Genomic DNA, 71,112 nt, shown 5'->3' with positions numbered 1-71,112 from the left:
AGAATGATGAAAACTGACCAACTGCGTAAAAAACCTTTGAAGTCTGGTCTGATTACAGACCGACAAAATTCTCCTCAATGAGAAACAAGGCAATGTAGACTATTTATGAACATTATTGAAGGTGTAAAAGGGAACGGAACAAAATATATAATTTAGACCCAAAATGTAGCCTCACATATTTGACAATATTTGTGGATAGTGTTGGATCTCCACTTCTCCACATATTTGCAATGACTGGTGCAATAGTTGTTTTTTAAGGGGTTAAAGAAAACTCTTTGTGCAGCATTTTTAAAATAAGATTCACAAAGTGCTTGTTTCGTCACTGTTTGCCTCCCTGCCGGGCATGTGTGCCATCTGCCGACGCCCAAGAGACTTTAATAAAGGGCATTTTACAAACTGCCAGATTTGCTGAAGCTGTGAGCTGCACAATAATGTTATGTTACCACAAAGATCACGAGGGAGTATTTAATGATTTACTTTTGATAAAATGTGACATGTGTACAGTCAAGGGCATAAGGTTTCGTTTCAACATACTAAGCGGGGGGTCTGTGAGTCCTGCCCCAGGAAATTTTGCATCAAACACTTCATTTCCTGCATTCTGGTGAATTTTTCAGCACCAATTTCTGCCTTTTCTTGCATCAAGTTATGGTGGAAATGTCCACCACGCCAGGAGTTAATTCAATTCAATGAATCCACAAGAGTCTCAGCTTTCCAGTCATACCCAATTTATACACTTCCAAGACTGTTTAGGGACCCCAGTATGCAGAATTATTCAAATACACCATTTTAGTATAGGCGAAAATAACACATTCATACTGCATGCAAAAAAACTGCATGTGATTATCATAAAGTGGGCATGTCTGTAAAGGGGAGACTCATGGATACCCATAGAACCCATTTTCATTCACATATCTTGAGGTCAGAGGTCAAGGGTGAATATGGCCAAGCCAGTTTTCCCTTGCCAGAATTTAGCCTAAAACTTTGGAGAATTATTTAGCCTCCTTCCCGACAAGCTAACATGAATTTCATATGATACCAATATCCTCACTCCAGCTTCAAGTGAGCTTGCTCTTAAAGACAGTAATGTCGGCTGGGTCTCAGAGGATAATAATGTTTTAGGGGTGCTGAGATGAAATTTAGGTGTGCTTGAGCACCCCCTAAAAAGAGTCTAAAATTGTTATTATGAATGACAAATAAGGCCTCAATCTTGGTTGGTCACAAGGTGGCAGTAAAGGCCTACAGGCTTTTTACCCCTTTCTACCCTTAAAAACTGCAAAGCCTCACTGTGCACCTGCTTTCTCTGAGCCAAATGTACATACAGTACACTGCGTGCAGGGAAAAAGACAACTGGGCATTTCATAAGGTGTGAAGGTCAACTATGTCCTAAAGGTCCCGACCACAACATAAACACGGTCAGGTCCCGGAAAATCTGGCTTTTTCATACTTTAAGGACATCATTTTGAAATTCAGTCTTATGGCATCTGCATCCTTTGTTTTATGTGGTTGAATATATTAAAAGGCAGAATCGTGCAGGAAGACCATTCATTGCTGCAGCAGCAGACATTGACTTGCCCTTGGAATATATTTGTGAATGAAACCCAGGCAGGCAGAGGAGCTCTCTCCTCATTTGGATAAATGTCACGGATTATCTAACAGTGTGTTTTTTTTTTTTTTTTTTTGTCATTCAAAAAAGAGGAGGTAAGACTGTCATTTTTGTTGCCTTGGAGACTACAAATCAATAGCATCATGCAGTATCTTCTTGTCCATTCCCAATGAGAGGGTTCAGTCGCTTGCTGACGTCATCAGAGTCACCTGCGCTCTGATTGGCTGCTGCTGATAACGTCGCTGCCATTGAGGATTTGTGTGCCCGTGCAGAGAGGTGTGTCTCCGGCTCGACATGCACACGCCTCTCGCATAAATACCCAACACACAGCTGAGGTGATGATCAGACGCACCAAATTACAGAGCTCAGACTTTCAGCCACTTTTGGTTTACGTGCTGTGCTGCTTTTTTGGAGAGGAAAAACAGAAAGAAAGAAAGAAAGAAAGAAAGACAGAGGAAAAAAGTAGAAGACATTAGATTCCCCTAAATCAGCAGATTTGACAGCAGGTGTGAATTCATGTCTGTATTTTCCCCGCAGATATACTGGTGAGTACATCTCTTCCACTTCCACACATGTGAGCTTTATTGTGCTTGATAGAGATTATAGTATCAAACAAGTGTCTTTGCACCTGGCAGGTAAGAACAATGAAGTACTGTCTGTTGTGGTTTGTTTTGCTTGGTGATTTCCCTCTGAATCAGCCACCTTTTTTTTTTTTGTTACACCCACTCTTGTTTCCTTTTGTGATTTTTCTGTGGGGTGTTGCCCCTGAATTTGGAAATGTCATGACACACTGAATGGGAACAAAAGACTTTCTTTTTTTTTTTTTTTTTTGGTAAGCAAATTGCAGATTCCAGCTTTGAAAAAATGTTGCTGCATGTGCCAATTCAGAAAAGGTCACTGTGGTCACACACAGTCTTCTGTCAGCTATTCTATTTAGGGATGAAATGCACCTTTTTCTTTTAACCTCGAAGCAAGCAGGTTTACCTGTTTAATACTGCAGGTGCAGTGCAATTGGAGAAGCACTCTGCTGCTCCTATCAGTTACTTCTATCTATTATCAGTGACATATTTTTCACATTTCCTTTTTGGCAATCGTTACCCCTAACTGGTTGATTTACTTCTTCTCGACACAGGAATAGGGAGTGCATCTTGAGCCTTTTCTGTTCTCTTATCTGTCAAATGTTTTCCTGTTTGTGGAGAGGATATGCAAGACGAAACATTGTTTTGCTAGCACAGTTGAAACCTCAGCAGGCTTTTTTTGGCTGTCTCTACCAGGAAGTTCAGACTCGACCTCTTTAATGTAACCACACTTTGCTCTCTTGCTTTTGCTTTCTTACAGTATGCTTCTCTGTTCTGTGATTGTTTGCTTTTGAAAATAAGAAATATGAGAACAGGCTTTTATTAAAAAAAAAAAAGGTGTGACTAGAAATGTTTGAGCATTATTTGATTTGGATCTACGTGCTTGCAAGTTCCACTTTGCACTGTGGTTTTCTATCTGTGTGAACAGGAAGAACATTTCTCTCACCACAAAAGCTGGATCTCACCTAACGTGTATACATAACAGCATATGTTGAAAACTTGCTGCTAGACATATAAGGTCAATAAGATTTTCCCTCCCACACACCCCATCACTTAGAGGCACTGGAGTGGTAACTGATCCATGATGTGTTTCCAGTGGCACACTCAACCCAAAAGAATCTGGATACAACCCATTCATTCCAGCACACTCCTCCTGGGGGTCTTTACTTGGTCCACCCACATACCTGTGGAAAGCTCAGCGCAGGCTGGCATGGAAAAGTCAGCAGCTTTGCCCTGTCGCCACACAGGCTGAGATTTATGATAGTAGTAGTAGGAGTTGTGGAGTGGCAGAGGGGGGAAACAATGTTGATAACGCAAGATGCATAGTCCCCACTTGTGCTTTTGAGATTGTTGCGGAGACCAACAATCTCTAGCATGGCCTTGGCCTTTTATATAGTCTTGAGACAGGTGGATGAACCTGGTGTCATGGTTAGGTAATGGCTGTCGGTCTTTAACAGAATGATTTTGACCGTCACAGATGAAGGTGTAAAGCCAGTGTGGCTGACAAGTAACAACTAGCTCTGTTCAAATGTGACTTCTGCCTATACTATTGTATAGCATGAAGTGAGAGCCACTGGGAGTTATGGTCACTTATATAATGAGGTCGGGTAGATGTTTTACAAAGCAGAACGTGGGGAAGCTGCTTAACACGGCATGTCTGCTCCTCCACTGGGTCGGTGCATTTGTCAGCCACTCCAGTGGTTGGTTAAAAATCAGAAAAATATCACATTGTGTTCTGTTCTCATGTAAGGTAATTTTTTTTTTGTAAAGTGCTCTGCAAGGATATCACTGATTTAACTTTGGTTATCTTTCATGCAACTGTATAGCTTTTAAAATATTGCATAAGTCAACTCTAGTAGGGCTGCAACAAACAACTCATTCATGGTCGAAGATCTCCAAAACCAAAGATTTTAAATTAGGACTGGGCAATATGACGATATATAACATCAAAAAGATATAAAAATGTGTATCGTATATTGTTTATATCACGATATAGGCTAGGCCTATATTTATTTATTATTTATTTATAATTTCACTTAAAACCATTATGTTCATTTTGCATGTGCAAGTTCTTAGAATGAGAAAATACTCAGTACTTTTCATTTGTCATATATTTAATTCGCACAGGAGTATATAGAAATAGGCTTTACCATGTGGTTATTCCATACAGACTATTTATTTATTGCATTACCAGAAAACATGCTATATTGTGATATATATCATTATGGAGATATGAAATGACCTATATCATGATAGAAACTTTTGGCCATATCGCCCAGCACTAAATTTGAAATCAAAGATGGAAAAACACTAAAAATTCACATTTAAGAAGCTGAAATTAAAAATATTTATATTTGACCAATAAATAGATTTTTTTTTTAAAGTTGTTGCTGATAAATTTTCTTATGATCACCTAATAAACAACAGCCCTTATCTAATCTAGTATTGCTTCCGATTATGTGTTGGATGCAATGTACATGTCCTGACTGTGTGTCTTGTACCTGCCGTCCGTCTGTGCTGTGGCTGGATGAAGCATTAGGACGCTGGCAGGACCAGGTGTGCATTATCTTGACTGGGTCAGGAGGTAAAGAGGTTTACTGTCACCTGCCACGGCCATTCGTCTTAAAACGTGTGCTCTTATAGGCGTAGACTAGCTGTGGTCCATGCTGATCTTATATGTCATACATGTGCAGGTTGAAGATCTCCTCTAGGAATCAAGTATTCCACTCTGTGAGAGGGACGCTATTCAGCAAGAAGCAGTAATGGATGTGACTGTAGTCCGAGTATGTTTGTTTCCTCCCAGGTTGTTACTTGTGCACCCCCACTTCCTCCTCATTGTGCCCCCTTTATGTTTTATTAGGCCGATGTTCTGTTATTCTTAGCCGAGCAGGATGTTTATACGATCCCCGAACAGAAATATGACTGGCAAGGCCTGAGTGTTTATCTTTCTTTCCCTTCCCTCCCTCTCTTCTCCCTCTCCTCCTCCTCCTCCTGCTCAGGTCTTCACTGTCACCGTTCAGCCCTCCGTCCCCACCTCCGGCTGCTTTTTGCATGCCTGCCTCACCCTCTCTGCATCCCACTCAAAGATGAAATAAGCTCAAGAGCAGCCCCAGCCGACATTATTTTTTCCACGTTATAAACCTTGCGTATCCTTCAAGCCTCCTTTCTTTTTTATTTTTGGATATCCATGTATTGTTTCAGCCCAAGTATGCCGTGTAGTCCAACTGGTTACTTTTACGGTGATTCAGCCAGAAGCTTTTCAATTTTCTCATTTTCAGAGCCGCCCTATACACCCTGCTGTGTGTCAGTGTTTCCTCATGAAAGAGACGAGGGGTGTGTGTATGTGTGTGTGTGTGTGTGTGTTAATGTAGGGATGGAAAAACTGATTGATAAATGCCATTGCTTCAGGGGTTAATTATCTCCTGGCTCTGAGTGACTCATGTCATGCGATTCTCTCCTCCTCAGGATGAATTTGTTTTAAATGGGCTTCGTTTGGCAACGTGATCGACTGCGTTTCAAAAAGTTGTACATGCACACGATGTGGAAGCCTAGATATCCTGCGGGCTTTATCAGAAATCAATGCATGGAGCCCTAATCTCCACAGATTAGGGGCATTTTGTTCTCGTTGTTGAATTTAAAGTGAGACTAACTTTTGGTTAATGTTGCGTGTTGCTACAGTATAATGTTAAATGCTAAAATGTAGTGCAGCACAAGTGTAGAAGAGTCTTAAAGTCAGCAAACTGTCAGTTACAAAGCAATATCTATCTAAGGTTTGCATACAATAGCCTTCATAACCCACTAGATTTGATTGCTTATGAATTCAAGATTGTGATTTCTTCTTTCAAAGCTACATAATCTCGCTTAACAACAAGTTACACAAGCCTAAATCATTGAGGTTTTACTTGTCCAGCACAGTATGTCTGATTTATAAAATTAATTTCCAGTTTGACAGGTTTATTGTTGATATTTTTTTCTGGCAAATTATTTTTAATTTAAGGTGTTCATGTGCCAGTAAACATGGATATTTATAGATGTATTCATGAAGAGTATTTTCAGTGTAATGAGTCTTGTATGACTCATAAATGCAGACAAAAACACAAACTGTGCTTCACTTAGAAATCCCACAGACTGTTTCAGGTTGTAACTGCAGATGTTTATTTTTAAACGGAATTTAAATGTTTGTGTAACATTGAAATGATTCAGTATTTTTCTACTATTATCTAATAGACTTTGAGGCGAGGGTGTTTTGATAGATGATTAAGACTGAGGCGAATGGTAAAAATTAATTCTGTGGAACACATGTTTACATAATCGCTCCTTATTTTAAAACCATGTTTTAATCACTGCCACGGTATAATTCTTCACCATTCTGCTGCATCCAAAAATAAACATTTTTATTTAAGATTCAAAAGTAGGTCGAGCGAAGCCCACACATCTTTCCCCCCCCACCAAAAAAAAACCTAAGTCCATTGAAGCAGATAATGTGAGGATGTGTTCTGTTTTCCTTGTTCTATATAGCCAGTGACCACACAAACCACAAGCCTGTGGCCACTGACCACAAGGCACCGGGCTTTAAATAGAGAGCGTGAGAAGGCCGCCCAGCATCTCGTCTCAAGGCAGTCAGTCCTGGGACCTGCTTCAAGTCATTTTTTGTTATTTTTTTTAAAGCTTTACTACGACAATGCTGAATCCACTGGACGCGGATAAACAAGCTCTTGTTACTTTAATCTAAAATGGAAAGTTTTGGCCACGCTTTGATGGAACTGAGTGCATCAAGTTCCACCCCAGTCAAATACCACAGCACGCCCCCAGCACGCTCTCACAATGACTGTGTTCTCTGGTTGCCAGTGCAAAGAGCACACCATCCTGCATTTAGAAAACGGCCACCTTATGCAAGCCACAATCGTGAGCCGTGCAGCTTTGCAGTGCATTAGCACAGCGCAGCAGAGCCACAACTGGATGCTCAGGTGTTGTTGTGGTCAAGATGTGCAGAGTATAAACACAATGTGTGCAGCGAAAACAGCCGTGACTTTCAGACTGTGACCGTGCGTATGCGTGTGAACAGTATAGATGTGTTGATTGTTTTGTTATTGATGGTTTTTAATTCTGACTTTTAGCATCTCTTTGTCCTTAGCGTATAGAACCCGACTGTCCCCTAGCATATTTTAGTACTTTAATTAATTGTAAAATGTTTGATCATTCATTTGTGAATCAGCATTATGAATTTTGTTTTGTTTTTTTAGTGCTAAAAGGTTGTGTGTACTCTACATTTTCGCTCTCTATATAGACCATGATCACCAGTATCTAATCCCACTCCTTCTTCTCTTCTTCCAGCCCAGTGTTTGTACCCGGCCGAGATATGACTGAGGTGATGATCAACACCACCCCCATGGAGGACATGAGGCTCAGCCCCAGCAAGGACAGACTCTCCTTCCAGGTAGGACACACACACACACACACACACACACGTACGACAATGAACAATTCCCTACCCATACGTTTTTATGTGGCATGCTCATTTTATACCCATCCTCATTCATTCATTATCATGAATTGGATTGACGTCGGCATGAACAGGAGGGAGCAGCCACTGCATGTTGTGATTTGGGAACAACAGCTGCATTTGGTATATGGGATGGTGGAGATGTCGGTATAATGAACAGTATATTGATGCAAAAGAGAGCCTTCAAAAATGAATATTTGATTTTTCTTTTGTTTAATCTACAAGACCCCTGGCCATGCCAAATTCCTTTTGTATACATTTTTAGAACAGTTTGACCCTGTTTACCATTATGAAGCTAACAAAATGTATTTTTTCATTCAAGTGTAGGGCTGAAACTAACAATCTTTGTCATTGTCGATTAATATGTTGATTATTTTCGTGATTAATCGAATAGTTGTTTGTAAACAATGTCAGAAAATAGTGAAAGATCTGTTTTTCCCAAAGCCCAAGATGACGTCCTCAAATGTCTTGTTTTGTCCACAACTCAAAAATATTCAGTTTACTGTCATGGAGTAAAGAAACCAGAAAATATTCACATTTAAGAAGCTGATATCAGAGAATTTTGACTTTCTTTCTTAAAGAATTGCTCAAACCAAGTTAATCGATTATCAAAATAGTCTGCGATTAATTTAATAGTTGACAATTGATCGATTAATCGTCGCAGCTCTACTGAAGAGTAATACCATGATTCACAGATCTGACTGGTGGTTAAGTATGAGCAGTTGGGTGAGAACGCTTAACTTGCAATTTTAAAAACTAGATAATACATTACAATGCTACAAAAACATTATAGTAAAAAAAAATGTCCATTTCTTATTTTTCCTTCTCTAATATGTTGGAGACATCGGAGGTTACGGTTGGTCCCAACTTTAAACATACAAAGGAAACGTATGTGTGGGGAAACGTTGTGTAATTTACTGCAGCCTGTCACTAAAATAAACGGTGCAGATTGAGCGAGATGAGAGAAGCAGCCATCAGGTGGTCGTGACAAGGTGTTGCTAGCGGCTTTGTTTTACTGTCAGCTCAACAGGGCCGTCCTGGAAACAAAACTACTTAAACACACAGCTGCTTGCTTATTTTAGTGTCACATTTATACCTAGGGTGAAAAAGAGAGAATTAACGTGCCCTATGCTGATACGTAAACCCTTTTTTCTGTATAATGATGAAATAATTTAGTTGAGACCATTTATGATTTTGGACAGGAAGTTGGTTAGTGAAGCTGCATCTTGACAGGTTTACCACTCGTGTTTTGTAAGGTCATGGGTACCAAAATATTCTTGGGGAAGTTCCACCGACTGAGATTTGCTGCTCGCAGGTAGGGGTGTACGATACATCAGTCTGTATTGATATATCGATTCAATGATCCAGTGTCATCGATGCAAAGTGAAAACATCGATACATACCATCTCTAAGATGCGCCTTTATTTTGAATTTTCTGTCACCATTTCTGTCCAAGCCCACCTCCTTCCTACAGAGCTCAGTAATACAATTGTCAAATCATATTTAAGTTGCTTTTTGTGAGTTTCTATAAACATAACTGATTGTGTTAAATATATATGAAATATGATACGTCTCGTATCGATCGCAGGCCCCTGAATTGAATCGAAATCATATCGTGGCAGACTTTGTGATATCGGCAACTATCGTATCGTTGTCCAAAGAATCAATATAATATCTTATCGTGATGAAACTGGTAATTTACACTCCTACTCACAGGGCTAAAAGGCCATTTCCTGATTAAAGATGATTGGATCATTTCATACAGAGTCAATGTAATTTATTTGTATGAAAGGTCGGCATTCATAAACCTAATACAGTAGCTTAAAGCCACGCCGTGTGTAGACGTAGACTCTGAGAGGATGTAGACTGACCTAGAGGAAAAGGCTGGCTTCCTCTCCCCACAGTTCACACCCCAGCTGTGAGTCTGTCTGAGAGGATGAGAGCAGCGGATGAAGGGGGGGAAACGGGAGAAAAGGAGGCTGCCGATTCTTCTCCACTCTTTCCATCCCCATTCTGTATTTCCTCACCTCGGCCATATGCCCAAGGTCCCAGCCAGTCCTTAGAGAAGCACTGTATGAAGCAGCCACTCACTTCCTCCATCGTGGAGGCCGGCCGGGCGCTTCTTTGACACAAATTGTGTGACCATTAAATTCCAGCTGCACCTTTTTTTAAAAGGTATTGAAATGAATGTGACCTACTAGTGGAGAAGCAAATGGGTTACTGATTCACAGAATTATCATCTCAAAAGGCATGACATTCATGATTCAGGCGCGTGTGTGTGTATATAGTGTGCACCCACCGCACACCCCAGAACATCCTAAAATAGCTCGTATTGTGCCTGGTTGATGTGTCGTCTCTTCCTGCCACTGGAAGTGAAACAAGTTATGACATGTTAGCCAGGGGTCCAAAGGCAAGGTCATTTACTGCCTAACTCCCCTCGGTGCTGACGCACAGCGAGGATTGGTGATGCAGGCCAGGAAATGCAGATGCACGCAGGCATTGGACGTGAACAGACATGCAACACACACTCATATAATCACACCTCTTTGGCGCGGTTCTACACGCAGCTGTTTTTCAGGGAATGTAAAAAAAAGCTGCAGAAATACGCATACATGCTTTCATAACTTGACAAATTCTCACATTCACGAGGCGTATTTATAGCTTTTTGTCTTTTTCCTCCCTTCGCATCTGTCTCCTATGGAATTCATGGAGACTTGGACACAGCTGGATCCCCTCTATCTCTTCTCGTCTCTCTCTCCTGCCTCATCTAATGCTTTCTTTCCACTCGGCTCTCTGCCCAGACAGCGACATCGCCCTCCCTTAACCCCCCTGCTTCAATGTCTTGGAGTGAAATATGCAGGTCTAAAAATATTCATCCACTTTATCCAAACAACAGCAAAAAGAAATGCTGTTCTTGGACCAGGAGTGGCAGGCTTTTTCCCCCTGGGGCATTTCTCTGGTTCCTGAGAACAGAGAGGCTGAGGTTGATGTCCAATCTTGCCAGGACAGGGAATGCATGTAATCTCTCTTGTCAGAATGTCTCTCATGCCCTTCAGTTTAGATCCAAACATTTGAGTGTGGCACGCTGCGTTTATAAGCAGACGTATCGGTCTGGATTTGCAGATAACACGGCTGATGTCATGTTCTTTCCTAAACCTTTTTTTCTAACGCTATCTCCAGAGGAATATAAAGTATTCAGCACTAAATGCTGACTGTTATATATAGGATAGATGTTTTATTTAAACACAAATCATGTCCCAGTAAACCTTTCACCTTTTTTTTTTTTAAAATGTTGATTTGAAATGCCCTGATTATGCTCTTGTATAATCTTCTGAGTAGTGTGGTACTGGATGAGTTTGTAAGCAGCTACGAGCTGCTTGGCACAACGCCTCCCAAAGCATTTAGATTAAACATGATGCAGCATTTACTGTAAGTCTCGCTAGACATGCCTCATTTACCCATACACAGTGACACTGATGTAACAATTTCTTGTGCAATTTGTTTTTGGGGCGAGCATTTATTTGGAAAGCTAGCTTAGAGGAATGTGGGCTGGGCGAGAGCAGGTATGCCACTGGGATTTTAAGCAACCACTTCCCATCACAGATGTTTAGTCTTCACATCACTTCCTTCACAGTTGTTTAGCCTTGTGGCGGTGCCTGCAACACTTCTACGAGGCTCAATAAGTTCTGGTAGCCTACCGCACACTTAGCACTGATCAGAAATATGCTCACAAGTCATTTCTTGCCTTACAACAGCTGAATAGCTCAAAACGGCGTGCTCTGTTGTTCAGAAAACAAATTGTATTAATTTTAAGTAGGGCTGTCAATCGATTTAAAATGTTTAATCGCATGATTGTCCAAGTATTTAATACTCTTATCAACATGGGAGTGGACAAATATGCTGCTTTATACAAATGTGTGTATATATGTATTATTGGAAATCAATTAACAACATAAAACAATGACAAATATTGTCCAGAAACCCTCACAGGTACTGCATTTAGCATAAAAAATATGCTCAAATCATAACATGGCAAACTCGAGCCCAACAGGCAACAACAGCTGTCAGTTTGCTGACTTGACTATGACTTGCCCCAAACTGCATGTGATTAACATAAAGTGGGCATGTCTGTAAAGGGGAGACTCGTGGGTACCCATAGAACCTATTTTCATTCACATATCTTGAGGTCAGAGGTCAAGGGACTCCTTTGAAAATGGCCATGACAGTTTTTCCTTGCCAAAATGTAGCGTTAATTTGGAGCGTTATTTAGCATGGTTGGTACCAATGGATTACTTAGGTTTTTTTAGTTTCGTATGATACCAGTATCTTCACTCTAGTGTTAAAACTGAGCCCGCTACAACAATTGCGTTAACTTTGACAGCCCTAATTTTAAGATTATTAACCAGTGTTTCACCTTTGTCTTTCCTCTTCAGATATTCCCAGACCCCTCAGACTTTGACCGCTGCTGTAAGCTCAAAGACCGTCTGCCTTCCATCGTGGTCGAGCCGACGGAGGGAGAAGTGGAGAGCGGGGAGCTTCGCTGGCCTCCAGAGGAGTTTCTGGTCAGCGAAGAGGAGGAGGAGGAAGAAGAAGAAGAGGAGGAGGAGGAAGAGGAGCAGAATAATGCCAACATCCAAAACGGACAGCCAACACAGAATTCTCAGCACTAGAGGATGTGTTGCAGCACCCCAAACGCCCTTGTTTCCTCTTTTTTTTCCTTTCTGATAGACTCTCCCGTTCCCACACTGCACCGCAGCACTCTGGCGAGACACACATTCAGTGTCTCGCGAGGCCATCTCGTTGCCCTTGACACCAAAGCATCAATCCCAGCAAGAGAAGCAATACACAACAGGCAACACAATAATTTATCCCCCTGGACTGCAAACCCGCCAAATCCCACTTGAAAAAAGAACAAACACGCACACCTCTAACCTCCACTTGTTTCCTACCATGCCTACCACCGTGTGTGTCTCGGCCCAGGACGGACGTCCCCCTTTGGACAGCGGCAGCTCAGTGCTCCATGGACAGCTCTTAACACTGCAAGGGAGGTTCTGCAACTGCTCTGTACTTTTACTCCAAGATGGCTGGCATCATGACCCCAGAGACTTTTCATACTCTCATACAGAACTATTGTGGTACCCGTGGGGATTTACCGTCTACAGTAATGCTGTCCATACCTGTGTTCAGTGTCTGGATTGATATGTTTAATTATTGTGATCGCCACTGCTGTCCATAGATGTGTCTGTTTCTGAGAAGTGAATGTTTTGTGATTTTTGTGTGTAAAATGTTCCCCCCCACTCGTCTAAAAGATTGTGCGCGTCTGGCATTCACAGTTAAAAAAAGGCAACCTGGAATCATTTTAGAGAAGTGAGCAGAAAATAAACCAGCATGCCCCATTATGCTTATGCATAAATTTCATTGTACAATGAGGGCAACAGTCACGCTATGATCCTCTCAAACACATTGGCTTCCTTGTGAGCCTTCTGACAAACAGGACTTGGATGATAAAAGCAGAATAGTACAACATCTGATGATTATTGTTCAAAAGGGCAAATCTGAGCGAGGACTGCAAATTGTAATTTTTTTGAAAAAGCAGTCGATGAAGCAATGAAGGATGTGTAAATACTTGTCCCCAACGAGCCCACCCCTGAGGCCTTGTAGTGCGCTGATCTTGTTTTTGTACTATGGGTTTGGTTTACTTTTTAGAAAGACAAAGAGCTGTACGCACCTGAACTGAAAGTCGTTCCCAGTCTTCCTTTTTTCTTTTTTAAAAACAGCCATACGTTTGACATCGTGAAGTTCAGGTCATGGAGAATTCAGAGTTCACAAATAAGGTTATATCTGACAGTATTAAAACTCTTTCACAATAAAATCAGTACTGGTGTTTGCCATAAGCTGTTGATGGGAAATCGTATTTGTTCTCTGGTAGTGACGTCTGTTTTTATTCGTCTGTTCTGCAGTTTCAGAAGTCGGTGTTCGCTCTTTAAATCACCACTTATTGTTTGTGGAACAAGTCTCGTCAGTCAGTTTGTAGAAACACAATATGAACTCCTGTTGTACAAGCATGATTGAGATATGTCTGTTCTTTTTTTTTTTTTTTTTGTAAATTTCTCATTTGAGTGGCATTAGGGCTGTGTACAGAACATCTCTCTCTTTCTCCCGTCTGTCACCTACAGGTCCCACATTGTTTTTGTAAAGCTCAGGGAGATTAGCCGCCATCTTTCTCTTGTTTTTTTGTATTTAGACCACTTTTTTTTTCTCTGTGACAATTACAGAGGCTGTAAATAAACATTTGAATTTGCTATCCAACTGTGTGACTCTGCTGTGAGAATAATTGAGTGTGAGGAGTTACTGCCATTTTTATGGTACAAGATGGAAGCAAATGAGTCTTTTACAGGGGTAATACTTGAGTGCGTTTAAAGTATTGTTTCCAAGAGACTTCTGTGTTTACTTTCATTTTCCTTTATGTAAACCCCCCCAGTTCTTTCCCCATCTCACTTCACCTGCAGTGGTTACAGAAAAGCAGTAATGCTTCCTGCTCGGCATCTCTCACATACAGAATCTCTCTCTCTACGAATACAGATGGCTATATGTAGAAGCGAGAACAGGCCACATGCTACTTCCTGTCTTCGACTTGCACATATGCACACACAGTCTGACTCCTAGTTAGAGCAAACTCTAACTCCTGAGCACTGAACAGCTTTCGTTTCTAAGTTTTAAGTTAAAAATGACATGTTTAAACTTATTAAAATGATGCTTTATGGAGAACATTGGATTGACCTGCAAATCTTTTTACAATTACAGAAATATTGAGGATAGTACCGGGGTATAAAAGTCTGTGGAAGCAGCTCCTCACGCTCTACCCATAAACACTCACCACAATGATACTAGACTAATAAAATGTGGTTGAGTGGAAAAGCTCTAATGGAGAACTGGGGGATTTACAGGAATAAACGGAAAGCTTTCTGATCACGGCTACAATGGAAACTTCTCAGGTGATTTGCTGCTTTGTACTGTATTAGTGACCCTATAGGTCACGTCTGATTGCCTAGTACCGGGAACGGTCCATCAGAGTTGCTGCGATAGGGTGTTTGGGGGGGCCAAGAGCCTGACACGGCGGTACTCTCTGGGCCTTACGGTCACTTCCTGGAAAGGGGAACAATGAGCTGACATTCAATCCTGCTTCCTCCTGGAGCATAAAGAGTTATTAATACCCCCCAGCTGATAACGGTGGTCAGCAGCAGAGTGTGTCTGGCCCAGCCTTCTGAATAGGTTAGGAAAGGAATGTCCTTTGTCCCTTTCTGAACAACTGCTCCTTGATCTCAGTGGAAAATGTCATGAGATCATGGAAAGAAGAAATCACAAGAAGTTAGAAAAGGACAACCGCAGTCCTTGGCCAAACTGCTTGAACTTGCATCCAGATACGCAACCGTGTGACGTCAGCCAGACACCTCTGAACTTTGCGCCGTCTTTCAAATATGGAAGGAACAGTGAGAACGCAATATACTTCAGTTTTAATATGTGTTTCTGGGATATGAAAGGAAGCCCCTGCAGCATCTCTCCAGAGCATTTTGACATTTTGAGCAGCAGCTCTTCTCCTTCAGACACTTCTCAGTTGATTAACTCAGTCAGGAACCTCTGCAATTAAAGACTCTTTTAACGAAAGCGGTAATTGAAATTTGCTTTGCCCCTTCTAACCTGATTGAAGCACTAAAAAAATATTTATTTCCATAATTTCAGTTGCAACTTCCAGAAAGATCTTGCTTTAAAGGCCCTGAAAACCTATTTTCTCAATCAGCTTCTTACTATGAACGATGGGGTCCTACATCAACACATTATTTTCTGCCAAAAGTTAGAAACGTTTTGGTTATTTCACTGTCTTTATTTTTGTTCTGTGCTTTTCTCACTGATTTTAAGTGGCATGGGCTCAGTTTGGTAAAGGTAGGTTGTGTCTAGAAGGTAACCCGCAAATTGTAAAAACTTGCAAAACCTTAACCATCTCCCGAGAGTTTCACAATTTGCATGTTCCCTTCTAGCCGTGACCGAAGAGTTAATGTCATATACCTCCATGCACCAATCAGGATTACCAACATTTGAATTAGGGCTGTCAGATTTTCACGACTTTTGTCGTGGCCAAAAGAATTCACAATAACAATATTATGGCAATATCTAAAAGAAATTTAAAAAAAATAATAATGATAATAATGTTACCAGTCAAATTCATCTTTAACTTTGTTTATTGTGCGTTTGGGCTCTTTTTTTTCTGGCAAATGAATGACACTCAAAATACGAGCGTAGGAAGTTGGAGAGAAAGTCTTTAACCGTATGTAGAAAATAATTTAAGAGGAGCTGGATTATTTACATGATATTATCATATTTGTATTATCAATAATTAAATTATCACGGTTGTCGTCAACACCGGTATATCATGACACCCCTAATTTGAAACGTAATGAGAGTTGTGGGGTTATTTGCTTTTGTTGCCAATATACAAAAACTGCTAAACTAAGCTAAGCTAACTGACTATGGTCTCAGTTTCATATTTACAGACAGGAAAAGGGAACTCTGTCTTCTTATCTAACTCTCGTCAATTAAGTGAATTAGGCTGTTTCCCTAAATGTCCAACTATAGAGTGGTGCAGGAATGAGTCCTAAAACCTGGAAATAGTTTGCATTTTAGCACTTCCGGTTCCCTCGTCTGGATGTCAATGTTTTTTTTTTTAATGGGTTTTTAGTTAAATGCCTGAAATAAGATCTGTGGTTAACACAAGCTGAAGAGATTTAAATGTTTTGTTCTACAACATAAAATGCATCAGTAAATACCCCACTCGTGAATTTTCTCGTGTTTTAAAAAAGGCGGTTGCTAACAAGTGGCTAAATGAGACTACTAAACGTCATCACGCTACGACGCTGAAGTCATGCGATCGTTGTGTAGTTCGTTTATAGTCATTAACGTTAGCTTTTTACTTCTAGGGATTGCATTTACAATTCAAAAATCATAAATGTAAGCTTATTTTCTGCAATGATCCAAATGCCAATGGAAAAATCTCATTGGCTTTTAGTCGAGTGAACCAGGGGGATGCTAACTTCTGAGTTGGACTACAAAAATACGTCATCCCTACACCACTCTATTCCATTAAACTCTTAATAAACAACTCTTTTTTTTTTAATAACTTTATCTCTTGTGTGAAAGTAATTTCTTTCCACTGCTCATGTGTGTATCAACCACCACCGGGGTGGTCAGAGGTGACAGCATTCAATGAGTGAGAGTCACTGAATACTCGGTGACATCGGGGACCGGATTGTGTCTCGCACACCACTGTTGGCGTGAGACACGGTATCTTTAAATGCGTGTGTGCCTGACTATGTATTAAAACTGTTGTCAGAGCCCTGTGAGTGAAGTCACTGATAGCTCTTCTAGCTCATTCTTGGAATTCTTTCCAATGGAAACAATCCCATCGCTGATCCCAGTGTGTCAGCAGAGTCTGACCTGCCAACCCCTGAATTCTCCCTGACTCCCAACTATAGTCCACATTAACACTATTTCACCGTCACCCCTACTCACACCATGTACCCATAAAATAAACTCCCTCCCCTCTCTCTTCAATCTGGTATGTCATAAGGAGAAAAGTAATGCTTATCCGATGAACTCTTTTTCCACTCCCTCTCCTCATTTCACTTTTTCCCCCTCCGATGTAGTTGTTTTCTTGTTCTTTCTATTTTTCGCTCTCCCAGACTTCTGTCCCATTCTGTTGTTTCAGCAAGTTTCCCATACTTACATGACAGTAGAAACGTACTCTGCCTTCCCACAGTGCAGGTTATGTAATGTAAGTTAACATTTCATTATAAACAGTGCCCCTGTTCGTTCGTATAACCTTGCTATTTTCAGTGCTGCAACCTTATTGTATAAGCCACCATTCTGCGTGTGCATGCATAACTGTGTCTGTGTGTTTGTGCAAAGCTTGCAAACGGGTGCTCGGAGGTTTTATGTATAACCGTGTCTGTTATTATGATGAGTGCCATGTGCGTAAGGGAAAGATTCTTTTCCCATGGTTCCTCAAGTGTGAGAAGAAAGTAGAGCTCTCAGGACATGAAGCAAAAAAAAACTCTGCTGGTTATTTATAACCTGTCTGGAGACGGCCCACCAAGCGTAGACACATATCTGGCACCGTCAACAAGGGACGAGCTAGAATAAGATACGCTGAGAGGCATACAACAAGGAGGGAGGATAGAAAGGTGAAGGGGTCAGGGAAGGAAAACAGGGAAGGATGTTGAGGATGTAGAGCATAAAGAGCACCTGCACTGACTGTGGCATGGATAAATCACAGGTTAGAGATCGCTTGTCGCTCTTGGAGGCCAACTTGGATAGGGCTTGATGAGATAAGGCAAAATGCAACCATAGCAAAAAATGACACTTGGGAACTTGCTTAGTGTCACCCTCATGAAATGTAGCCTGTGTACTTTCCAAATGACACTGCAAACAGCATGGATGGAATAAAACGAGACCTCTAGAAGTCAATGAGGTTACTCATTTTGTCGTAATCTGTCCTTTCCGTGAATATATTTGACATTTGCAAAACCCCACAGCGCCATCTGATACACCAATCGAGAACAGAGCACCTTGAAGTAGTGATTGTTATTCAAAACTAGGCTGTCAAAGTTAACGCGATAATAACGTGTTTTAACGCAAATTTGTTTTAACAGCACTACACAATAAAACAAATTGCGATTTTTAACGGGCCGCAGTCGGACCCGGCCACTATTCGATCTTTTCGGAGGAAAACCTAAGGAAGCCATTGGTATCGTGCATGTCATACTAACTTGTCGCGAAGGAGGCTAAATAACGCTCCAAACTGTAGGAAAAACTGCCATGCCAATTTTCAAAGGGGTTCCTTGACCTCTGACCTCAAGATATGTGAATGAAAATGGGTGCTATGGGGATCCACAAGTCTCCCCTTTACAGACATGCCCACTTTATGATAATCACATGCAGTTTGGGGCAAGTCATAGTCAAGTCAGCACACTGACACACTGACAGCTGTTGTTGCCTGTTGGGCTTGAGTTTGCCATGTTATGATTTGAGCATATTTTTATGTTAAATGCAGTACCTGTGAGGGTTTCTGGACAATATTTGTCATTGTTTTGTGTTGTTAATTGATTTCCAATAATACATATATACACACATTTGTATAAAGCAGCATATTTGTCCACTCCCATGTATATAAGAGTATTAAATACTTGACAAATCTCCCTTTAAGGTACATTTTGAACATCATTTTGTTTTTGATTAATCGTGATTAACTTTGGACAACCTACGATTAATTGCGATTAAATATTTTGACAGCCCTATTCAAAACATAACATCAAAATTAATCAGAGTCAAGCTGCCAAACTGCTGTCTGTACCTGCACGTCACCTTTGAAGACATGACGCAACTGCTGGACTCACAACCGCAGGCAGCACATATTTGGACAGATGAGTCGAAGCACCCATGGGGACTCATTCTCTATTTAACAGCGTGATGTAAGCTACATCTCCATCTCATCCTCAAGCTTTTAAAGCTTTGATCAATACATGTCTGCTGGCATCCGCTTCATACTGTAGTTTTGTGTGTTAATGTGCTAAGCCACAGGCTGCTGCTCTTCCATAGGCTGCTGTTGATATAAATAGACAGCTTATGGCCCCGCCACTCTAATCCTCATTGCCTGGAGACCAGGGTGGAAAAAGGGAGGAAAGAGAGAAGGGTATATAGGACCAGGACATAGATGGAGATAAACACACAGGAATTAAGATGCAAAACCGGAGTTATACAGCGCTGTTAACAGGTGTGATCCATGTTGTCAATGTGAAGAGGAAGTGAAGTGAAAGAGAATAAGTTAAATCATCCATGTCCCCTCTTTGAACCACCACAAAAGCACAAGAGGTCATTAGAGGCAAGAATGTTTAAAAAAACAAACTTTTTTTTTTCCAATAAAGCCTCGTTAAAGTGCTATCAATAGACTCCATTAAAACACACACACTCAGTGTACAATGCCCGAAAAAAGTCTCTCCCACGTGGATTCGTGTAAGCGGAATGGCATGTCTAACATGAATTAATGTTGTTGCTCTCCACATTTATCTATGTCTTACCTCCCATGTCGTTTGTATCAGCAAACATATAAGAAGTGTACATGTTTTATGTTTTCCACAGATTAAAGCGATGTGATTCTTACCAGAGGCCTTGGATATTTTGAATTCTCAAAGGAAATATGATTAGGAGTACCTGATCAGATTGCTTTTGCTAAATTATCTCGGACAAGCATCATTAATCATGCGGACGTGCTTCTCTTTTGAAGGTGAGTTGGCACTGAACTGAAAATGAAAAAGAGAGCTTGTTTCAAAGCAAAGTTTTTTCCGTTCCCCTCTGAAGTGATGCGTTGACCCTTGAGAAGTTTATACTGACAAAGCTATACAGTTCACTCAGTCTCTCAGATAGAGTGCATGCCATAGGGAGCAGGTCATGGAAAAGTCTTGAGTTTGACTAAGTGCACTCTCTCTTTTACCTTGTCTGTCAGTCCGTCTCGGCCTCCCTCACACACACACACACACACACACATAACAGTGCATGTGCATGCTCGGATACGCTCAGACACATTGACCAATCTGCGCGCACACACATCACTGAATGCTGAGGTAATTTGTAACAGTAGAACACCTCATAACTGAGGGTAAAAGAAACAAATGACACATGCCAGGATTTATACTACTTTAAAAGGCTATGTTGGGGGACTCAGTCTAGAAGTATATCACCAATACCATACTTGAGATTTGAATGAGTTCTGACATATTATTAACAGGGGGATCTTGAGGACGAACACTGCAACATGAGCAAGACTTCTCGAGCTTTGAAAAGAGGATTAGTGAGCACAAAAGTAGTCACGGAAATAGACATACCTTTCCTGTGGCGGTTCATTTCAGTGAAACATGATTCAAATAGCCTATGTGTATCACTGTAAAGGTTAAGCTTCCAGAAATTAAGTATTGTAGGCTATTAGCTAGAGTCTGTTGAAACAATGACCTAAGCCTACTGGATATTTACCCTTGAAACACTTCAACCACACGGATGAGATGAACTTCTTGTCAGTGTTGTTGTAGACTTGAAAAAGAAGAAGAAGAAGAAGAGACTCCACATTATCTCATCTATAGGGTCACTTATTTGCATGTAAACTCGGGTTAAGTAATTATTTACGAAGCAACATGCTAACTGAAGGGAAGAAGAAGAAGAAGAAGCTTATACATTTTAATGCTAATTTAAATGATGATGCTTACCAACTTTAGCTTGCCATTTTATTCTACTTTATTGTACTTAATATTGTACTTCTTACTTCACTACATTTATTACTTTACTTCACAGATTATGAAATTACAGATTGAATAGCCTATAAAGTAGAAGCTCCACCTCTGACACCTACAAAATGCCAAAATGCCGCTAAGACATTGATACAACTGTAGTAATAATAAGCAAATTATAATAATACAGCTCACACTTTAATAGGCTACTCAATCAAAAAGTAAGCACAACTACTACAAGCCAAGTATACCTTTCTGTAGGCCTATAAGGCAAGAATACTTAATTATACTTTTATTAAATATATCTTGATCAAAAGATTAAGTACAAGTAGACTTTTCTGTATACTTGTCAGTGTGAGCCAAGTATACTTCGATTTTTCTGTATACTTGTCAGTATGAGCCAAGTATACTTATGTATACTTTTGTTAAGTATATCTCTGATAAGTACATAAAAAGTAAACTGAAACCTACGTTATTTTAAATTTAAAAGAAGTGTACTAATAGCAAACTAGAATAAACTTATTTTTAGTAAGGGTTCACAGGGGGCCTTTTTCCTGCATGAGCACTTTCACTGACACTTTAAAGGTCCCATATTGTAAAAAGTGAGATTTTCATGTCTTTTATATTATAAAGCAGGTTTAAGTGCTATATAAATACTGTTAAACTATAACTACATTATGCTGATAAGACTTTTACTTTGGTAAGGTTTTAAGTGCATGGATTTTATTTATGATAGATTATTTTTTACATTGTGATATTATAACTTTTGTTACAATATGTGAATACGTCTCCCACTACTGAAACTTGCATAAGCAGCGCATGCATGGGGGTCTTTTCCCGTCATTGCCTATACCTCTCTCCCTTTGCAGTTTGACTGTTGCTTAAAATATAACAATACAATAGAGACTATCAACATGTGAAATCTACAAAGCATTCACGGTGGCACATTTTGTTCCACATGCTGTGTGTGTCTGCGGTTTACTGTCACCAAAGATACATAGATAGATAGAAAGATAGTAACTTTATTGATCACGAGGGAAATTCAAGTTTCCAGCATTACAGTTCTATAGTGCAAAACATGTTAGTAAAAAGGCAGTAAAAAAGTTAATAGTGCAAAGTACAAAGTACAAAAAAAATATACCAGATATAAAAATACAAGGAGATGAAGAAAATTGTTAAAACTGAATATAGTGCAGGGTAACAACTGTGAAACAGGAATATTAAAAATGCGAATATAGTGCAAAAAGTGATATAGTGCTGAATAATAAAATATAGGAGATATACAGTAGAGACCAGGGGATTAAGAAATGTCAAATATGGAATTTAATATGGGATGAGAACTGAGGTAGCGAGTTTTAAAAATATATATATATACTAAAGTGCAGAGTAAAGCTGTACATTATTGGTATAGACTCATCCCTCCTCGGCACAACACAAAGCGCCTGGGTCAGTCCTTCATGCTGGTAGCCATCAGGCTCCACAACCAAGGCTGACCCCCATATGACAACTATTAGGACTTTTAAGAAATTTAAACATGCACTATCTACCTTTTAACATGCACTATCTGGCGCACTTTACACTCACTTTACACTATACATCCTATTTACCACTTTATTGCTGACTGCACATATGTACATATTACATTTATTTATTTATTTATTGCACATTCTACATTTATTTATTGATGGACTGTACACACTATGTTCACCCATTCACTCTGTATCTTTTATATCTCTATTATTGTCTTTATAATTTTTGTATACCTTTACCTCTCCTGTGTTTCACTCTGTTTGCTGATGTTGCTGCTTTGACACCTGAATTTCCCTCTGGGGATTAATAAAGGTTCATCTTATCTTATCTTATCTTAAAATACAGTAAAAAACAGTCTATAAATGTGCAGAGTAGAGCTGTTGGTGGTGTGCAGAATTAAAAAAGTAGCTTAGTCTATGAAAGTGCACTGTGTGCATTATTATGGACAAAGGATTTCCTGAGTCTGTGTCTGAGATGTGAGATGTGAGTCTGAGATGCTCTACTCTCCTGGCTCAATGTAGCCTGCAGCAAACAGCACCCCCTGTTGATGTGTGTGTGTAACAACAGGTTGAGAGGTCGTGTTAGCTAAACGGTGCAGGGACGGCTACACTTTAGCTGCTGCAGTCAAAGCAAGAACTCAAAGAAAACAAAGTTGTCGTGTGACTAAATATTGGAAATTGGAGGGGAAAGAGTTTCAACCTTTGTCACAGCTTTGAGGACTGGTAACGCAGTAGTTGCTAAGTTTTGTTAGCGAGCTAGTTAGCTGCTATGTCGCAACCAAGCTGCTGCTGGACTTCTTGGAGCTAACAGAACTAGCTCTCCTAACTGAACATAACTTTGATTCTGGAGGAGAAGAAGACACTGAAAGGTGGGTTTGTTGTTACCTGACTGTATTGTAATATCTGTTTGATGGTAGTTAAGTTGGTGCATTAGCTAGTCCTGTTAAAATGAGCAGGCTAACTTGAACTAGCTTCTGTTGTAGTTAGTTAGCATGCTAAGTTAGCATGTTGTTGTTGTTCGCGCCAGCCTGGTTGCACATTAACCCCAAAGATAACATGCACTGATAGCAGGTAGTAGCAAGCCTATACCTTAACGTTATGGACAGCAACACTTAAGGTTGAGTGATACCAATGAAGTGTACATATTATGTTTAATGCTAAGTTAACGTTAGCCACTAAAGAGCACACACTGTTGTCAAGGAAACCATCATAGCATCCTTTTATTCAATAGACTTTATTTTAGATTAGTAAACAATACAAAGAATAACTAAATCAATACATAGATAAACAATACATATAAAGGAAATAAAAGGGATGAATAAAAAACAAATTAAATAAATTACACAAAACATGCCAGGGGGTTAATATAAATAAAATAATAGTAGTGAGTGGTACCAGTGAAGTGTCCATATTATTTTTAATGGTTAGCTAATTATTGTGTGGCCACTAAAGAGCACAAACTTGTCAAGGAAACCATCATAGCATCTTTTTATTCAATAGACTTTATTTTAGTAAACAATACAAAGAATAATTAAATCAATACATAGGTAAACAATACATATAAAGGGATAAATAAAAACAAATGAAATAAATAACACAAAACATGCCAGGTTAATATAAATAAAATAATAGTACCTTAAATGTCCTATATTGTGCTAATTTTCAGGTTCATACTTGTATTTTGTGTTTCTACTAGAACATGTTTACATGCTGTAATGTTAAAAAAAACAACTTTATTTTCCTCATACAGCCAGCTTGAATATGCCTGTATTTACCCTCTGTCTGAAACGCTCCGTTTTAGTGCATTTCAATGGAATTGCAACGGAATTGCGTTGCAAGGCAACGGCTTGGGTCCATGTGTACGTCCTGTCAGCTGATGTTATTTACATAAACTACAACAGGAGATAAACTGAGACACATTTAGAATGTTTATGTTTAAAACCATGTAAAGATCTATATATTTTATATTTGTGACATCACAAATGGACAGAAATCCTAACGGCTTGTTTCAAACGCGCAATTACTGAATACGGGCTGTGATTATTTGTCGGTATATTGAGCGTTTTAATAGTTTAACAGTATTTATAAAGCACTTAAACCTGCTTTATAATATAAAAGACATGAAAATCTCACTTTTTACAATATGGGACCTTTAAGAAAAAACATTTAAATGGGAGCACAAACTCATCGTTTTAATAGACTTTTTGTTTTTTTGCAGAAGATATAGTCTTAATATATAGTTCTATTTCTTTCTTAAAAACATTTAAATGAGGTTTAACCGTTGCAAATTTGCATTTATGAATGTAAAACTTTGCGACAATGATAAGCATTAGGTGTTCCATCAGCTACTCCTTTATGACTCCACATCATCTCACCATCTACAGGGTTGTCACTTATTTGCATGTAAGGCTAGGGTTAGGTAATTATTTACAGAGCAACATGCTAACCGAAGGGATGATTATTTACAGACATAACAAGGCATATTTTGTTTAGAGGCTGTTTGTGTAACCAGTTAGCTTAAAGTTAAACGTTTGCCAACCCGTGTTGTATTTCCGGTTAAAGTCCTTGCTCTTCTTTTGCCCTACCCTGGGATTATTAAAATACCCAGGGTCATTGTATTAATCAATATGGTAGATTGGGAAAGTCCACGAAGCAGTATTGATATGCACCATTCTTACAAACTCATTACTCATCCACAGACATACTCAGAGACTATTAAAATGAGTCTAATTAAAATGTCTTTCTGTCATGGTTGTTGCTGGCAGTAGCTATATTACATTAATTTCCTCACCTGTGTGCAATAGACCTTTTTTTCACAGCAGACATTTTGGCATGTCATAGTAGGAAACGCACAGGTGTATTAAATAACATTAAGGATAGCTGCATTCCACTTAGGGGAGGTCCTAGTATTGTGCATGTTGGCTCACTGGAATAGCTTACTTGGACACTTAACAGAACTGACCCATCGTTACTGTTATCAATTTCACCTGTGCTTTTCCTACTATGACAAGTCATGTCTGCTGTGAAAAAGGTACATTTGAATGCGTACACAACACATATTGCTTGAAAGTCTTCATAGAAAAGTAACTCCAGAAAACCAGATTGTCCAATTTGATGACAACATCATAAATTCACCCTATTAAGTCCTCTATATTTTATCCAGTTATCCACAGAGGTTGTTAAGCTTTTCCAGCTCACTTTGACCTCCAGTTGTTCAGATGAAAAATTATGTGTCCCATGGTGTTATTGTGTTTCATTCCTCCTCTCAATATTTCTTCCTTTTCCACCCGTACAGTGAAAGACACAGGTTCTTGATGGCTGCAGATTGAGTGAGGTTGTTAAACCATGTTAGATATTGCCCAGTTGTTTTCTTGATGCATCTAATCTTCTTTTTTTTGTCATTTAGCCTGTCAAACTTGATTATATATAGATACTTATATCTAATATAAGTTTGCAAGGTTAAGTTTATATAGTATAGTATTATATATTAGGTAAAATATTTAATTGCAATTAATTGCATAATTTTGTATCTGTTCAAAATGTACCTTAAAGGGAGATTTGTCAAGTATTTAATACTGTTAACAACATGGGAGTGGGCAAATATGCTGATTTATGCAAATGTATGTATATATTTATTATTGGAAATCAATTAACAACACAAAACAATGACAAATGTTGTCCAGCAACCCTCACAGTACTGCATTTAGCATAAAGAAATATGCTCAAATCACAACATGGCAAACTCAAGCCCAACAGGCAACAACAGCTGTCAGTGTGTCAGTGTGCTGACTTGACTATGACTTGCCCAAAAACTGCATGTGATTATCATAAAGTGGGCATGTCTGTAAAGGGGAGACTCGTGGGTACCCATAGAACCCATTTTCATTCACATATCTTGAGGTCAGCGGTCAAGGGACCCCTTTGAAAATGGCCATGACCGTTTTTCCTCGCCAAAATTGGGCAAAAGTTTGAAGCGTTATTTAGCCTGCTTCGCGACATGCTAGTATGACATGGTTTTCATATGATACAAGTCTATTCGCTCTAGCTTTAAAACTGAGCCCGCTACAACCTAGAAATCAAAAGTTGTGTTAATGCATTGAAGAAATTAGTGCCGTTAAAATTAATTTGTGTTAACGCATTATTATCGTGTTAGCTTTGACAGCCCTAAATCATATACATTTTAACAGTGAGTGATAGAGAGAGTATTTTTGGGTATCAAAATGGGTTGAGATGTTCAGTTCTGGAGGTGTTTTTTTTCTCTCCAAGTGCCTTCTAGGTTGTAAAATAGACCTGCACTTAGTGTTTGCAATTAATTTTACAGCATTATCTATTTCATTCTTCCCCTCTCTCTCTCTTTTCCTCTCTGTCTGTCTCTTAACACACACACACAGCACTTAAGCTCATTGTTTAGCCTAGACATGCTTGACCTCCTCACTGCTCTTCTCTGTTGGGATGTCTGGTCTTGGCTTAAAGTAAGGAATGCAAAATGATTGCCAGAGAATTCAGACTTAGACTATGAGGAGGAGTGTGCTTTGTATTGCGTGTGGTGGTGTGTTTGGGGAAGTGCCTTCAGGATCATTGTTATCTTGATTAAATAAATGTTAAACCAACCCAAATGGATGGGACTATATCAAACCACAAGTGGTACTTGCTTTGGAGTACGGAAACAAAAGTGTTTCCGTGGATGCCTTCAACAAATAGCGTTATGTCCCAGGTGTCCATGCCAAGCGGAAGAAAAACATGTTTATTCAACACTTAAATGTCAGTAATTCCATTCACTTCTCACATTGCTGGCTCCAGGTGTGCCATGCCTTTTTGCTGCATGTATGAATAGGCTCGTCTGCTTGTTCCAGGAGCCACCCAAGGGTGTGCTTTTTGTGTGCGTGGGGACACTGCCTAATTGTGCTGAGCAGGCGTGTTTTCTCACCTCTCTCGTGCCTCACATTTTCCGTTGTTAAAGCCAGTAACCCATAAACCCTTATTGCCAGCATAATCATGGACGCAAAACACACTTGCATCTTTTAAATGCACCTTCAGCCACTTTGGTCTCTGCCGTGAGACTTGCTGCGTCATGGTGCTGCAGAGGGTGTCAACGAGGGCAAGATGATGGGAGTGTTGGGGGCAGGTAGTCTGAACTAAAGGCTTGTGCAGTCATAACAGTAATTGAGGTGGAAAGTGTGAACCGCAGTTCATATTAAGGGAAGAAAACACCTGCTGGATGAAACGGCTCCCTGTAGCACTCCCTGCGTCAGCAGGGCCAAGGCCTAATCAAATCAAGACTCACTGTATTTCAACTTTTAACCTTTTATCTCAGAGGACCTGCTGACTTGCTCTAGTGCTGCTAAGCTTAATATTAGTTAATTGTATTGTTTGTTTAGGTTGTTTAAAAAAAGATTACATATTTTCTGAACATCCGTACAGTTTTTCAGTTTATTTACATATCCCCATCATCACAAGTGTCTCAGCATGTAGCAAGTCACCCCTGTCTCCTAAAAATTGCGTTCCCATACAACTAAATTGCATTCTCAATTATGTTTGGAAGGAAACGTATTTTGTCGCGGATTACGTTTGTTTTTTATGTATAAGAAATACCTTTTTATTAGTCTGCGGACGGCAGCAGCGAGTGACGCAGTACGAGTGACACGCAGAGCATGTGACGTAGTATATAGAGCGACCGTGAATTAAAATACATTGAATAAAACCATTATTGAAAGTAACAGGTATAACATTCGAGAAAGTCAACAAACACCGGACCCCCAGTGTTCGTGTCCTTTCTTGCGTTTTCGTTTTGTTTTTAAGTAATTTTAAGCCAAACCATGATGGGTTTTTTTGCTAAGCCTAACCAAATAGTTTTGTTGCTTAAACCTAACTAAGTTTTGTTGCATTTTCGTTTTATTATTTTTTTTAAAACATTAATCACTTCACATATTTAAAACTGCGACCGTAATCCGGAAGAAAATGCGTTTCCCTCGAGATGTATTTTGGTTATGCAGTTTAGTTGTATGGGAACGTAATTTTATGGGAGACAGTGTTGGGCAAGTGCAGCACATCAAAACATTTGACAAAAAGTGACTTTATCAAGGGGCAATTTGACTTGGTTGCCGAGAGAGTGTTCTTCATCCACTCGTCCCAGATTTTAATTTTTTGGTTCATGGAATTAAAGTGGTCTGTCTGGGAGCTTAAAAGTTGACTTTGCTTAGTGGCATTTTGGGTATTTTTGAAAGGCCCTGCACACCAACACAGGTGTTTTTAAATTGTTGTGGCTACTCCGGTTTAGTGGAGCCGTACTAGTAACTACATAAGCTCACCAAAGTCCATGTACTAATAAGGTACAACAAAACAGGAGCAACATATTGTACAGGAGAGAGAGAGAGAGAGAGAGTTCAGTAAAGCTCACAGTCATGATGATGAGAGTGGGTCTAAATAATAAGTGAAACCACCTGTGTGTATGTACCATATATAAGGAGGACATGTTCCACTGGTGTTACATTACCATTGGAAGTGAAGTCATTGCAATGACAAGGGATCCCCATTGGCATGTCCAGATGAGCCCCTTTAAAAGTATCTGATATGTCATGGACAATTGAAGGTCCTGGACTCCTGTTACTTGGGTTTGTATTTCAGAAGGCTCATTACAGGCTCAGTTTACTTCCCTCAGAGATCTAATGACCATGTTGTATTTCTGCTATGTTACAGCTACTGTCCATTCTCTTCCATTTTCCATCTACAGCATTGGTGTCGTTTGTATGTATGTGTTTTTATTTCAAACAGTTGCTACATCAGTTGTTTTCAAAATTGCCTAGTAATGCCTCCACCTGTGTGAATGATAATTGGTTTACAGGCCGGTAATGATCATAAGGATAATTATCAATCCAAGGATGTAATCAACTCATTTATGTCTTTATCAAAGCACCATAAGTTTATCAGTTACTTCAATTGCACCTTCATTAGTGTGTTATCATGTCATTTTTTCCATTGGTTCCACTCCTGATATCAGTGACGATGGCACTAAAAGTTCAGGTGCTGTGTGCTCCCCTCCACCAGAGAAGTGGATCTTTTTTTAATTGGAGACAGGAGTCCTTTGTGAAGGTGTTGCCAAAAGCAGAAAAGCAAAGTTAAAACAGCTAGTTGGATTAAAAATGTCAGGTAGGAAGGAGCAATATGGATGAAATCCTCTGTCCCAGTATATGTAATTTTATACTCCTTTATTGATATATTTTGTTATATAGATTTCTTGGAATATCTGAGAAACTATTTATGGGAAAAAAATATCTAATATTGTCCGGCTTTTTAATCCACAATATTGCCTACAATGGCCTAATACACCCACAGTTAATGTGGTGTATGTATGGCAAAATCTCAAATGTACATTTGTATTGTCTCATGGTATCGTCATATCGCCTACACCGAGCTCCATGTAGTGGCTTATTTGTGAAAATGGCAATGCAGCCATTGTGAAATTTTCCAGTTACACTTAAAAGTTATTGACAGGTGATTTTTACAGCTTCAGTGGATATAGTCGGGATATTTTACCAGCATTTTTTAAATGTTAAGAACATCAGAAAATGTTGCTCACAGTTTATGCCCCTGTACAGACTGTGAATAATTTTGAAGCCACAGCCACACTTGATTTAGTGACCATGCACCCACAATTTGTTACCCACAGTCAAAAAGGTTCCCCTATTTACATTCCACACTAGGTATGTCTGCCCTGGATTTTCCACTGTTTGTGGGAAAATATGTGAGAAGAACAACAGAACAGCAGTCGTTGCTATTGATGAGACGGTCGATAATCCCATTTGTTTCATGTTACAGGGTTGCTCCACTTCAGCTACTTTCCATAGTGGAAATCCAAGTCAGGAATTAATTCCATGAATATCATCGTTTTTTTTTTTGTATTCTTAATACAACAACGTCAGCTCACGCTTTGAATGCTCAAGACCGTTTTATTTATTTAGCGTGTGGATTTATACTCAGGTTAATCTCCTTCATCTCTCCACAGATGGCTGTGTCGGTGCGGGGCCTGTACTTTGTGGTGACCCTGTTTTTGGGTAGCTTCTTTGGAAGTGTCTTCATGCTGGGTCCAGTTTTGCCCCTCATGCTGCTGTCCCCTGCTTGGTACCGCTGGATCACCGATCGCATCGTCGCTACCTGGCTCACCCTGCCTGTGGTGCGTACACCAGCTTAGCCTTTACTTAGCCTACTAATGTGCGGGCCAGATGGTCTTAAGTTACTTGTGTTTGACTCAGTCACGGTAGTCTGCGTCATCTCGGCCTCCATGCCTCCCTATGTAATCTGATTTTATTTTGATCATAAGTAAACTTCATTTATTTAGATTGCCCTTGAGAACAATTATGCAAATCTTGTTTACAGTGACATGAATTGACGGCATTATTTATTTATTTTCCTCTCACTCTCTCGTCTCTTTTAAATTTATCTTTCCACTTCCCAGTCCCTCCTCTCTCCCTTTACATCCTTTTTTAATGATCATTCTTGTCTCCCCTTGATCATCTACCTCTCTTTCTTTGCCCTTTCCATTCTTCCCTCTCTTGTGCTTCTTCTTCACCCTCCCTCCACCCCGGTGTCTCTCCCCTCTGTAGTCGTTGCTGGAGCTGGTATTTGGGGTGAAGGTGGTGATAACGGGTGATGGCTTCATTCCTGGGGAGCGAAGTGTGATCATTATGAACCACCGTACCCGCCTGGACTGGATGTTCCTTTGGTGTTGTCTCCTCAGGTACAGCTACCTTCGTCTGGAGAAGATCTGCCTCAAGGCTGCCCTGAAGGCTGTGCCTGGATTTGGTGGGTATACTCTGCCATTTCCCGTACACACACACAGACGTGCACACCTCTGCATACCATAATAGCATATATGCTTTGCAAAGCACTTCCTCAAAAAAAATAACATCATTGCAAAGCAGTTTTCTTTTAAAGGAGCTGAATCTAAATATAAAAGAGGAACAGTATAATGCAAATTCAGAGCGGTAGCATGGTATGAAAAAATCTATTTAGCAGATGAGAAACACCTGTCAGTATAACACTATAGAATTCAACAGCACCACAAACCGCAGCCTCCGAAATGACCAAAGAGTTGAATCGTCACTTCTTTTTCAGTTTAAACAAAAACCTGAACGTTATAACCTTCATGAAGGTCGGATTTATTGCAGGACTGTTTTATTAGACTGCGTTCATTTTAGCCAAGCTAAGTGTAGCTAATAAACTGGCAACTGAGTATCGTTTAACAGAACCAAAGAAAATAAGCTTTTTTTTTTCCGGTGAGAAGTGGCTGGTTTGACAAACCTGATATCCAGAGGCAGAGCGTAGACACTCTGATGGAAAAGGCCCAATGTCAGATGCTTTTCCTGAGGAATAAATGTTCCGCCTGCTTTGAGAAATCCTACCAAATCAGTTGAGCATAGAATTAATCAATCAAACTGTATTTGTATAGCACCTCTCGACCAGATCAAATGCACTTCAAAGTGATTGACAAATAAATTGAGTAGTAAAATGTTGATAAAACAAAATTAGTAAAATACAGTTTAAAATATTATAAATAATAAAACCACTAAAATTATAAGACGCTACATAATAACCAGACTAAATAGATGGATTTTTAGTTTACCTTTAAGAAAATCAATATTTTCAGATCGTCTGGAACGCTGTTACATCGGCATGGAGCATAATAGCTGAAAGCAGCATCGCCAAATTGAACTGAAAGAGAAGAACCAGAGGATCGGAGGGGTCCTCCTGGTTCATAAACCTAAAGCAGATCTGAGAGGTTGTCTGGTGCACGGCCATGTAGTGCCTTATACTACCAGTGTAATGACTTTAAAGAAGTAATCAATTACACAAGTAAAGACTTTGTTTGTGTTTTCCAGGCTGGGCAATGCAGGTGGCCTGCTTCGTCTTTATTCACCGTCATTGGGAGGAGGACAAGAAGCACATGGGGAACATGCTGGACTACTTCTGTGACATCAGAGAGCCACTGCAGCTGCTTCTGTTCCCGGAGGGCACAGACCTCACCGGTAAGAAATAAACAATGCAACACTTTGACTACATTTCAGTTGTTATCTAACAATATGTTACCAGTTTCCAGAGCTCAGTGTGGCCGTACACCTGTCTAACACCTTTTGCGCTGGCACAGTTATGCAAACATAATTTCCAAGTGATAAGGCGTAGCAAAATCCCTCGACACACGCCCCACACAGTCATTTCTGCAAGAATGCTCTGATCTTTCAATCCAAGCACCGGCGACACCGGTGTCTAAAGCTCTTTCAGACCACAACTAAGCCAATCAAAGTCCCGAGTAGCTTTACTGTGGGGAGCTTAACTTCTCTTTACATATCATGATGTCATGAGGGGTCCAGTAAAGTTACATCATAATTGGCCAGCAGATTTAGGGCTTTAAAGATTGTTTCACTTTTGGTGTTGTGTATGTGTGTGTCTGCATTCGCCCTCACGTCTGCATTTAAGCCTCTTAAACCTTGACGCTTGATTTAACGCAAACAAGGGGACGTATACAGCATGTTCTGACATATTACGTGGAAGTTGTCCTGTTCTTTTTCGTCGCGTACATGCATACCTCCATCTACAGAATCAGGTCCAGAGTGCACTTAAGCCCCTCTAATCATTTCCATGACCCCCTTTCGAAGCATGTAGAGCTTGTGTGAATTACATGAACGATTGTATAAGAATGACAGGTCACAGCTTTGTCCCCCTGATCAACAGGGGTCTGTCCATAGTCCTTTTGTCCTACAAGTCGGCCTGAACAAGCCACTTGTTGCATAATATGACTAATGAGTCATGATGTAGTTTACATGTTCTTGCAACAAGTTCCTGAGGAATGTTAGGTTAATAAACAATCATCTTTCCTGTGTTTATGTCCCCCTGTGTTTTTTGCAAATGTGTAAGCATTTGTCACTGGTGGATGTATTTCATGATTGTGGTCATATCCCGCAACCAACATTAGGATTGTTCAGCAGCTATTTTTATAAAAGCAATACTGTTATTTTTGCTATTGTATCTCTTGTCAACCAAGTTCTACTTTTTAATAAAGATACCTTATATGCATAAATAATCAGTCTTACCACGGTTTTGCTCTCGGCGGCTCACGTTACCGCAGTCTTGGAAAGGGAGGAGTGAGTGGAGGGGCACTCAGTTTGTTGCAATCTGCAACCACACCGCTAGATGCCGCCAAATCCTACACAGTGTACCTTTAAAATAAGTAAATTATTATACTTTGGTCTCTCTCCTTACCTGCAAATAATATATTTATGTACCTATAGTTGACATAGTTGGCTCCCCAATCAGAATTTCCACATACAACATATGAAACATAATTTACAAGTTAACACAATGTAATATAATGATTGTAGTTGCCAGAGGTTTAATGTATATTTGTGTCTCTTGCAGAAAACACAAGAGCAAAGAGTGACGTGTTCGCTGCCCAGAACAACCTGCCAAAATTCGAGTATGTGCTGCATCCCCGCAGCACTGGATTCACCTTCATCGTGGACAGACTACGAAAAGGTACATCCATTAATGAAATCATGAAATGTATACTTTAAACAATAATCTAAAAGTGATTGTTAGTTGGCAGTCAAACAGCAGCAGTTGTGGTGATTGGAATTGCTCGGTCACAGTCATCGTGATGGAAACATTTGATCAGCAAAACCGAGGGTAAATTACATGCCATCATGATGATTGTAGTTAATCCACTGACGCTGTTTGCAGGGGAGGAATCATTCCTGTTATTCGTCATTCTCAGACCTGTGCTTCATCCTACTGCCAGCCATTACAACACCCTAGACACTCTCATATTTCCCTATGAGCTAATTCTGGCAATCCTCCAGAGTTCTTAAATACCACCTCTGGCCTTGCCGTCTCATCCTCCACCTGCCCTGGATGCTGAGCACGGCACTAACTCTCCAAGCAGGTGTTGTGAATCGGTGTGATGTCATCAGACTTAGCAAATTCTCCTCTCTCCCTCTCTCTCTCTCCCTCTCTCTCTCTCTCTCCGCACTGCTGACTGACATGCTGTGCATGTCCAAGTCCACCGTGCCCCTCTCGGCTCTATTTTTACCGTGGTAGAGCTGAGCTGTACAGGGTGCAGGCGCTGGCAGGTGTCATCCCGTCCACTTGATATTTCATTCACTTCTATATGGGTGTTGTAAGGGCACTGCAGATCAGTGACGATGGTATAAAGCTCATGGTAGTTTTGAAGGCAGAGAGAGGATGAAGCTCTAAGCCCCTGGATAATTAGAGGTACATATGTAATGGAGCTAAGAGCTGGGATTTTGAAGGGTGCATAAAACAGTTCCAGTAACCAGTGTGGGTGTGGAAAAAGGATAATATTAAGTCTCCTTGCAGTGTCATGTCTTAAACTGCGTAGTTTACTGTAAGCTGTTGGAAATTAAGTATTTTCACACAGCTTTTTTATACTTTTTTATACTATTGTGATCATGTAAAACTGTGTACCTTTTCCTAGGAGACAACCTGGATGCCGTCCATGATATCACAGTGGCATATCCCAAAAACATCCCTCAGACGGAACGCCACCTCATCCTGGGACTTTTCCCCCGCGAGATCCACTTCCACGTCCGCCGCTACCCAGTGGCTTCCCTGCCCTCCTCCTCCGACGACCTGGAGTCTTGGTGTCGAGATCGCTGGGCTGAGAAGGAGAGCCGTCTGCGGGACTTCTACTCAAGCCAGCCCCGTGGCTTCGACAGGGACGGCATCGCGCGCGTGCCACCTTGTAAGACGGAGCTGCGAGTGACTCTGATCAAAGCCGCCTCACTGCTGTACTGGAGCAGCTTCATCGCTCTGTGCTTCACCGGCCTGTGGCTGTGGGCTCCATTCAGGCTCTACTTCCTGGTCGTGGTTGGAGTATACGTGGCCCTGCAGAAGCTGATCGGCGGGGTGGAGCTGCTGGAGTTGTCCTGCCATCGATACTGGAAGTCCATGGCTGCCAACATGGGCGAGAAGAGTAAGGTGCTGGATGGGAAGATGCAGTGAGGATGGAAGATGAGGTTGACTGGACAATATGTTTCCACCTATGCTCAGCAAGGACACTGAGGACTCAGTCGTCTTGGCCTGTTCAGTCCAGAGGGCAAGAGGATCCCCTTTGAGGGACCCGATGCTCCACGCCTTAGAAAAGGGAGTTCACTTCCTGACGGTATGCATGGCTTCAGTTGAGAGAGAGCTTACCTTTCTGTTGAAGAAGAAAAAAAAGGAATGTTATTTTACATGTATCTGTGTTGGATTCAAGGAATTCATCACACAAAAATGCATCACTTGCCATTTGTACGTCTCTCCTTGTATGAACTCTGTAATTTAGCTTGCTGTCGGTGCATTTTATCAGGATATGTTGTTGGTGTTTTATTATAGTAGTTTGTTTGAAAACTCAGTGGACATGTGTCATGAAACAATGCTGTTATTATTTGTTATACTGTTGCCATTATGTCTTTGAAACTGGTTTTATTGTATGCTATGTTGCCCTTGTTTTATATCCGTGTCATACATTTCGGAGCAGAGCCATAGTACAGACCACTTGTACATATGATTGACTTGACTCTAACCAATATTCAAATCAGCACTGTAGTTAGCTGGATTAGACTGATGGGACTAGATAAATGAATCAGTTTCAATCAGTAGTCTCTAGCGAGGAAAGAAAAGGATAGATATGATTCCCAGAGAATTGCTAAGGAATATACAGGTATATATGTGTACCATTGTTTACCTTTATTGGGTCTAATTACGCTTTTATACAAATTTGGGAATGACGTGTTCCCAGTTAGTCCTTAGAGATAACTTGTGTGGTTATGTTTATTACTGCGTAGGTCTGTATGCTCAAGTAGCTTTTGCACATAAAAGCCAAAGGTGAGAAAAGCAGACGTGATTTTTAAAAAAAGAAACCAAACAGAATGTAGTCGGTCTTTGTTAGGAAAAGGATACTGGCAAGGTTACCCACAGCTACGCTGGGGGAACACTTCAACTCATCAAGATCAAAGATCTGACTGAGATGTTACGTCTGTAGAAGCAGATGAGCTTTGTGCCCTTTCTGGGAACGAGGGGATGCCTTTTAGAGGCAGGATGTGTGGTGGAAGAATGTCCTGTTGGGACAACATTACCCCTCGATGTGCAGGGTGGCATAGAGGACCAGACTTGGAGTGGAAAACTGGCCATGAACTCAACCTAATCCAAAAAAGCCCTGTAATGCCCACCTCTGCCTGTGTCCCTCTCTAGAGGACTGGCATTGATGCGCCCGCTAAACTCAATTAGCAAATGACAGCTGAGAAAGCTACTCCAATTGTGCCAAAAAAGGACAGAAATTGAAACAAGATTGGAGCAGCGCTTCAGCCACACTTTTAGCCACAGACTCTCCGTGCCACTCGATACCATTTCAATCTATGTTCATTCTTGGAGTCCGGAAACATTTTATGTGTGAGGACAGTCTATATAGCACCTTCTGTAAACACTGTGTGATGTGTGATGACCACTTCAACCCTATTTTGTGAGTCTTTGTTTCTATCAATCTGAAGCTCCTTCAGTTTTAAGTGTAAAGAGGCTGTTTCCAGTCACTGTGATCCAGCTATGTTAACAACTTTATATCATCAGCCTGTAGGTAGAGTTTACCAAACATGGCACTATATCCCTTTTTCCTCAACACTGAATCTCCACGTATTACTCTTTCACCTCTGCTGTTTTTCTTTTGCTCATTTTACAATCACTTGCTGATGCTGGACCTCTTCAAAGTCACTGTCCTCAGGTAAACAAGAGTCCGTCTCTTACACGAGGAAATATATATATATATATACAAATAAATATACTATATCAACTCATTCGCAGTCATTGTTCTTTCCAGTTTTGTGGCCATCCTAGGAAACGTTGACTACTGACGTTATTACTAATACTTGCTTGTAAACTCACTTGATCTTTTGATTAACGCTGTAGTAGCTCATGTCATTATATTGACAGTGACATCAGTTTAAAATGTCAGACATCGCTGACATTATAATGTGACGTTATTACATTACGCAGCAATTGTGACTCTCTTTTATTCATCATTCCACTCATGTCGAACATTTCCATTACACTGACATTTTAATTGCTGCATAGCATCTCGTGCATTGTCTCGGCAGCCCTTTGATCCAGAATGTACTCCCAACAATCACTACACTGCAGCGAATGAGTCAACAAGACCTTGAATGCTCATGTTACACAACACTAGGGCCACAGTTTGCACACACATTCTAGTCTACCGTAGACAACCAAAAAGGTCAGGAGCTTTGAAGGTGAAGTGCAGTCGCCATAGTAACCAATGTTGACTCCCCTGTCTCTTAGCAACGGGATGTGGAGTGATGTCAATGGAAAGCATGCTATTTTCTCCTGCTGACAGAATGATGTCACTCCTTTTGTGTGTGTGTGTGTGAAGAGAGAGTGGTGGAAAGATAGTTTATTTCTATATTCTATATCTCTGCTCTCCTGTGGGAATAGATGCTGGGGGTGTGACGCTGACATCCCATGGAATCAAAGACAAAAGGAGAGGATAAACTAAAATAGCCGTCCGAGGACGATGAATCACGGGCCAATTAAGGGTGCAATTATGCTCCCGGTGCTTTTTTTTATGGACCCCCCCCCCCCCCCCCCCCCCCCCCCACACCCTCCAAATCATCCGCTGCATCTGAATATAACTTCAAAATTTGCTCTGATAGGTTTGACAGTGGGTGGAAGGAAGATGGATGATGCACCACACCATCCACATGAGAGCATCACTTCACTAAGTGTGTTCCTGTTATTAGATTTGGTCCTGAAAGACCGCATCTCTTAGTAACGGAAGAGTTTAAGGTTAACGTTAATCTCAATGCCCTGCCCAAGAGCACTGTGGAAGCATCTGAAGGCTAGTGGAAAAATAGCTCTCTCAACGCACTCGCACAGATTGTCACATCTAGATTTGTGTAATGTCTATCCAATTGCATGCAGACTAATAGGATCAACAAGGCAGTGTAATTATCTTATCTGGCCTTGATGGCTTTTTCAATAAAGAGCAGATAATCCCGAGGTTACACAGGGACAACGTCAACTATGAATTATAAAGCAGGACAGTGAGCTCTGTGGAGGTGGAGCCTTTTTTTTTTTTTTTTGCCTCTAGTCATGTCAAAACGGCTCTAGATATGGTCAGAAAAACACCAATCCTCTCAGCCCATTAATGCTCTAGATCCGTCAAAGAACAAGCAGTGGATGCAAAAACAGCTGTGCCCAGAACAGTGTGTTGTGTTCCAACAACCTTAATTCATATTTGTCCGAGCTAACTTTAGTGCTGCGTGCTCATTGAGTGTAGGGCGCCTCCAGGAGTGACTGCAGGAAAGCAGACCTGTTGTTGATTCCACCACTGTGACACAGACACACTAACAAAGAAACCCTTCCAACAGGATCCCAGCTATAAATAACTCCACGGCAGCACTGCGATATTAGTGGGTGGATTAGGAGAGAATCGTCACCCGTCTATTTATAAACCCAATGCAGTCAAACCTCTTCATCTTTGATGATTCACGGTGAATACTGAATAGGTAGGAATGAAAATGGAACTTATAGTTTAGATGTGTTGTAAATGTTTGCTTTTTCATTCCATATTTGCCTGTATTTGGGTATTTTTTTTATAATGATTCAGTAAACATTTCTGATCCATTGAGTAATATAACTGACATATATTTCCAGACTGCAGTGGAGCTCTACAGAGGCTGCCAAGCAGGCTAACGTCAGAGGACTCAGCAACATGCATCCTCAGAAATCCTCCCATCTCTCAGTATCCTGCTGCCACCTAGAGGTCTAAAGATCCCTTTATGGACATTAACATGACAATATTCAAAACACCAAATGTAAATCAAGGTGTGCGCTTATGTTCAAATCGGTCTTGAGCACCAGGTTTAAGCCAAATTTGAAATCTAAAATGCAAACATCTTGAGGAAGAGGTGAAAAGGAGGAGAGAAGAAACATATAATTTGGCATGGTCATTATAGCCATGTGTTCAAACACCTGAATACTCAAACTGTATTCATAAACATTGATAACTATCTGACTCTTACTGACAAAATGTGTTCTAAGCTACAAAACAAGCACGCATAAGACAAATAGGTTGAACCCAGCAAGACTAATGTTTATTTCGAAATCACATCAGAGAAAACCTTGCTATAGCCATTTTAATCATCAAATCAAGAAATAAAATATACAATAAGATAAATGTGTCAACAAAATAATAATCATACAGAGTAAAGCAAATAAAAACAACGGCCTATCAATAAAATGGTAAAAGTGAAGAACAAAACGATAATATTCTCTCACGGCCATTGACTATACACTGCATTGACTTAGGGGATATGGATGGTGTCAGTGTTCTGTTTTTTTTTTTTGTAGAAATGACAACTGTCCACTGTCTTGCATGACCTTGTAAAGGCGAGCAAAAACATTAACAGGGTCGCTAGTGAAGGCTGGACCATTCTGGTAACGCCTGCAGGCATGCACGCTCTGAATTGGCACAATGTTACACCAGGGCCATGATGCTGTGCTACGACCCGCTCCAAAAATAATGTCACGGAGATTGAGATGTGACATTTTGATTGAAATCTTCAACAGGACACTGATGATATAAAACGGAGGCTCTGGCATAGTCAGAGGACAAAGGCTCAACTGTAAAGACTAGAACTCCATTAAAGCTTGCTTTGCTTTGTGTTGTAAGAAACAAATGTGCCCAAAGCCTAGGATGATAAAGAGGATGGGTCACTGTCCTGAAAGTAGTTTAAGAGTAGGAGATGGCATCCGGAGTCAACTGTTAAATAAATAAATGGAATATTTAAACACACTTTCGGTGTCGTTTCTAACATTATAATGTATTAACTGCTCTTGGTGATTTTTCCAGACGCCGTCTATAAACTCGTCTCACATTGTTTCCCAGTGCTGCCTACTTTCAAAACGCTTGCATGACCCATCCTCTCATAACCCTGTCCTGAAACTGGCAGGCAGCCAGAGAATGTCCCCATCACGTCTCAGACACATTCGTCCTCCGTCACACTGAAGACACATGGCTGGAAGGTACACGCTCCTCATAAGTCACCGAAATGACATGTTGCTCTTCACACGGCACACCACACAGGCACAGAATCCACGGTAAGAAGATGGAGAGTGGTCGAGCTGAATTAAATTGTAGGATAAACCGTACGAGATCACCTCCACACTATGAACTGCTAGAATGGGACACTTGAAGCCACGTTGTGTACATTTCAAGAATGTCACGTCAATCAAAAATAAATACACATCATGTGAGCCAGATCTAAATAAAAACTCCCATCACGGTCAAACACTACAATGAATACTTAATATGACATCAATCTGTGCGGTCCTTACGGTATCATTTGGACTTGGGACATAGATTTTAAACACTATCATTCATTACACTACAATCTAATAAAAGGTAACTGATGTAGAAATAACAACTATCGTGGTTTTAACTGCATTCAGTGCTCACCAGTGACACATACATTGAGACAAAGGTCACAACACAGAAGCACGTAAGCAATATGTAGAGCGACAACTCCAGCGGTTCATTTAACATTGCTGTGCAAAGCGGGCTGGTTCTTTGCCCCCCGACTGGATGACGAACATACTCAGCTCTACTGCCTCCAGTTATCTAAATAAACAACAACTAGGTGATGATTTTTGTATGACTGACCATGGTCTATTATCATGCATGTGTTTAATTACCATATGAAAGAGTGTGGAGCATGCTTTGTGAGGTGGTGACCGTGCAGGAACACGTAAACAAGTGAAGTTACAACTCCCTAGCGGTGTCCCCCAGCTGTTTTGGGGGGTTGCCCTGTGACATATAAATCAGGAAGTATTTTGGGGAAGCCTATTCAGCAACAGTAGAGCCAGCAAACCAATCGTCTAATCAGCAGAGGTCTAGGCCAGAGACAGGGAAGGGATGTGGAGGGGTGAAGCCAAAACTTCACTGACCACTAAGTCTGCATGTGGTGGTGCGCAGCGCAGAGGCAAGGGGATAAAGGAGAGGGATAGGTGGATACGGGAGTGAGCTTTCCTCACGCAAGTTAATCCGAAGGTTAGGGGCTCATGAGTTGTCTGAGGGAACGTGCTCCTCAAAGCCCTCGCTCTCCCTAACCAGCGCCCTCTCCAGGATGACACGTCCCTCCTTGTACCGCTGACTGTCCTCAGTAGCAAACTCATAGATCCAACCCAACTTGCTGTTGCAGTTCTTGCAGCTGACGTCCCTCACCATGTGTCTGCCGGTGAGCATCACTCTGTCCTGCACCTCGCTATACTGGAGGTTCACCACCTGTGGAGTTGAGACACAAGCATGAACACACATTTTGAAGCAGGGAACTAGATACTGAATCTGTGTACAATGTTTGATTTAGAAGTAAACTTTAACACTAATGTCTCTGTACCTTGTTGAAGAGGAAAGCTCTGCCTGTGGCTCCTGTGAAGCGTGTTGAGATAAGCTCAGACCTGTTGGTCAGGATGGTGTCACAGTTGGCACAGGAGAAGAGGCGAGTTCCGCCAATGTGGTCCAAGAAGATGCGTCCCATCGTCAAATCTCTGAGTGACTGAACTAAGGCTAAAATAAGAAAGGGAAAAAAGAGAAAACTATTTATATAAAAATAGCACTTGACTATAAACAGTATATAGGCAGTAACACTTTACAATACCCTTATGTGAAAATGTAACCTTACGGTAATATAAAATTGTGAGAGGTTTTTCCATACCGTTTATAACGTGGTGGCTACTCCTTTAACATGGCTTGGTGTGTGAGGCTATTATGGGCAATGTTGTAAATCAAAGAGCAGTTTGTGACTGTTTTATGATCACATTGGATTTTTAAGTCTGTGAAGATTCTCAGTCATCCAGGCAATGGGATATCTAGACATGCGAAGTCAAAGGCTTTAAGTAACCACATGAAATAAGGACTAAGTGAAGTTATTTTTGATTCTTTCTAGTTTCGCTTTCTCTAACAGTATTGTGGGGCTTTTACTTGTTTTTCGGGAGGATAAATAGAGTGCCCCTGAAGCCATGTAAACCCACAAAAGAACTGCTGCTTGAAATGTGCCACCCGATGTATTCACCGCCTTTCAAGTGTGCGTGCTGGTCGGGTGCGGAGAAGGTAATTTCATTCAGCAGGTGTGACCTAGATTCTACCAAATCAATCTGTAATTGGTTGGCCCTAACCAGCACTACAGAAGTTAAATGCTTGAGGCTCCTACACAATTATGCAGAAGCCTTTTGAATGAGAGGTGAAACATCTGTAAAACCGTAAAGCAAGTCCAGCTTACCTGCATTGTGGTCCGATTATTTTCATTTTTTAAATTCACATTTTTTTCCGATCACTTCAGAAAATGTGCTTTTGTGTTGAATATCTATCATCACAATATAAAATAACATATAGGTTCAAAAAAGGGGGGAGTCCAAGGCACTCTTCTAGCAAAAAATACAGGGTGTGACACCCTGAAGAAGGCTGTTTGTGCCGCTACACGTGGGTTGTTACCCAATCTTACATATACCAGCATTGTTTTTAGCATTTCATCATGAAATAGCCAATTGAATAAAGGCTTTTTATATTTTTTGCAAGAGGAGTGCCTTGGACTCCCCCCTTTTTTTAACCTTTGTGTACCCCACCAAGGAGCAGCTTCATCACATTGATTTGAACTTCCGAGCACTCTGGACTTTTTCCCTTTTTATAAAATAACATATACTTTCATAACAGGATTTTATCCATATCACTCACCCCAACAATATCCTTTCCTATGTTTAACATATATCCTCATGAATTTGTTATTTTTTAATCCATGTCAGGTGTTTGTGAACAATGCATCAGCAAATTCAGACAGTGACCATCTTTATAATGCTGCACTAAACATGTAAATTGAATGTCAACCAGCAGCGTTTGTTATCTTTAACAGACAAACATTTTTATAAGTAAATACATGGCAACATGAGGCAACTTAGCCATGTACAGAAATATCATAACCCAAAGTGTGTGAAGGAGTGCTATCTCAGGTCCTTCCTTCCTGCAGCTGTCAGACTCCACAACCAGCACTGCTCCCAGTAGACCACTCACTACTTACACACCAAGAACTGACAACAACCTGATACTTTCAGATGTAATTTCATTCATTCATCACTTTGCAATATCATTTAACACTTGTGCAATTTTGTTAATAGTCTGTTTATTGTCAATACTGTATATACTGCTCCTATTTGTATACTTCCTTCTATTTAAATGGTTTGTTTAGCTCTTTCTTTTTACTGTGTTAGCTGATGCATCTTGTTTTTTTTTGCATTATGAGCTCAGATTAGTAGTAAGGTAGCAACGTTATAGCTCTTTGTTGAGCATTTTATTAAACAAGTACTTCTTATTCCTGCCTGTCTGTCATGAGGATTGGTGACTATAGATGGCAGATGAGCTTTGAATGGTACTGAAAATAAAAAGCCATTAACAAGAATAATAACATAACCTCTCTTCAAAAAGATTGAACTGTCAAAAGGGAACACGTTTGCTTGTTATCCACAGAGACTTTGGACATGTGGCTGAATGGTGTCCTACTGATTCATCCAGTTAAAAGAAGCTAACGTTGTGTTAGCCGTCGAGCTAACAGCGAACAACAACAACAACAACTCGTGTATCTCAGCTCAGCTCCAAATGACGGCTTCCTACCTTTTCTAATTAGTTTTAGTAGCACAACGTGTTCCCACCAGCGTCAATGTCACCGATGTTTGAGGTGTATTCTAGTCGCACATCTGTTGTTTTTACCGTCGTCGTCGCTTCTTTGTTTTTCTTGTTCAGCTGTTTCCTGTCTGAGCTCCGAGCTAGTATCAACATCCGGTCATGACGTAGCAGCCTGTGACGTAGAGGGTCATGGGTGCTCCACAAGGTGTCAGCAGAGTGGAGGAAAACCATGAGGGAATTAACAAATAAGGTAAAAGAGGTGTCATTTAAATTGATTCACAGATTCTATCCAGTGAAACATTTATTACAAAAGTTAAATAGTGACATAGATGTAAATTGTTCCTTCTGCGAATCACATCCTGAAACTTGCTCTCATTTATTCTGGTCCTGTAAATGTACATGTGAATTGTGGAAAGATGTCAATAATTATATACTTGTTCGTTGATGTTGCACTGTATTATAGAAATATTATATTTGGTTGCTATGATTACAGTGACAAAGACAGTAATGCATGTTTTTCTTATTAATTCAATTTTAATTCCACATTCATAAGTGTAAATTTACCCCAAAAAAAGCCTAATTTCTTTTTATTTATGAAAGAAATGGAATTATATCTGTCAACAATTTCTTCCTCAAAAAACAAAAAAGCAATGAAAACAATGAATGTATGCAATATCTTTAAAGTTTTTAAGTGAAATTATTGTCATACTCTCGCATGGCCTTTTTTATTATTATTTATTTATTTATTTATTTTTATTGTGTGGCAAAACAGACAAAAATATTATGAAACAAACAGAAATTAATTGTCTTAATAGCCAAATTAGAAATTAGATTTACATATAGTTTTAACATCCTTCACAATTCATTAATTTAATTTACATTTATGAATACAATATTTTGCTGGTATTATCATCAAATTTATTATGAAAAAATGTCTTCTTCTTTTTTTTTTTTTGAAGAAACCAAAAAACAACATTTCCACATAATAAACTAAAAATATAGTCAATGATGAATCTACAAAGTCAAAATCTTATCTTAAAGTAGGCTACCAATGGTAAAATTATGTTGTGACTACTGGGACACTATAAGAGAAGAAACGAGCCATCGTTAACGTTATTAGTAACACCTGTGCGTTTCCCACTTGATCCTGTGAGGAAAGAAATGCAAAGCTTGGTTGAAAAAAAAGGTGCTAAAATATAATATACAGATGGATGAAAAATAAAAGGAAAAACCAACATACTGCAGTCTCTTAGTAAGGTTTTGAGCAACCACAACATTTTGATGGATACATTTTTTTGGATGCAACATATCACAACAATAGAACATTATGTTCTGCTGCTTGATGGAAATCTGACAACTCCACAACATCAAGATAACTTTTGAACTTTTGAACGTTTTACTCCCTCTTGACTCCAAGGATCAGGCTATCTGCAAAGCCAATCTAAGGACAAACTCGTAAAGTAGGCCAATTTAGCAACCTAATCCTATCTCCTATCACATCTCCAAAACAACCTGTGCAGCTTCACTAAATTGCTGGTTGTTAACATATAATTATAAAACCCTATCTTATGAATCTGCAGCTCTAGCATGGTTAGAAGTTAAAGAGCAATATATTAAAAATGATTAAAAATGAAATTGCACACTAGCACGTTATCCTTATGATTTTGCATAGTTCTGTCAATATTATTAATGATGTACTCCTTCTCTATAAGCTAGATAACCAAGAAGCTTTCATTAAGAGGCAGAACATTTATGGTTGTTTGAGCTTTTACACCCAAATGACTTTTATTATGCACCACATATGTATTCATTTCCCTGGAAAATCACTCTGGTTATCATCACTGTGTCCATAAACTGTTAGTCGAGATGATGGAGCATCTCCAAATACGGAGATGTTTATGTGGCCAAAATACAAACTCTCTGAAATAACAGTAAAAGATAAAAGTAAAAAACAACAATAAAACATTTTCCTTGGAACCATAAAATAAATAAACTGAAAACGGCAAGCTCTGAGAAGTAACATCTCATTAGATATAGTTTAAAAGGTTTCTGTCCAATCAATGTTTATACAAATTATTCATATATTTAGTATTTACTCATAATTGTATTTGGATATCATTATATAAACAGTGCTACCATCCGGCTGTTAAAATACAGAAACCAAACTATGATAGTTTTGTGGTTCATTTTGTGTGTTTAGTCTTTTTCATCCATTAAACTTATGATGTAAAGATGTATTGATGCTTTATGATTGTCATGATGAGAGCCATAAACACAACTGAACATCTCACTGACCTTCCATGATGAGTCAGTGTGATCTGTTGCAATACATACGGATATTCTTTAGATTTACGAGAAAAATTGCAGATGACACAGACACACATTGACAAACGAATGCAGAGATAGCGAGGAGGTGGTGTGACTTGTTATATGGCTGATTATTATCCAGATAAACTGATAAGAGGAAGATACGACTGAGAATAAAAGAGTGTGAGTGGGGGGAAAAAATCACAGGAATTATCTGTTTTCTTTTCACATGGTTTTCCTCTTCTATTCCACTCTAAAGCTTGCCCTCTCGGGAACTCTTTTCCTTCTCCACTCCCTTTACAGGTACAGTCTACTTTTACAGTCACATTCATTCTTTCTCTGAGGCTGAGGGGGGGGAAAGAGGAGGGTATTATTACACAAACCCTCAGTGTGGAAGCCACTCAGCAGCTCATCATGACTAGATCTGCACTCCTGATTCTGGCAGCCCTTGTTGGATCCTGCGTTCAGTTTACAGGTAAAGTACAGGACGTGGTTTTATTCACATTTATTGGTTCGACAAAAAGGTTTGTACGCTGAATTATTTGTTGCAGTCGTGTACCTTTAAGTGAAATGTGGCTCAGTCGTGTGATGAGATCAGAATGAATTAGTCACTGAATAGCCAGTCTGCTTTTGTTCTGAAGGATAGTTGTGGTCATGTGCACACTGTTTTTTTATGCATGTTGTACCCTAATTAAGCACTCATAGGCCAGTTGCCTCACTGTGGATTAATATAGATAAACTACTTGTTGCTTTACTTGTGTATTACAAAGTGTGAGCTTTTGCTAGGATTACAGGATGTAATATGTATGTTTTTTTGGCTGATGCAGTATAAAGAAAAGTTTACGGTATATCTCTTTTAGTTACATGTACAGTAAATGTCCACTGTGCACAAATGAGTTTAGGATGCAAAGTAAAATAGTCATAAAACAGGTCATCTAAGTCAGTACTGACCTCTAAGGTAAAGTAAATTGTAAGAAACATAATAAACATCTTTATAGAAAATGTCCTGCCATGGTTTAACAAAAGAAATAGCCTTTTTTAGAAACTTTACTATGTTCAATAAAGCTGCTATATTTTAGGGGGAATTGGAGGATGAAAGTGTTTATATTCTTACCTGTTAACTTTTTTTAAACGTTCACAATTTTAAAGTGAAATTTTGCCTCTTTGAGTTAATTTCGGTATCTTATAAATGTACTAAGCTACTTGTGTCACATTTAGATGCTGTCAATGTTGATGTTCGAGAAAATGATCTAACAGAGGAGGTACAGTATGACAGTAATATATGTATTAATAATGTTTTCTATATATTGTTCTGATACTCTGATACTGTGTCAATGACTGTCTGAGAAATTGTTTTTCTGTGCTACAGACAGAAAGTTACATGCCGATACTCTGCTCACCAATACCTGTCTCCTTATCCCCATCCTCCTCAGGTATTCTGCACCCAGCAATCATCATCAATAATCATGTTAATCTGAATTGAATGTAAACTGAATGACTTCTAAAACATGTTATCTAGTGTTGTACCATGACATTGCTGACTTCTTCCTCTCCATCAGTTCATACTCTCACACCTGTTGACATCTCATCTGTTTATGTCTTGGGAACTCTACTCTCACACAGGTAGACAGCCACAAACACAATGCACATATACTTCAGTAATACACAAATGTGGCTTCCTGAGCTGCTTCAAACCCGAAGCTATCATGTAAAAACCTTTATCAATCCTCTCTCATCATTAGGGATGAAACATCCAGAGTGGTCAATAGAGTCGCTGGTAAGTCTTTTGATTGTTTTATTATTATGTTCTCAGACCTGGTTCAGTTCAAGGTCGTAAGCAGGACCATGTCAGAGGAAATATCAGATACAGAGCTCTAGAGAAAAGCTCTCAGAACAATATTCTTACAGTTGTATCCAGTTTATCTGTGAAGATAAGAGAGGGGGCCATAAACACAGGTTGTTGACCTTCATTTCACATAGAAGCAAGCAAAACTGGCAACATGGATGCTTTCAGCAGCAGTTACCACATAATGCACATAATCCACTGTCTGATTTTATTGTAAGGAATTGAACATACTGTAGACTGAGTCTATACAATTGTGTTTATGTGTGTTCAATAGAGCTGCTGTCCATGTTTAACCCTGATGTGATCACTCAACATGTGGATCAGACATCAGTGCAGCCCAGGTAGCACACACATACGACACACACATGTACAGTCACACACATATGTGGTATGAGGATATTACTGCGGGTGTGTTACATGTGTTGCAGAAGCTTGTTGGAGGAAGCTGAGGAGCTATCTCTTTCCCTTTCACATCAGGTAATTAAAGGTCGTAAAATCAAATCACGACTGTACACAGCTAAAAAAAACTGCCATAAACATAATTCATGTAGGCTATGGACATAACAGCGCAGGTCTGTGGGCAACACCAAAATAATGTTTCACAATGATCAGTATTTAATGTTTAATAGGCTGTAATCAAAACTTGGTTTTAGTCTACTTTTATGGGACAAACAAGAGAGGATTTGGGATTTGGGAGTGTCCCGAATTTTTCATGCTAGTAGTCTATTTCTTGGCCGCAACACGACTCCAGGAAGTCACTGTGCCCGGCCAAGAAATAGTCCCCCATAAAACTTTTACACTTAAATTTTTGTTGACTAATTGCCTTTGGATGGAGCCAGATCAGCTGTTTCCCCCTGTTTCAGCATGCTAAACTAAGCTCACTGTCTCCTGGCTATAGCTTCCCCAAATGTCCAACTGTTCATTTATCACATTTAACCAAATTTAATTCATGGCAGTGACAGATAAAAACAAAAAAAAATGCTTGTTAGTGAAGAGCTACACTGATTCTGAAATGCTACAGTGAATGTCAGAAAGATTAAGCTCAAGATTCAAGAGTTTTATTTGCCATTTGCACCTAAGTACATTGGAATTCTGAGCAGTTTAAACCGTCCGGAAAGAACAACATTTCCGGCTATACGAAACTGTGTCTTAGTGGTTATTGTGTCAGCTCACAGCAAGAAGGTCCTGGTTTACATGTTCTCCCCGTGTTCATGTGACTTTCCTCTGGGTGCTCTGCATTCTCCCACTGTCCAAAGACATGCAAGTCAGGTTGGGTGAATTTCAAACATCTTAGTTGTTAATGAGAGTTTGACTAAACAGGTGATTTGTCCAGAGAGTAACCTGCTTGATCAGCCAATGTAAGATGGGATAGATTGTAAGCCTCCATGACCCTCAACAGGATGAACTCACTAACCCTCTTCTCACAGTGGATGGAGTTTGCTCAGTCTGCTCTTTATTGTATCTTTGCAGGTGATGGACTGGAAGCTCGTGCTGCTGTTTGTCCAGGCAGATTCCACATGTGCCTGTTCACCACATGTAAGATGCGTCACTACAACAAAATCATGTTTGACCTCAGAGTTAGTAATGAATGTTCAGAGTGTATTACTCTTTCTTTGTTCTTCAGGTTGCTGCAGATGTTACAGCTGTTGTGCAGGAAGTGGAAGCAGCTCTGCAGTTGTTGCAGAAAAGGGTATTGCACTTTTTTATTTAATACAGTTTTGTCATGAACAGTTAGAATGGGGGGGAAAAAATCTAATATGCTGGATGATGTTTACAGTTGCATCGCACTTTAGTTCACGTCGTGGTCTGGAGCACAAATCAGCAGGACAAGTGAGTGTTTTGAATTTTTAGGTACTAAAAATCTAGCCAAGATACCTTGTATAAACGATATTTACTCATTTATTTTGGCATGATCGAAACCTTGCTTGTTACATGTACTGCATGCAGCTTAGTGTTTGCGATCCTGTTTATTGTAAAATGCATGTGGCAGTGATCTGCTTGCTTTTTACCTTCTAGCAGGTGTGAGTGTATGAAAGATGAAAGCATAAACCAGCGACTATATAAAGCAACTCTTCTGAAAACACTGCAGGTAAAATATATGTAAATAAATGTGGGCTGGTCTGAATCATATTTGACTATTTACTTTACACATACATTTGTCTTGTTTTCAGGACTCTTTAAGTCGTGTCTTGGAGAATCCAAAGTGGCACAGTGACATGGCAGACTTCACCGCCCTGCTGCAGTCTGTGCCAGTTATCCTCGAACTCATCTCAGATTCTGTAAATAAAGAAAAGACACCATTTATAATCAACAATAGTGTAACTAACAACTGTAAATTATTTAGCTGTCCTTCCAGTTGCAATGCATGAAAGACCCTTGAAATGGCTAATGTGTAACCAGCATGTATCGTGTGTTTCTTTGCAGGAGGACACATGGTCTGACCAAAACCAAATAGCTGTTCAGCTATGGACAAACCTGGTAAGTTCTCATTAATCAAATTCCTGAATAACAATTACAGTGTACTGTACTATACATTAGGCTGAAAACCTTCACCATTGATCTAAATCACTCGCTGTTCTGACACTGAATCTGACCCTGTGTCTCTGTTGTAAAAAATGAGCCAACAGAGAAGAGTTATCATAATCCCTCAAAGTAAAAGTAAGATGGAACAATGATTACAGTGAACATTTATAACTCTGACAAGAGATTAGATACAAGATGTAAAGATTAACTTGATGAGATTATCCTACAGGATGACTTTCTCTAGGTTTGTTCATTCCACGTCTATTATGCAGATACCAGAATTGTGTAATCAGCAGTGTTTGACCCTGTGTGGTCATTGGCTGCACAGAACGACCCCCACTTGAACCTATAAACTTAATGACTTTTCCTCCTCCAGCTTCAGCCGGCGACAGGTCAGGCAGAGGTCATGGACACTGGCGTCATTACTATTCCTTGCCCTACTCAGGTGAGGCACGCCATCCCATAACCCTGCTACAGAGAAATGCTTCACAAAATGATGCAATGTGTTGCAGCAGCATTCGGTACTAAAGATATGATCAATATCAAGATTTTAAATCCGATACTATGCTTAAAACCACATCTTCTTATCCACTCCCATCCCAGGAACAACCTTTTCTGCGGACGCAGAAGAATTCCCCCTCTGAATCACAGGGCAAAGTTTACAGTAAAGCCTCTACACCAACAGATCCAGTAAGACTTTCAACTCAACTTCAGAACTACAGTGTAGAATAGCTGCACATACAGTTACATTTATTTGAATATACCAAATGTTTGCAGGTTATGGGTACTGAGATACCTTGCACAGACCGCAGTCCATCTCCCACTACACCCACTTCAGGTAAAACATATTTTTTTAGCTCTTATTCTACTGATGTCTTTTGGGAAATGTAGTTCAATCCAACTACTTGTTTCTCTGTGTAGTTCATGAGCTTAGACCTGGAGATATCAAGGTGGTGGCAGCAGTAGGTGACTCTCTGACTGTGAGTGTTCTTCTCCTACTTTTTTTGCTATATGGTCTAAATGTATATCTAAAAACAAACTTATCCCAACAGGCATGAATATAGATTAAAGGTACAGTGTGTAGGATTTGGTGGCATCTAGTGGTGTGATTGCAGAACGCAACCAACTGAGTACCCCTCCGCTCACTCCTCCCTTTCCAAGACTATAACATGAGCCGCCGAGAGCAAAACTGTGGTAATGCCGTTCGCCTCGCTCAGAGGCCATCCTTACCATAATAACACTACTTTAGGAGCATAGGAAGTCAGATGGCGGCTGGGGGTACCACGGTTTTGCACTCTGCGGTGGCCTTCAGGTAACGTAAAGAGTTTGGCTTATTCGTTCTGGGCTACTGTAGAAACATGGCGGAGTCCGTCAAGAGGACCCGCTCCTTATGTAGATATGAAGTGCTCATTCTAAGTTAACGAAAACACAACGATTCTTAATTTCAGGTGATTATACACTAATGAAAAGATAGTTATGAATATTATATTCAATTTCTGCTAATAGTTACCCCGAAATGTTACACACTGTTCCTTTAAGACCAGATGTACAGTATATATAAAGAACAGGATGGCGTGTAAAGACATGGAGCTGTTGTGTTTGTACTATTTGTGTGTGGATGTGTGTGGACATGTAAACGCAGCGACAAAGGGATGAAACACTGGGAGTTAAGGTAGATTATGACGCTTATTAAAAAAACAGTTTTAACTTTACTACTGAGAAATGACTTGCAGACCCCCACAGCTTCTGGTTCAATAAAAAATCCTCTGGTTCTACTCTGGTCATACGATCTCACATCTGATCTGTTTTTCTGCAGGCAGCCAATGGTGTGGGTGCAAAGACGGACAACCTTCTGTTAGTCATTAAACAGTACAGAGGATTGTCATGGAGGTAAGATAAGCTAAATGACACCTTTGTTCAAATTCTAATAGTGTGGGAAAATACCTCAACAGTTTATTTGAAGCTACATTTGAAACTAACAAGCTGTTGCTTCAATTTTCAGCATTGGAGGTGATGAAAACATCAACAATGTGACCACTCTGCCAAGTATGTTTGTCTCCTATCTATTCATTTTTTTAAAATTGTAATAGCATTGTCTAAAATGAAATGACATAATAATGCTTCCAAGGTTTATCTAATCAAATATCAGATGTCCATCATTGGCCAATTGTAGCATTGTGCTTGATAACGCCTATAATGATGGCGTCTTATCACCATCATTATACAGTAGGCTTACTGTTCAGCAGACAGAGTCACCTGAAACAACTATATATTTTAGGATGGCCTTCAAGATGCCACATTTTCTATAGTGTTAAAAAATGTATATAAAATGTATCAGAAGCTTGTTTAAATAACACTAAATGCAATAAATCATAGAATAACATGATCAATTTAACTGGTTTAACAAAAGAAACTTAAGTTGAGGTTCACTTTACTTGATGTCGTAGTCTGGGGCTTTCAACCAAAAAAAGTTAGTAAGTGGACTTAAGGTTATGGTTTTATTGAAATTAACTTTCATGCTCAGTTCTACATTGATTCTTCTCATATGTGACCAAAATTATACGATTTTAATGACCGTATCTACTACAAAATACAGAATGTGCACAATCATGTGTATCAATTTCCATTTGAGTTTTTTTCTGATCTTCCCTGTGTTTGTGGTCTGCAGATATCCTGAGGGAGTTTAACCCCTCACTGACCGGCTTCTCAGAGGGAATAGGTAAAGAGGACTCTCCAGGAGCCTTCCTCAATCAGGCCGTGGCCGGAGCCAAGAGTGGGTCAGTCATCATTTTAGTATTACTGACTTTTTACTCCATTTGGAATCTTAATAAATAAAACCTCAGCAGAACTTGTGTGACACCAGAACAAGAATTTCACCATCAAACCTTTCTATTTCCAGTGACATGGTACGACAGGTGCATGTCCTAGTGGACAAAATGAAAAATGATTCGGTAAGGCAACAGTGGTAAACTACATATGCAGATAATTATGCTCTCATGTAACCTTTGTCTCAGGTTTTATGTTCACAATTACCAAATTAGAACAGAACATTTACCTCTTATCTCCTTTACAGGGCATCGATTTCCACAATGACTGGAAAGTGATCACCATGTTTATTGGTGGCAATGACATCTGTGACTTCTGCACCGACAGCGTGAGCACTTCTTTTTTTTTCAATAATTGTCATATTTTGTCCTTAACTTTGGCATTATCCTTTGCTTATTTTCATTTGATTGTTGAACTGTTTTACATTATCTACAAAAATATAGATTTAGGATCTGTTGACATGTCAAACAATATTGTTTAGGGCAACAACTGACGATCAAATTATGTTTAAAATCTGTTTTATAATTTCCTTGTCATATAGATAGCCACGATAATCCAAAACATGATATGCAATGTGTTTTATGGCTGCAACTAACAATCATTATCATTTGTTTTGTTAATAAAACGTCATAAAATAGTGAAAAATGCCCATCACAATTTCCCAGAGCTGAAAGTAACATATTCAAATTGCTTGTTTTGTTCGATCAACAGTCCAAAACATCATAAAAGACCAAAAAAAAAAAAAACATCTTAACATTTGAGATGGAACAAGCACATGTTTGACTCAAAAGATTCATTTATGAAAAGTTATGAAATAGTTGTTTATGTATGCACAGGCTCCATTTCAAGCTTTGGGTCTCGTGTACTTCCACAGATTTTTTTCTCACCCAGGAACGTGATCGGTCGTATCCGCCAAGCTCTGGACATACTCCATAGTGAAGTATGTTTTCATCTTCTTGCACAAACATACAACCACACTGTATGTTGGCAATTTCATAAAGTCATAACGCGAATGAGAGACGGCCTACAACTTAATGTTTTGTATCATCCAGGTTCCCCGTGCCATTGTCAATCTGATAGAGCTGTTAGGCATTGTACAGTTGCGTGATCTGCACAACGATAAAACTCTGGGCTGTCCCACCTGGTTTGTAAGGTCAGTGATTTTTGGTTGTGTAAGTAAAGAAAAAACAGACCAAGTCGTTCTTTAACAGTTTTTATGTTTATGTTTCAGTTTAGTTTGCCCCTGCATACTGAAGCCTAAAGAGGGATCCTCTGAACTCCAGAAGGTCAACGACGTCAATAAAGCCTATCAGGTACAAATAGAGGATGGTAGGGGATAAGAATAAGGGATGCTTATAGGAAGTTTTAAGAGTTTATTGTATATATTCTTAAGCGCTTTACAAATTTCTGTTGCTACAACACAAATTCACTAGTCTTAAAGGAACAGTGTGTAACATTTCGGGGGATCTATTAGCAGAAATGGAATATAACATTCATAACTATGTTTTCTTTAGTGTATAATCACCTGAAACTAAGAATTGTTGTGTTTTTGTTAGCTTAGAATGAGCCGTTCGTATCTACATAGGGAGCGGGTCCTCTTCACAGAGTCCACCATGTTGTTCCGCCATGTTTCTACACTAGCCCAGAACAGACAAACCAAACACTGGCTCTACAGAGAGCCTTTCACGTTTTTACGTAACCTGAAGGCCACCGTAGTTCTCCAACGCGCAAACTTCTGTAACGTGAACTGCAGAGTGCAAAACCGTGTTAGCACCAGATGCCGTCTGACTTCCGCTGCTCCTAAAGTAGTGTTATTATAGTAAGGATGGCCTCTGAGCGGGGCTAACAGCGCTACCACGGTTTTGCACTCGGCGGCTCACGTTACCGCAGTCATTGAAAGGGAGGAGTGAGCGAAGGGGTACTCAGTTGGTTGCAATCTGCAACCACACCACTAGATGTCACAAAATCCTACACACTGTACCTTTAAGTTGACTTTGAGAACATAAATTTAACACCTAAAACAGCTTTTAACCCCCATTTTAGGAGCCAGATCATCATCATTACATCATCATTATGACATTGTCAACACAAAATATCTTTCAATGAAAAGTCAAAGACTTCTTTATCTTTTGGCTGTTTTTTCCATCCAGCATGCTATGAGAGAGCTAATTGACTCTGGCCGCTATGACACACACCACAACTTCACTGTGGTCCTACAGCCCTTTGTCCGGGAGGTTATCCTTCCCAAGTTAGAGGTAACACACCTGAACCATTAGATATACCTAAGGAAGTTATATTTTGTTAATTTATGTTAGTACTTTTTTTTACATTTCTATCCCTTCTTTTTAAAAGGATGGCCGGCCTGATCGCTCGTACTTTTCACCCGACTGTTTTCATCTCAGTCAGAAAGCTCACACTCTCATGGCTCAGGCTCTCTGGAACAACATGGTAAAGATTTGCTTTATTACAAGACATTTCCTATATTTATATTTTTGGCACATGTGTTTTTATGTCTCTTATAAGGATACAAAATAAATCACATGACTTTCACAATCTCTAGTTAGAGCCAGTGGGCAACAAGACGTTTACACAAGACTTCGCAGCTGGCATCGACCTGAAGTGTCCCTCTGAGGTGACTGAGTCCACAATTATATCAAAAACTATACATTACATGCTTTTTTAAATCATTTGTGTGTATTCATGTGTTTTTGATTATTTCTTTATCAGACCAACCCATTTATTAGGACTGCTGTCAACAGCAACTACACCTTTCCAGGCCCTCCACCCACTTCTGCTCCTGCCACAGTAGGTCATAGTTTCTATGTTTCATACATAACACATCTTCAAAATGGTAAGTAATTATTATTAACGCATGATGCCAAGTTAACTATAAATCCCTTAAATATGTCTCTGCCATTCTTTAGAATTGGGGCAGTGACTTTTCCTGCGTTAACACAGCTCCATCCAACTCTGTGCCCACTTCAGGTAAGCATGTCAAGGTTTCACTATTACCTAAAGTAAAATATAAATGTTAGATGTAAAATATGCTCATGTTGATCTTTTGTTAGTTCACAGGTTACGACCAGCAGACATCAAAGTGGTGGCTGCTGTGGGGGACTCTTTAACTGTGAGTTTGTACACAAGGATTTTAAACATTTTGCTTGATAAAATGATATTAACCCGAGGCCCACTTGATATATTTATTTCTCCTACTTTTATATGTTTAGTCTCTGCCTTTTTGATTTCTGAATTTCCCTTTTATTCTTCCTGTAAAGAACTTTTCTGTTTTCAAAAGTTTGCTCGCTTTCTTGTTAATAGACTAAAAATGACATTACAGATTAGATTAAATTAGATAAAAAGAATTAGATACATTAAATGTAACAGCACCTCTTTATTATGTTACCGCTTATTACATCATAAGTGGTTTAACAAACAATGTAATAATTATACTGGGAGATAGAATGGAGTAGTTTGTGCAAATATTATTATTATTATTATTATTATTATTATTATTATTATTATTATTATTATTATTATCATTATTATTATTATTATTATTATTATTATTATTATTATATCTATCATGTTATTTGTTTTTGTTTGCTTGTTTTCCTTTTGTTTTTTGTTTTTGTCATTTGTTGTTGTTATTGTCATTAGCAGTTTTTATTGTTGTTGATTTATTGTTTCTTGTAGTGTTTTTTCTCCTTTTTTGCCTTGGATTTTAATTATATATTTGGTCTTAAATTGTGATGTTGTGTTTGTATACCGACTCCAGAAAGAGTAGTTTCTACCTTTGTAGTAATGGGGATTCTGGGTAAATAAATAATTACCAATTTTTATTTTTAGTCAGGGCTATTATAGCATTTTCTTGTCTTGTGCGTCACTTTCTACGCACCATTTCTGCAAAATCCAGCTTGTCATATTTTGCATCTTTTGCATTATTAGTTGAATGGGTCAGAGAGAGAAACAGAGAAATAATTGAATAGTATAACCATCTACTTCTGCGTCTTTTTTTAGGCCGGCTTTGGTGCCAAGGCAAAGAATCTCCTGCAGCTAAGAACTGAGTACAGAGGGGTGTCCTGGAGGTGAGAGACTGCACACAAACTATACACATAACACATTTATGTGCTATGCATTGTAATCATTTTATGAATTGTTTGTTTTAAAAGCATTGGAGGAGACAAAACTCTTGAGACTGTCACAACATTACCTAGTAAGTCCCAAGCCCTTCTGGTCGTACAGTAGCACCACTAGATGGCAGATTTGGACTGTAACAAAACTTCCCTACTTCTTTACACATCAGATATCCTTAAGAAGTTCAATCCTAAAATCAAAGGGGTGTCAAAGGGTCAAGGGAAATGGCAGACTGGCTTCAACATGGCTGTATCAGGAGCTAAGATATCGTGAGTTCAAACATTTCTCTGATCATGTTTCACTTTCATGTGTTATGTGCATTTTGCATTGCACTCGTGAAAAATTGCACTCATGAAAAAATCTCACACAGAGGAATCCCCGGGCAGGTCCGACGCCTGATTGATACCATGAAGAATGCCTCTGTGAGTTTAATATAGGGTGCCCCTACTAATGCATGCACTGATGTTGTTTTGTGGCCACAAATCTGATCTGCATCTTTCTTGTTCTCTCTCTCTCTCTCTTTCTTTCTGATCCTCTCGCCATCGTTTCAACAAAAACAGACGGTGGATTTTGAGAATGACTGGAAGCTGGTGACCCTCTTCATTGGAGGCAACGACCTGTGTCAGTACTGCAACGATCGGGTGAGTTGCTTTAAGAAGTCGTCACATGGAAAAAAGCAGGATGATCCAATGGATGAAGGACATTCCCCTCACTTAAAAGAATCTCACAGTGGCCAAACATCCCGTCTAGTGTTGTGTGATGCCCTGTGTATAGAGCCGTCTCATGATATCACTGTCCAAACGGGACGATGCACCGGAGCAGAATAATCAAGCTTTGTGAGCAGCCCTCCCCTGATTGTTTTATTGTGTCAGAGTAAGATGAGAGCAGACATGGTTTCTTTTCAATGGCCACATTCTGTCACACAAATCGCCCCCCCTCCCTCCTCTATCGCAGGCCTCTGTCTGCATGAAACAAGCACACGAGGCACAGTGACAGGCCTTGTTCTCTAAGAGGCATAAACAACACAGAGGTCAGCCCAGACTCATCCTGTCTCACTCCCTCCTTCTTCTTCTTCTCTCTCTTTCTCCTTTTTGCCTCCATTTCCCTTTTTATCTCCCTCTCTACATTACTCCCCTCAGTGTAGTCTCTCTTTTAATGTTTGTGCTTTGAAGCAGAATATCAAAGCACAGCATCAATTTAAGATGAGCTCTGAGACTGTGGTAGTGACAGCTTAGCTGTTGCTCATACGCTCATACATGTTGCATGGCGTGGCGTTGGCGGCTCTTTCGGTTGATATGCACTTTTTAGCAACAAACTTGGCCAGTTTCCACTGAAATGTGCTTTAATTATTCTGCTTGTCTGTGGCCACAACAGAGGAGGGTTGTCAATGAAAGAAAAAGCACAAGAGTACATGTGTTCACTGTGGATTGCGTGTGATTTTATTATTCTTTTGTTCTCAAAACTACAGGCCTCTATGTCACCTCAGAACTACAGTCGTCATATGATGGCAAGCTTGGATATGCTGTACAAAGAGGTAAAATAATGATGTTATTTACCAAGAAATAACAGTTGATTGTGCAAAAAAATACCATAATGGACTATAAAATAATTAAAAATGTGCAGCTTTCCCTCCCAGATTATAAAGGTTCACATTTTCTTCCCTTCTCTTCCCGTAAATTATCATTGATTTAAGAATCAATTCTCTTTTCACTCTGAAAGTGCATAAAGGTCATGTTGTTTCTGGCCGTAGGTTCCCAGGACAATTGTCAACGTCTTGGAGGTCCTAGAAATTGAAGGTCTTCGCAGGATCAAAAGGGATAGTCTCGGGTGCAGTGTGTTACAAAAGTACGCTTTTGATCGATCCACTTGGGCAAAATCAATTCTCCTTGAATTAAGACCACAGAGTCCAAGGCAGATTGCTCCTTTAAATCAACAGCACTTCTCTTAATATTGATCTAACACCTCGTCAATCCAGCAAAGAAATGTATAATAATTTAGTGTTTATTAAAGGATGCCTCATCCCTGAATCTAATACAAAAATGTATTCAGTGCTGATTTAACATGTATAAAAGCATTTTATTTTTCCTAGATCAGCTGTTCATTTTCACCCCTTGATCCACAGGTATATCTGCCCGTGCTTTTTGTTGCCAGGAGAGGATTCCCCGGAGCTGGCTGAAGTAAAACGGATTAATCGGGAACTACAGGTTAGCAGACTGGAACTATGTGACCAGCATCTAGTTAAAGTCTCCTCTCTACTCAATAATGGGTTTTGCTTATTGCTATTTCACTCAGACGTTTGAGCTACACTGTGCAGAAAATATTTGCATTTTCGTAGATTCGGGATTTTTCAACGAGGGAGAAGAAGTAGATGGAATTTGAATTGTTTTAACTAATTGAAATTTTGTGGTGTTTCTTTCAGGTCGAGACGGAAAAATTGGTGTATGGAGGCCGTTACGAAGAGAGAGAGGACTTTGCTGTGGTCGTGCAGCCCTTTTTTAGGAACTCCATCGTCCCTTTGAACGCTGTAAGTCTTACGTGTACCCATGAGCCTCCACTGCACTCTACATATACAAACATATACACTTTACACACGGTAACCCAGCCATTCCCCTCAAAGCACATACTAACACTGATGTTGTGTTATTTCTTCTCCAGGACGGCAGACCTGACACCACCTACTTCTCTGAGGACTGCTTCCACTTCAGTGAACGGGGACATGCTTACATGGCTGCAGCTCTGTGGAGTAACATGGTGAGTCCAACAGTTAATGGCTAACTGTTTGACAGGGGGAAGGGTTGTGGATAAGTCTCGTTGCAATTTAGTCATGTGCTGAGCAAAGATGTACTCTGTTTCATCTCTAGTTGGAGCCAGTGGGTAAAAAACAGACATACAGCAATTTCACAAATACCAGGAGTAACATCAAGTGCCCCACCGAGGTAAGGAAGCTGCCACACAGGCACGTCTCACATGCTGCCACTGACCCACTTGGGATTTATCTGCATGAATGGTTCATACAAGTGGGTGTGATTGAATAGAAGACTTTCCCTCTTGTGTGTTGCAGGAGCATCCGTACATCTTCACGATGGTGAACAGCTTGCCCGGTTCGACCACCACCACCACCACAGCACCCATAACGCACAGCACAACTTCACAACCTCACAGCTGTGATTGCAATGAGGACGTGCCAGTGTGGCTCGCTGCTGTGCTGGCCGTGACAGGTCTTCTGATTGGCTGGGCTGTCACCTGGCTCCTCCTCTCCTGCAGAGCCAAGAGGAGCAAGCAGATGTTAACGGCTGCAGTGGAGATGAAGGGCACCGTGTTTTAAAGTGCTACCTACTGTATTTTTTTGCACCGGACTATACAAAGGACCACAACTGTAAAACAACATATTTTAAGTGATTGTGGTTTTTCATATCGAGACATGATAAGATAGTTATATGTATTTAGTAATTTTACTGGATGCAGAGGTGGAAAGGGTACACCAGTCTTCACCTAAAGAAAGCAATAAATAAGACAACAGAATGACACTCTATTAGAAGTCCTGCATTAAAACCTCATTGAAGTTAAAGACATATTTAAATGTTGTAGCTGGTCTAACAACTTGACTTAATGAGACAATGCAGTCACCAAGCACTACAAATCAACACATGTGCAAAAGAAAAAATGACTGGCTGCACATTAACTTGTTACCTCTGTTATATATTTAATGTATTAAAAGGGTCTAAGGATAGAGGGTGTTGCTTGCTGTACAGATTGTAAAGCCCCTTGAGGCAAATTTGTGCCTTTGCTTAAAATGAAGTAGAAGAAATTAAGTATTTGAAGTCAATACTTGTTAGATATAAATATGAATCAAACATTGTGTGGCTATTTTGCGCAACGATAAATACTTATAAAGACAATGTAATTCTATATGTCTTCTTTTTTTTATCTTAATGCCTTTGTTTGTAATAATTGTAAATGTTTTGGTTATTTGGAATAAATAATTAGCAATAATTCATATAAACTCTGATGTAGTGTGATTGTTCAAGTGACATCCGGACAGACAGACACCAACCAGTCTTGACATGTTGTCAAGGAAATCACCACCATTACACCTTAATGGTATTTATTTTAGATATGCAGGGAATACAGAATACCAGTATATCATAAATTACACAAACCACCCATGCACAAATGATTCTGCTTGGATCACAGCACACATCAGCCTGCATGCATTACCGTCATCATTACCACCAGTGAGATAGCCCAGTGATAAAACATAAAAGGGGTTATTTTATGACCTCCTTAGAGTGATGAAAGCCACCGACCACTTCTGGTGATTATGCCACAAGAATACGGTCGTGGAAAGTACATTACTCACCTACTTAAGTATAATTTTGAGGTATTTGTACTTCACTTGAGTATTTTCATTTTGTGCCACTACATTTATTTGACAGCTGAAGTTATTACTTACATTGCAGATTTAGATTTTACAAACGAAACATATGATCACTTTATGCATTATGATGTGTTAGTACACATTAAACTACCCAATGATATATAAAATAGTTCATATTGGCTCTACCTGAACCGGTGTTACACTGAAATCTGTGACCCTTAAAGTCACCATTTCTGACTACTGTCGTCAGAAAATGTGACCCACTGTGTCACTTACATTGAAGATTTTGATTTTTACCAACAAAAAATATGATCACTTTATGCAATGATGTATGGTACACATTAAACTACCCAACAATATATAAAATAGTTAATATTAGCTCCACCTGAACAGGTGTTACACTGAATTCTGTGACCAGCGGAATCTGTGACCCATGAAGTCACCATTTCTGACTACTGTTGTCCTGTGTAATGAGAGGAAACACACAAAACTAAATTGTTACAAAACATAGGCCTAAAGGTATTTTAGAATTTTTTTAATTGAAATATATATTCACAAAACTTTAAAGGAAAAGCAAAAGACAGTGGGGTCTCATTTTCAGAAATGGTGACTTCATATGTTGCTGGTGGTCACGATGATTCCGATGGTCACAGATTTCAGTGTAACACCTACTGTAACAGGGGGGTGTTATGCTGCTTTTACTTTTCATATTTTATGTGCGTTTTGCTGATAATACTTTTACTTAAGCAAGGTTTTAAATGCATGACTTTTACTTGTAAATTTGTATTTGTATATTGTTGTATGGCTGAATACTTCTCCCATCACGGCAAACATTCACACAAATTGTGCCTTTTTTTAAATTTATTTTTTTAGATCAGTTTCAAAATAATAACGTGTGCAACACACACACACACACACACACACACACACACACAGAAACACATGCACACACGTAAACACACACGCACACACTTTTTTTTATAATATATTTACTGTATTTTTATGTTGTTATTATATATAACTTGTCCTAATTGTTTGTTATTACTATTATGTAGTCATATTACTTCTTGTGTCTCTAGTTGGAGGCTTCAGATAAGCCCAGTGTGTTTTTTGCCTCTTCCTGCACTGTATATTATTCATTTATACACTTACTTTACACTATACATCCTATATACCACTTTATAGACTGCACATATGTACATATTACATTTATTTATTGTACATACTACATTTATTTATTGACGGACTGTACACCTATTCACTCTGTATCTTTTATATCTCTATTATTGTTTTTATAATGTTTGTATACATTTACCTCTCCTGTGTTTCACTGTGTTTGCTGATGTTTGATGATGTTGCTGCTTTGACACCTGAATTTCCCTTATTAATACAGGTTCATCTTATCTTATCTTATCTTATCTTAAAGTCACGAATAAACTAATTTCATTTAATATAAAGGTGGTTAAAGTGGAATTGGTCCCTCTTCACTATAGTTTCTCCCATTCTCATCCATGGTTACTGTTTCCTTGACAACAGCGCCTCCTCCTGTCTCTAGGGGGGATCGAACACCACCACATCAGTGTGAAGATGGCGGAGGGTGAACTGAACGTGGACAGCCTCATCTCTCGGCTCCTGGAAGGTGATTTCAATTTAAATACAGTCTAATAATGTAACACACCGTTAGCTCTTTACCTTCACTAAGCCCGGTCTGTTTCGTATCCTGTAAACTAGCGCGGTTGCCTCACAGAAAACGTCAGTAAATGTGTTAGCATGTTCGGCTAACGGTGTATCCCCCGGATAGCTCTGTTAGCTTAGCCGTGTTTATAAACACTGGCAGCGGGTGAACGCCTACATTTCTCTCAGTTTTTTCGCAGTAATTGCTACGTTACTCTTGGCAAGTAATTGTACTGTGTCGTGGCATTTACTTTAGCATGTAGTTAAACTTTCTGCTTGTGTTCTGGCTCATTTATTTCCCAAATTATATGGATGGACGAGCTGGTATGTATCGAGAAAGGAAGGAAGGGGCTGGGGACGTTTGTCCTGTGTCGTTATGACATTAAAATACAACCCAGAATCATCTGGCATGTGTCTACCGGTTGTGACTGTTAACCTACGTTAATAGTAAGTAAGTTAAGTAAGTTAATATTTGATAATTAAAGGCATGAACACCGATTTTCACCAGCCACCCCTGCCCTTGAGTTTTGCTCCCTGTAAGTTGTAGCTATGATAATAATGGTTTGATTTCTATTAAAGGGGAAGTCTTTGACAGATTGAAGCTATACAAATAGGTTTACATTAAAAATGAAAACAGTAATATTTAGATTTCATGTGACATTGGATGCCTTTATGACTACATCACAGACTCATTTGAATTGTTGTGAGGTAGCTTGCTTTTTGTGCAGTAATGTGAACTTTTAACTAACTGGGTTTGTGTGTTTTTAGTGGGCATATTGCTGGGATTCAGTGGTTCAATTTCTATTAAAGGGGAGTCTTTGACAGATTGAAGCTATAAGAATAGGTCTACATTAAAAATGAAAACACTAATATATAGATTTCATGTGGCATTGGATGCCCGTATGACTATGTCCTAGACTAATTTGAATTGTTGTGAGGTAGCTTGCTTTTTGTGCAGTAATGTGAACTTTTAACTAACTGGCTTTGTGTGTTTTTAGTGGGCATATTGCTGGGATTCAGTGTAACAATGCAAAGACATTCCCTTTTAAATCTGTTAAGTATTGTACAGGTGAATAACACAACACAAATTGACATTGCAAAACCAGGAGGGATGAAAGAAATGCTGTGTGTTTCTCTGACACTGTCCACAAAGATGTTCTTATCTACAGTTTAAATTGTGTCATCTTGTGTTCACAATCTCTTTATTGCTTTCATACTTGGTAAATAGACTGAATTGTGTTGGTGTTTTAGGAGCAGGTTTTGGCAGAGAGAGAAAGGGATGTGCAAAAATCCTTTTGTGTTGGCCGTCCACCTGCTCAAAGAGAAGGCGGGGAGTTTTCTGTTCCCTTGTGATATATCCTTTGAGTCAGACCAGACCACTAAAGGCAAATTCAGCTGTCCTTGGCATACATTCCACCAGTATATCTGAGACTCTGATGGAGGGATGAGACACCAGCATGCCAGCATTGAAATGCTAAGATTTGTTATTTATAGTAACTGCTGGAAAATGCCGCCACACTGCAGCTGCCTTGTGTTTCTTGCAGTTTCATTTTTATGTTAACATTGCCACCAAACAGTGAAATTAATTAAAAACAAATGATATCATTGCTTCACAGCCTGTAATCAACTTGTTGTTTGTTTTCCACTCGTGAAACGTTTTTTTTTTTCTCAGCTGGAAAGCTTGTTGATCCTTCACACACTGTGTTTTCCTTGTTTCTCAGCTTGGACTGCAGTGACTTGTTGATTGCTCATATTTTGAATACGAGTTGGCATCTTTCACAAGTGGTCAGATCTTGTTGGTGCGAGATGACTCTTAAAACAAGTGACTACACATGACTAATTGATTGGATGTTGTCATCTCATAGGCTTCTTACATAATAGTTTAGCTTTGTAGTTAATGGTGCGAACTTACTCAAGAGTTAGAATCAAGCACGTGTGCAAATCATTTAGGATTATGATAAAAATGTCCATTACAAATTGGCATCTGTTTTGATTGTCTGGAGGTAAAACATTTCTACTAGTGAAATACTCTCTTGGTGACTATGACAGGGGTGGTGATTTTGTTTACTAAATTAATCTGGATCAGTCTAAAATGTATGCTAAAGGGTTTATTGGTACTAACCAACAAAATTTCAGTCTTTCTTTCATGGATATAGCCTAAGCTATATGTAATAAAACCAGTTTTGGTCTCCAACACATGCTCATATTTTTGTTGATATTATTTTCCGATGTTCAGCACAGAGTCACCATAACAAGAGAGTAAAAATTCCCTGGTGCTTAGCTCCTGAACCAGAAAATTTGAAAGGTCTTGAGCCCTTATTTTGCATCCCAACATCACATAATAGCTTTTTTGTATTTTTTGCTGTCTCAGAAAATTTGGTCTTGTGGAAAAGCCGAGTGTCAGCGAGAGTGCTGCTTATTCACTGGAATTAAAACTTGTGAAACACTGTGCCACTTTCTCCAGATTTGTGTACAGTGTTGCACACACAAACAGTGATTTGGTTTATGATGGTTGCAAATCCTTGTCATTGCTTCATTTTAGCCTTTGCCCCTCGATGTTCTTAAGAGCGTAATCTCTTTTTCAAAGTGCTCTGCTGCAGAAGTGCAAACAGTGAAAGGTTCTGTCTGTGTTAAAGCCGGGCGGGCAGAGCAGCATCCGAGCTTAACTCGCTCAGCTCTGATGAGGCCTGAGTGAAGAGCCCTACTTCTGCAATTTCATGCTTCACACTGTGGCACATGGGTCTACGAAGCACTGCAGACACTGTAGATGGATGATAAAGAAAACTGATGGTGTGAAATTGATGGTGTAAAGCAACACTTATAAGGTTGGTGGAGCCGGCTAGAATAGTTTTTTGGCGCTCAGATTCACCATCTGTTAGGATCCATATTCCTCTGGTGGTTCATTCACTTCTCTCAGGTTTGGTTGGATTACATGACTAATGAGACGGTGAGTACAGTGTGTAAGTAGCGTGCGTATACACACGTGTGCGTTTATGTATGCACAAAAAAAGCATGCACTAAGCTTTAGGAATTGCTCACCAATACATCCATTACCGGTAATCCATTTTGAACTGCTCCCTGTTTGGTCGTTCTAGGCTAATTTGTCATCCTTTAAGGAAACAAAAAGGCAACAAATAGGAAAAGTGTTTAAGTGTCTGACTAACACACATTGGTTTCACTAGGCTCCGCTATCCTGTATTGGAGTCTTTAGTGGGCGTCTAGCTTTAAGATGGTTTGTTATTACATAATTCCTCAGTCATGGATTTGTTCATCACTTTTGTTTCCATCATCAATGGTTCATCTTCACGCAGTCAGTGTTTTGATTTGCTTTTTGTGACGTCAAACTGAGACTAAAGATAGTTATATAAGTGCCGTCCTATTACCATGCATGTATTAATATAGTGACAAAACACAATTAGTCACTGTTATGTCACCACTATAATAATGATAATAGTAATAACTTTATTTACATAGTACCTTTTTGAAACAAAGTTTCAAAGCTTTAAAAACAAGCAGTAAAATCATATAATCAATTCTAAAAGGTAACCAGTGAAGGGCAGCAGGGATCGGTGTGATGTTGTTCTCTCAGTACGAGTCATAAGCCTGGCAGCAGCACTTTGCATAAGTTACAGTCTTTGGATGTTTTGCCTGCTGATAACAGAAAAAAAGTGCGTTGCAATTGGGACATTCTTTTTGAAACTTTGATAGTTGTTCATAAAAGAAATAATTTGTGTGGAGACATTTTTTTCTAAAATCTTGGATAAAAATGGCAGCTTAGAGATCTAGGTCTAAAATGAGTTAAAACAGAGGGAACCAGAGAAGGTTTCTATAAGAGCGGGTAAACAGTGGCATGTTTATAATTGGAGTGGAAAATGCCAGTAGACAGAGAGCAGTTATTAATGGTTACAATGTCTGGACCAACTGTCTGAAATACTCCTTTTAAAAACCATAACATTATAAGAAAATTAAAAGTAAATCATAAGACCATTCTTCAGCCTAATATTTATTTATTTGAATTTCTGCCTTTGTCTACCTTTTGTCACTTTTTGCGTAGTTGTTAGGTCATGTGACGGTGGGATGCCATCTTTTAGATACATTGCAACAACCGGGCTGTCCAGATATTAAATCAAACCCAAATATATAAAATGCAGATTTTTGAAACGAACTCGTCTTTTGCAAGCCACAACGTACAACAGCAAGGAAGACGTTTTTATGTATAATCTCACTTTTCATATCTCCAATTATTTCAACTGCTGACTGTAGCCAAACGTTTGCAATTCTCACTCCTCTTTTCATCGTTGTGAGATAAATCTGCTCCCAGAGCTGTGGCAGAACGCCAGAAAGTAGGCTTAAGCTAACAGTGCAACTACACAGCCAATAAACCCACACCAGTGCTGAAGATGCAAGCTGCTCTCATAGTCTAAGCAGTGGGTTTCTTAAGTATGGCTGAGACTTAGCAGCTATGAGCTACAGAACCATTACGCCCACAGTTCATCAGATTTTAAGATCGCCTTGTGATTCTCCTCTAAGTGTTTTTTTTCCCCCCTTAGGTGAAAAATTATTGCATCATGGCCTCATTCTGATGAAGTTTGTGTGGTGTTGCTGGTGCTGTTGTTGATAACACTGACGGTATCTTTTCTCTCCTGTCCAGTACGGGGATGTCGCCCGGGGAAGATAGTCCAGATGACCGAGGCAGAGGTGCGGGGCCTCTGCATCAAATCCAGGGAGATCTTCCTCAGCCAGCCCATCCTGCTGGAGCTTGAGGCGCCTCTGAAGATCTGTGGTCAGTGTTCTACATTTCTGGCCTTGTTTTAGACCATCTTCTCACGGCCTCGTGTTTATTTTTACTCTCTCGTAACCCTCTGCACTGTATAACATACTCTACTGTGACATTTCCTCTAAAAGGTTTAAAAGTTGACTTCTGTCTGGCCGAATAACACTGCCTCAGCCCAGCCGGGGTCACATTAAGTCACCGTCACTCTCGACTACCCTGTGTATGTTATAGAAGGATACATATAGGGGACATGAACACATAATATATGGACAGACAGACTCTCAACAGTTGAAATGCCACCAGTATCACTATCTCTAGCTGGCTCCGGCACATCTCTGCACACTCCCACATGCTCTATCTCTTCCCTCCAGCGTAGCGCTGCAACTGCAAACAACTCAGAACGGTCTAATATATGTGGCAGTCCTTGAAAATACAGTACACAAGCTCACGTATAGGCTCAAGCCTACACACAGCTCATTTGTGGCTGTTTTTCCTCCCACACACATTTACTTTGAGATTGTTGTTATGTAGGCCTAATACTGGTGTCAACCTCAGATGGCAGCGTTTGTATTTCAAGTGGGAAGCAGTAATTTTGATGAAGTCCAATTGATGATGTTTCTCGTCAAATTGAGCGTGAAGATAATGATGTTATGCACAGGTCTGCATTAGAATAACTGACCTTTTAAAGTTCCTTCAAACACGTAGACCTAACCGTGGCACATGACTCTAAAATATGCATGAGACTGAGGTGGTGTTATTTGTCACTGTGTGGGGTTTCTTTGTCTCTCCTTTACTTTCTTTGTTTGTTGCTGAACCCCTATCCTCAAAGTTGCCTTTAACCCGCGGCTGTGACGACAGGCTTTCAGAGCACTAGCGCTGAATGAAAACACCAAACCGTGAACGCCTTTTAATTATTTACCAGGGCCACATGGATCGGGTTCTGCTCTTACACTCTCTCCCTCACATGTTAACCTTAATGCCACTGGCATACTTTTTGCCCAAGCCGGCAGCTTTGACACTGTTTGGCATTTATGTTAACATAATATTATACAATTTGATTTTTTTACTAGAGTTTTGATGACAATGGTGTGCCTTGTGCAGTGACACATAATAATCAAACCCTCTGTGTGAGGATGTGTTGGATCGGCTGAAGAAGGACCACAAGCATGTGCGCTATGTTTATATTGTTTCTGTGTAGGTTTGCATTCTGTGGTAGTATTTTATTGTACATTTTCAAGCTCTGGGCACAGCGTGTTTATGTCTGAGTCGAACCTTTAATTATTTTCTGACCAGAAGTACTGACTGAAAAGTGGCACAAACAGTTCACAGACTGAAGGGAATGAGGTGAAAACGTCTTAGAGTGCACTACAACACATATTGAATGCAAAAGTTATTATTTAATAGTTTGTTATTTTGTTTTAAAGTTGATTATATAATACCTTTAACAGCCTGTGTTATTTTCCACATTGTTATATCAGGCCTCTGAGTATTGGTGCCGTTTATTGTTGTTGTTTATTTTTTTCCTTTTAGTTTGAAATGTGTATAATAAGGTTATACTGTATGTATTAATAAGAAGATACGTTTATAAGTTTAAAAATACACTTGAAATACAATACTGGATATATTGTTATTTCATATAGTTTATAGTATTTTTGCCCTGTTTAACGTTTGCCTATTTGATTTAGTGTGTGAAGTGGATCCTTTGTTATTAAAATATTTTGTCATGCCGTCTAGAACAGCAAAGACGGACTACGTTACGGTTATGGACAGTCAGCCCGTCTGCTGAGTGTTAATTTGTTGTTTTCATCTTGAAATGTGCTCTGAGCAGCAGCAGTATTATTATTCAGTGTTCCTCCTCCCACCGGTGGTGATGTGTTTTTATGTGGGTGCTTTAGTACCTGTTGATTATCTGGCTACACAAGGTCATGCAACAGTGCACTTGATAACAGCTTTGTACCAGTGCCCTGATGCTAGGATAATAATCTAATGGACTTTACATTGTGCATGCATAGACATTGTTTAATTATTACTAATCTGATTTGTCCAGTGGTTTGATCTTGATGTGATGATGCATGACGTTAAATATTGCTGTATCACACATGCTTAGCATAGTTGGGGGTCACAAGACGCACCGCTGGATCCTTTTTGTTATTGTAGAGTTCTATCGCCATTGTTTTTAAATCGTATTGTCTTCTGAGACAAATCATGCTCATTTATAACACTGGCCTCAGGTCCGGCACTACTTTTTTCCCCAACTCTCAGCTTTTTGCTCAGCTTTTAAAACCCCAAATCTCCGTGCTGCTATTCTCAGACTGTTTTACCACTGCAGAGGCAGTGCTGAGTAAATAATTCACTGTCATCCTACAATTCCTTTTGAGA

General features: G+C 39.6%; 5 protein-coding genes across 8 annotated transcripts in view; 4 read left to right on the top strand and 1 right to left on the bottom strand.

Moving 5' to 3' along the window:
- Window positions 1–1,901: 1,901 nt before the first annotated feature.
- On the top strand, window positions 1,902–13,993 carry lbh (LBH regulator of WNT signaling pathway). The gene is made up of 3 exons (XM_037746918.1): window positions 1,902–2,148; window positions 7,516–7,618; window positions 12,118–13,993. Exons 1-3 carry the CDS (start codon window positions 2,120–2,122, stop codon window positions 12,352–12,354), a joined length of 369 nt encoding a protein of 122 aa, XP_037602846.1. The 5' UTR covers window positions 1,902–2,119; the 3' UTR covers window positions 12,355–13,993.
- A 9,061-nt stretch (window positions 13,994–23,054) lies between these two features.
- On the top strand, window positions 23,055–37,378 carry lclat1 (lysocardiolipin acyltransferase 1). Of its 2 annotated transcripts, XM_037796597.1 has the most exons (6): window positions 23,055–23,410; window positions 30,544–30,711; window positions 31,142–31,340; window positions 32,417–32,563; window positions 33,951–34,067; window positions 35,026–37,378. In XM_037796597.1, the coding sequence occupies exons 2-6, from the start codon at window positions 30,544–30,546 to the stop codon at window positions 35,550–35,552; spliced, it is 1,158 nt and encodes a 385-aa protein (XP_037652525.1). In that variant the 5' UTR covers window positions 23,055–23,410; the 3' UTR covers window positions 35,553–37,378. The 2 variants fall into 2 exon arrangements, with proteins under 2 accessions (XP_037652525.1, XP_037652526.1); XM_037796598.1 differs by lacking the exon at window positions 23,055–23,410 and having other exon boundaries at window positions 30,581–30,711; window positions 31,276–31,340.
- A 2,292-nt stretch (window positions 37,379–39,670) lies between these two features.
- ypel5 (yippee-like 5) lies at window positions 39,671–44,492 on the bottom strand. Of its 3 annotated transcripts, XM_037796600.1 has the most exons (4): window positions 44,356–44,492; window positions 43,437–43,439; window positions 41,996–42,165; window positions 39,671–41,883 (listed from the first exon to the last, which is right to left on the bottom strand). In XM_037796600.1, the coding sequence occupies exons 3-4, from the start codon at window positions 42,134–42,136 to the stop codon at window positions 41,659–41,661; spliced, it is 366 nt and encodes a 121-aa protein (XP_037652528.1). In that variant the 5' UTR covers window positions 42,137–42,165; window positions 43,437–43,439; window positions 44,356–44,492; the 3' UTR covers window positions 39,671–41,658. The 3 variants fall into 3 exon arrangements, with proteins under 3 accessions (XP_037652528.1, XP_037652529.1, XP_037652527.1); XM_037796601.1 differs by lacking the exon at window positions 43,437–43,439 and having other exon boundaries at window positions 44,356–44,468; XM_037796599.1 differs by lacking the exon at window positions 43,437–43,439 and having other exon boundaries at window positions 44,260–44,438.
- Window positions 44,493–46,941: 2,449 nt separating this feature from the next.
- Window positions 46,942–61,731, top strand: plb1 (phospholipase B1). Its single transcript, XM_037796387.1, has 43 exons — window positions 46,942–47,053; window positions 47,797–47,840; window positions 47,948–48,011; window positions 48,138–48,201; window positions 48,321–48,355; window positions 48,699–48,765; window positions 48,853–48,901; window positions 49,895–49,960; window positions 50,049–50,114; window positions 50,202–50,254; window positions 50,441–50,513; window positions 50,596–50,703; window positions 50,849–50,902; window positions 51,324–51,392; window positions 51,551–51,637; window positions 51,725–51,785; window positions 51,869–51,927; window positions 52,764–52,837; window positions 52,950–52,993; window positions 53,616–53,724; window positions 53,847–53,898; window positions 54,021–54,101; window positions 54,648–54,713; window positions 54,826–54,926; window positions 55,005–55,086; window positions 55,924–56,028; window positions 56,126–56,221; window positions 56,334–56,405; window positions 56,501–56,578; window positions 56,698–56,758; window positions 56,842–56,900; window positions 57,791–57,858; window positions 57,943–57,986; window positions 58,077–58,176; window positions 58,278–58,329; window positions 58,468–58,548; window positions 59,376–59,441; window positions 59,658–59,752; window positions 60,030–60,111; window positions 60,327–60,431; window positions 60,563–60,658; window positions 60,769–60,843; window positions 60,969–61,731. Exons 1-43 carry the CDS (start codon window positions 46,993–46,995, stop codon window positions 61,230–61,232), a joined length of 3,288 nt encoding a protein of 1,095 aa, XP_037652315.1. The 5' UTR covers window positions 46,942–46,992; the 3' UTR covers window positions 61,233–61,731.
- Window positions 61,732–63,786: 2,055 nt separating this feature from the next.
- Window positions 63,787–71,112, top strand: part of LOC119474577 (serine/threonine-protein phosphatase PP1-beta catalytic subunit-like) — a 14,767-nt gene continuing 7,441 nt past the window's right edge. The window contains exons 1-2 of the mRNA XM_037746666.1: window positions 63,787–63,924; window positions 68,611–68,742. Of these exons, the coding sequence (XP_037602594.1) occupies window positions 63,873–63,924; window positions 68,611–68,742 (184 nt within the window). The 5' untranslated portion in view covers window positions 63,787–63,872. The remainder of the gene's footprint in view (window positions 63,925–68,610; window positions 68,743–71,112) is intronic.

This window comes from Sebastes umbrosus, chromosome 16, assembly GCF_015220745.1.
Source record: "Sebastes umbrosus isolate fSebUmb1 chromosome 16, fSebUmb1.pri, whole genome shotgun sequence".
In the NCBI taxonomy this organism is placed as follows: domain Eukaryota; kingdom Metazoa; phylum Chordata; class Actinopteri; order Perciformes; family Sebastidae; genus Sebastes; species Sebastes umbrosus.
This window is presented reverse-complemented; position numbering and strand designations above follow the sequence as displayed.

Coding starts and splice junctions, on each gene's coding strand:
- lbh (XM_037746918.1), top strand. CDS start 2,120: ATGTCTGTATTTTCCCCGCAGATATACTG. Junction 2,149..7,515: donor TTTTCCCCGCAGATATACTG/GTGAGTACATCT, acceptor CTCTTCTTCCAG/CCCAGTGTTTGTACCCGGCC. Junction 7,619..12,117: donor AGGACAGACTCTCCTTCCAG/GTAGGACACACA, acceptor TTTCCTCTTCAG/ATATTCCCAGACCCCTCAGA.
- lclat1 (XM_037796597.1), top strand. CDS start 30,544: ATGGCTGTGTCGGTGCGGGGCCTGTACTTTGTGGTGACCCTGTTTTTG. Junction 30,712..31,141: donor CCTGGCTCACCCTGCCTGTG/GTGCGTACACCA, acceptor TCCCCTCTGTAG/TCGTTGCTGGAGCTGGTATT. Junction 34,068..35,025: donor CGTGGACAGACTACGAAAAG/GTACATCCATTA, acceptor ACCTTTTCCTAG/GAGACAACCTGGATGCCGTC.
- ypel5 (XM_037796600.1), bottom strand. CDS start 42,136: ATGGGACGCATCTTCTTGGACCACATTGGCGGAACTCGCCTCTTCTCC. Junction 41,884..41,995: donor GAGCTTTCCTCTTCAACAAG/GTACAGAGACAT, acceptor TCAACTCCACAG/GTGGTGAACCTCCAGTATAG.
- plb1 (XM_037796387.1), top strand. CDS start 46,993: ATGACTAGATCTGCACTCCTGATTCTGGCAGCCCTTGTTGGATCCTGC. Junction 56,406..56,500: donor ACCTGAAGTGTCCCTCTGAG/GTGACTGAGTCC, acceptor TTTCTTTATCAG/ACCAACCCATTTATTAGGAC. Junction 60,659..60,768: donor CAGCTCTGTGGAGTAACATG/GTGAGTCCAACA, acceptor TTTCATCTCTAG/TTGGAGCCAGTGGGTAAAAA.